A 72,089-nucleotide genomic window follows, 5' to 3' on the forward strand; every position below is an offset into this window, starting at 1 on the left:
TCGAACCTTCTGCCAGCGATGCCATATCCGGCGAGCTTCACCTTCACACACACACATTCATGCACATGAATGGAGTGAGGGAACGAGCGTAAGGCAGCTGATGTTTGGAGTCGTTTGTGAGTTCGAGCCATGTGGAAATTTGTCGTACGTTGGTTCCGGTCTATGGTTATCGTTGTCCATTTTTTCCGTCGAGCTCGATCTACTGAAACTCGATGTTGCTGTAAACTCAGGCATTTCGGTCGTTGGTCGAGGTGATGCTGGTTTCGATGTCCGATCGAGTTCCGTCGAGGTTAGCAGTTGTTGCTTGGAAATTTCAGTTGAAATCTTCTGTTGCGGATCTATTCATTTGGCTCGTTTCACTTGTTGTAATTTCCAAAGCCCTAATAATTGAAAGCTAAACTCTCAGGTCTATTCTATCTCTCTTTCTCACTTTAATCTGTTTTTTATATGACTGAAACATGAAAGAGCCATTAAAACTTATTGCAACAGCTTAAGTTTCGTGGATTGAGGATATGAATTTTTGTTCAATTTTAAATCTAAGGGTACATGGGTTTAAAGAGGAAATCAGTTGTCTACTTTATTTTCGTGGCTTAAGGAAGTTTTCTTGTTCTACTCTATTTGGAATATCATGGCCTAATTTCTCATAAAACCCTTCCATGTTTTACCAGCTTAGTAGTAATATTGAGTAATTTTGTTGTGCATCCAAGCTTTCGAGAATGAAGTATATGTTCCTATTGGTATTTAATTATCATGGGCTCATTTTTATAAAAAATAATAGAGTAGTTAGTTTTTTTTGGATTACATATATTATTTTATTCGAATCAAAATTTCTTACTAGTTTTCTTTACTATTTTTATATATATTTATTTTTGATATTTTTCTTTAAAAAGGGGAGGCTTCGTTTGTCTCACTTTTGGTTAGTGCGCATTCCATTAATAGTTTAGATTTAGCCGTGTGTTCCATTCTGACGTGTATATCATGTAGCCTAAATGTATATAACATGTAACCTAAATAAAGGCTAAAACAAAAATGAAGTAGAAGAATTGAAATTGTAGCACCCATATGTCGTATGCTCCTAAGAGTTCTTTTGGCCACACAACAATCTCACATTAGCTTTAGGAAAATAATTGTACATTCGTAGTTTGCCTTAGGCATGTTTAATATACCATTGCGATTGTGGACACGTCCGCGTGACATGATTGCAAATTCTAAAAGTAACTCGAGGGATGCGTTCGCGCAACTTCAACCAAATTTTCTTAAATAAATAAACAAGCGTTATTAATTATGGATACGTTCGCGTGACATGATTTTTGACGCGCCAAAGGAAAAGAGTATATGTACGCGTAACTCAATTCTTTAGCTACGAATAATCAAGTGATTTAAAAGCGGTAAAGGGTAAATGCACATAGGATCTAAAGTCAGTAATTAAAGAATTTTAATAAGCCAAGTATGATCAAAGCGACCGTGCTGGAACCACAGAATTCGGGAATGCCTAACACCTTCTTCCGGGTTAACAGAATTCCTTACCCAAATTTCTGTGTTCGCGGACCATAAATAAGAGTCAACTTCCTCGATTCGGGATTTTAACCGGTGACTTGGGACACCATAAATTATCCTAAGTGGCGACTCTGATTTTTAATAAATAAACAATCCCGTTTCGATTGTCCTTTAATTGGAAAAACTCCCTTGAATTTATACCCTTTACGGGGTGTAGTAAAAAGGAGGTGTGATAGCTCTGGCGACTCTGCTGGGGAGCGAACCCAGAATCTTTGGTTCAGGGTTCAAGAATTCGAGCTTGTTAACATGATTTTTACTTGGCTTTATTTATTGTTGATATTACTGTATTTTGTGAACCTTTTGTGCTAAATGTTGTCTGTTTACCGCTTTGATATTGTTTGAGTTGTATATAACTGTCTTCTTACGCCACCCCTCTGAGTCTTCTGAAAATGGTGCACACGTTCGCGTGGCCCACTTTTCTGTAGAAATTATACCAAATAGAACGAGATTGGGCAAGCGACAAGGCCGGGTAAACTTCAGTGCTCCCGGTACGTCGCCCCCTCCTCGGCCCCAGTTGTCCGCTCGGGTACCCCAAGTCTAGACCAAAACCCCAAGATTTAAACCTAGAAAAACACAGCCTCATGTCGGATCCCTAGTAGGAACGTTTGTTTGCATCATGTGCATTTGAATTAGGGGACTCAACACAGGGGTTGAGTCCGTCTAGGACAGGTGTACCCAAAATAAAAGATCATCCTGATGCATCTTATGTGCTACATGTTGCATTTATTCAAGGGTAAAAGGGTCATTTGGCGAACCAATGATAGTTGAGGGTAAATGAAGAAATGAAAAAAAAAATGAAAAAGAAAAAAGAAAGAAAAAGAGTGGGAGAAGTATGAAGATAAAGCGAGTGGGGCTTAATTATGTTTTCTGTTACGTTTTATTAAGAAAAAAAGAGCTCGAAAAATTCAAAAGATTTTTGTACTTTTTCATCATTTTTCAAAAATCAAAAAAAAGGGAAAAAAAGAAAAGAGTTTACATGTTTCATCATTTTTCAAAAAAAAAAGAGAAAGAAAAAAAGAAAAAAAAATATTTTCTCTAAATTAGTTGTTATTTTTATTTCTCGCCCGTATCCAATCTGCCCGAACTACGCGAACCTGATTCTCGTCTCTCGGGGAGGGATACGTAGGCAACCCACATAGGGTCCGGTATTCCTAGTAAATCTTAAGTTCTTGGCTTTGTGGGGTCTTAGCCAAATTTTGTACTTCTAGCCACCTTTTGGCCAAATAAGTCATTTTGCAAAAATAGTCCCAATTATGTCATGCATGTGGTTAATAGGGAGTGTTATTATCTCACATAGTGATGGTTAAAGTTTTCTCATACAGGTGTGGATTTATTTACCGAAGTTTGAGCATGGCAGACACCCCGTGACCATCCGGTCAGGATCGCTCCGTCAGGAGTTGCTTAAGGAGATTTGTTTTATTTTTATGTTTTGAGCTTGTTCCTCATTTTATGTCGTCTTTTACTTTATACTTTGTACAGTAATGTCAAGTCTTTTTATTATTGTTATTTTCTGTTTGAAAAATGTGTTGTAACTCAAAATCCAAAAAAAGAGATGTTGCATTTTATATTTCGTTATAAATTTTCTTTAGAATGCTAATTCTAGAAATGAGAAAATTTTGAGGTTGTTTTTCCTTTAGGCAATTAATATCTAGGACATAAAATGAAGTGTTTTTAAGTTTCCTTTAGTATATTAGGACCAAAATTCGAAAAAAAAAAGAGAATTTTCTTTTAATACTTCTTTAAAAGCTTTCTTTAGGGTGTTAATTCCAAAATCCAAAAGATTTTCTTTTGAGGTGTCTCTTTGGAAAATTAGTAAAAAATGAAAAAAAATCTTTCATTTTCATTAGAACTTTAGGACATTGTACATAGAAAAAATACTTTATCTTTTGTTTATTATTAGAATTTTTTTTTAGGTAATCAAAATTGAAATCCAAAAGCATTTTTGTTTTATCTTGCTCGTTTCGAAATATCGCGTCAGGATATCAAATGAAAAATTCAAAATATGTTTCTGTGGTTTATTGTTTAGACTTCCTCCTTAAAAAAACTAATCAAAAAAATATTTGTTTTCTCTTGTAGGGTTTTTCTTAATGATTTCCCATGGAATGTTTGTTTCAAAAAAAAAAGCAAAAAAAAAGCAAAAAAAAAAACAAAATATATGCTCATTAAGCTTGAGTTTAGAATAGATTATAGAATATTAAGTCTAGAATTTTTAAAAAACAAAAAAAAAGAGATTTGTTTCTTTTATTTCCCTTGTCTCGTCAGAGTCATTAAGGTAGAAACAGAGAATGTCAGTTTGTTTCCTTTATTTTCGATCTTCCCGAAGTACGCAAAGATCTGATTCATGCGGCGTCATGATACATAGGCAACCTACATAGGGTTTGATCGAATCATTTTTATTATTATTAAAAGGAAAAAAAGGGAAAAAAAGAAAAGAAAAAAAGAGGTGAAATTATGGGATGTGAGATATGAGAGAAAGAAAGGGTGATGATTAAGAAAAAAGAGAAATGAAGGAAAATAGGCAAGCCAGCAAGTGCTAGAAAAGCAAAGAAAAAAGAGGTTAAAATGAACAAATTGGGATGATGCCAACTGACCTTTGTACCCTCAAAGTCATTTTAGAACCGATAACTGTGGCTAGGTGCATTGCACATAAAGTGAGATTATCTTATGTTAAATGCTCTAATGCTAACGTGATGGCTTCATTTTGTTATATTCATAGAAGAAGGATGATTGGTTTGTGGTTTTTAAAGTGGTAACTCTTCTCTACAACACAAAGTCAAAAGGTAATGGCAGACAATAACAGAACTGAGTTGGTTGATACCGGTGCCCGAAAGCAGTCGGTTGAACAGGACAATGGGTTGGTTGAAGAGGTAAAGATATTAAGACAACACATGGTGGAAATGTATCAGGCCTGGATGACTGGGAAGGCACCACCCCCGCCACCACCTAGCTTCCTAAATGCTACCCTTACCCGAACACCGGTCACAGTGCCAGATGATCCCCCATACTCTCCAGATCCACCCGCTTATCATGGCTTTCCCAACCACCATAGTAGCTCCGTCACTCATCTTCCAATTACCTTTCCCAAAAATTGCCCTCCTATCTTATCCACCATCCCCAACAATGAACACCCACTCAAAGCTCACGATACCCAATATTACCCCTCAAAGGTTGCCCACAAAGTTCCTAACTCATACAAGTAGGGTCTGCGGGATGAACCTCATGTTGAAAATGAAAAGTTCACATGAAGAAAAGGGCGAGATGGGATACCCAGGAGGCCGAAAGGCATAGAACAGTCCTTAAAGAACAAGCAAGGAATGGGAGACCAGGGTAGCATGTCTTACAAAGAATTGTCTATGTCCCCCGACGTTCGTCTGCCTGCGGGGTTTAAAGTGCCAAAGTTTAACTTATATGATGGGTGTGGGGATCCGGTAGCCCATTTGAGGGACTATTACAGTAAAATGAGAAGTGTTGGCGAGAAAGATGATTTGTTGATGGCGTACTTCAGTGAGAACTTGACTGGGGCAGCTTTGGAATGGCATAATCGTCAAGATGTTGGTAAGTGGCCTACATTGGGTGACATGGCTCAAGATTTTGTTCGATACTTTCAATACAGATCAGGTGTTGTCCCAGACCGCTCCTCCCTATCTCAAATGGAAATGAAACCCAAGAAAAGTTTTAGGGATTTTTGGCTCAGATGGAACGAACAAATTGCTCGGGATAGTCTTCCCATTGATAGAAAAGATGTTGGCGAGCCCCGCCGACGACAGGGTCCAGTGGTCGTTCTTGCTAAACGCTTTCAGCCTCAATGTCCGTGGATATGTTTGTAATCCTCCCCAATGCTACTTCTCCCCACAGAACTCCCAAAGTCGTACATCACTTTCCCAGTACCCTGTCCACAATTCACCACCATATGCTCCACACCCACAAGGCCCGTGATGGCCCACACCACTTCCCCAAATGTCTTATCCGCCCCCACGAGCCTGCCAAAAACCCCTTGGATCAGGTTTCCGGCCCAATCAAGCATTTAAGAATGAGAGGTTGCTGAAAAAAAAAGGCTTTCACCCCATTGGGAGTGTCATACACCAGTTTGTTCCAAAAGTTGAAGCAATTGGACATGTTGAAGCCGATTCATATAAAAATGTCAAACCCTCTGTCAAAGAAGTTTGATTTTTCTCAAAGGTGCGCATATTGCTCAGATGCCCCAGGGCATGACATAGAGAAGTGTTGGAATCTGAAGAAAGCAATTCAGAAGTTTATTGATGCAGGTGACATTGTCGTGCAAAATCCAGATGCAGCAAACGCTAGCCAAAGTTCATCGCCTATTCGTAATGAGACGTTTATGGTGAGTATGATTTGTTTTGAAAAGGAATATGGAAATTCTTCTGAGATCCTCAAGGGTCCACGCGCTGCAAAGTTTTCAGTGCTATCAGAGGTTGATCTTAAGAATGAGCCAGCAAAGGGAACCCAAAAGCAATTTGTTAAGAACAATGTGATGGAAGTTTGTGAAGGTCCTAGTAATGTTGATGTGGACTTCAGTAGTTAAGATGCCGAGCTTGGCAATTGGAAAGACGCTTATGTCTTGGTTAGCCAGGGAGGAGTTTTGGTGGTTTATTTTGTTGTCGTTTCTGTTGTCTGGGTTATTTCAGGGTTGTAATCCAAATATTGTCTTGTGACTCAAATCCTTTTATCCTCTTATTTTGCCTAGTTTGTTTAGTCTAGTAGCCTGTTTAGCGTTGTCTAGGTTTGTTCTAGGTTTGTAGCCCCAGTTTAGTTTGTTTGTTTTGTTTTCCAAACCCTGTCACCATCTGTCTAATGCAATTTTCTGTTTTCTGTGATTTCTAGTCATTTTCGTTTAGTTCTCTTTTCTTTTATAGTTCTTTTCATGTTGACTCTAGTAACATGACATGTATGCGTAATTCTCGGCCTGGTCTTAAAAATTCAGTTTAGTCATGAAGCAATGAATGAAACAATTTTGAAGATGATAGGGATATTTGAGGGAAATAAGTAAAGGCATGTTGAGATCACTTCAAGCCCGAATTGTGTGAAACTGGGGCAGATAGAATATGAAGAAACCCTATTGAAATGCATCATGCCGCATTGGTTTGAAGCTAAAGGCAAGTTTGCCCAAATTGACAAGGGTCGTTCGTGGTAATGAGAGTGAGAGTGTTGTCCAATGATGCTTTGTATGTAACAGATGTAGAAGGCGAATGTGTGGATACGGTCATCAAGTCTAGCGCAATCAAAAGATGTTACGAATGTTTTCCTTGGTTTGTTTAAATTGTGTGCATGTTTTGGAGATTGGAATGACGAAGGCATTTTGTTCTGCTATCTAAACACTTTATCCTTCGTTACCCCTTTGAGCCTTATTTATTTTTCTTTCATACCCCTCTTTCGGAATTAGTAGCAAAGATCAGAAACGCAAGCGTGAAAGATGAGTAAAGGAAAAAGAGAAAAGAAAAAGAATGAAAAGAGAGAGAAGAAAAAGAAGAAGAAAGAGAAAAGAAAAAGGAAAAAAAAGAAAAAAAGAATAAGAAAGAGAAGAAAAACAACAACAAAAGAAAAAGAAGGAAAGAAGAGAAAAGGAAAAGAAAAGAAAAATCACAACAAACAAAGTAATTCCTATAACATGAACTACGTTCGACTTGATTCCTTTTAAGGATACGTAGGCAGCCTCACGGTTCGGTCCCATCAAAATAAAAATCCAAAAATCCCAAAGCAAGAAAACTGGGGCAGAAGTTGTGGATGTTGTAAGAAATCTGATTCCGAAAGTTGTAACTTTAACCCATTTGAATTGTTTTGATCCTTTTATACCCTTTTCTTTCTAACCCTATCCAAAATCCCACATTACGGTCCAAAGAAAGACCTTCTGATCAGTCTTTGAGAAATGTCAAGTCGAGCAGGTAAAGGTAATTCATGTCAGGGGCAACACTCTGGTTCAAGCAGGAAAAATAAAAATGAGAGAGTCTTATTGGTGAAAACCTTCACAGGCACTGTAAGGCGACGGAGCTGAGAGAAATAAAAAATGAGAGAGTCTTATTGGTGAAAACCCTTGCAGGCATCGTAAGGCTTGATGGTGTAAGTTGAGAGAAAGAACAGAATGAGAGAGGCTTGATGGTGAAAACCCTTCGGTCACTACAAGTCGAATAAGGATTGTGAATCAGATTGGATAATCGGAGCATTGAAGTCCAGTTTCATGGTTCAGGGGTATAACAAGAGTCGAACATCAGACTTGTTTGACAGATTAGGCTACTTAATCAACATTTGCATGTCATGGTCATTAGAGTTGGTATCCACATCTGATAGGTTTCTACTTTGTAGTTTTCTTGTTAGGAATCATCTCTTTCCTTTGTCCTTTACTCTGTTCCTTTTGTCTTGTTTACTTCCTTTTCCTGAGTCTGTTTGGTCAAATAAGTGAGAAATGACTTCAAAATTTATCACCAGCTTTCCAATTGCACAAAACGGGATCTGGCCAGCATATCAAAGTGGCATAAGTTAGGAAAGAACAACAAGCGCACTGAGTTGGTAGAAATCAACATGCTTTGGGGTCCATGAGAAATACAAAGGTTTGGTATATTTCAATTCATGAATAGTGCAACAGATAGAGGATGTTGGGTGAACGGGTCAAAGGTATTCTCTGTGATGATATAAACAAAGAAAGTGTTTAACCAGTGACAAGCGAGGTCTTCCAAGCAGAAATCAAAGTTATCGTGACAAGTGAGGGAACAATAGACTTCAAGGCCAAGGCCAGTGATTTAAGTCAGGAAAGAACAGCATGCGCACTAAGTAGATGGAAATTAACGTGCTTTGGAATTCATGAGAAATACAAAGGTGCAGTACACATCAACGCAAGAGCACGATGCAACCGATTGAGGGTGTTAGGTAGACGGATCAAAGGTATTTTTGGTGAAACACAAAGGTTGGTAAATGTCAGTTCATGAGCAATGCAACAGATAAAGGGAATTGGGTCTGAATGGAGAAGGGGTATTTTCTGTGATAAGGATGACAGAGAAAGTGTTTGGTCCATGAGCAAGCAAGGTCCCCGAGCGGAAACCAGTTAATATGGGAAGTGAAGGAGCAATCGCCCTCAAAGTCAAGGCCACAAACCAACCACCATCATTTTAAACTAACAAAATTTTTCTTTGATTGAAACAGGGGCAGAAATCTCGTTTGTTTCGGAGAAACCCTCCGTGGAGAAAGGCAGTCACCAAACAGGTTTTATTTTTGATTTTCAGGACCCTCCTGGAAAATGGGACCTAGTTTAAAGTTTAGAAATGGCATAATTTAGCATAAATGTATCCCAAAAGAATATAAGTTAGCTTAGAAGTTTGCATGTTCGAGATATGATTCAATTAGGAGTTTCCAGGACCCTCCTGAATAATGGGACTTAGCTTTAAGATTTCGATTAGATAACAACATTTAGCGTAAACTCTGTTGTAAGGTAGTATAATTCAGACATGAAAGTTGTCACCCTTAAGAAAAATTTGACATTTGATTTTCAGGACCCTCCTGGATAATGGGGAGTAGTTTAAAGATTATCTTAGATAGCAAGATTTAGCAGAAGCCGCACCTGCAGAAGATATAACTTAGATTTAAAATTGTCGTTTAGTTAAGAGTTGTCAGGACCCCCCTGCATAATGGGACCTAGCTTTCAAATTCTTAGTAATATTGGGTAATATGATTCAGTTTAACACTTACATATGTGCCCAACCACCAACTGGGGCAGAAAATTTTCTTTGTTTTTGTCTATTTTGTTGAAGTCAGGAGCCCGCCTGGAGAGCAGGGAATACATTTCAAGCATAGCAGTCAGGAGCCCGCCTGGAGAACAAGGGAGTACAATTTAAATTTTAGCTTTCAAATTCTTTGTTTTGTCTATGTTGAAGTCAGGGCCCGCCTGGAAAGCAGGGAATACATTTCAAGTCATCAGTCAGGAGCCCGCCTGGAGAGAAGGGAATACTTTCAAGCGCAGCAGTCAGGAGCCTGCTTGGAGAGCAGGGAATACATTTCAAGTTGGCAGTCAGGAGCCCGCCTGGAGAACAAGGGAGTACAATTTAAATTTTAGCTTTCAAATTCTTTGTTTTGTCTATGTTGAAGTCAGGAGCCCGCCTGGAGAGCAGGGAATACATTTCAAGTTGAAGTCAGGAGCCCGCCTGGAGAGCAGGGAATACTTTCAAGCGTAGCAGTCAGGAGCCCGCCTGGAGAGCAAGGGAGTACAATTTAAGTTTTAGATTTCAAATTCTTTGTTTTGTCTATGTTAAAGTCAGGAGACCGCCTGGAGAGCAGGGAATACATTTTTAGTTGAAGTCAGGAGCCCGCCTGGAGAGCAGGGAATACTTTCAAGCTCAGCAGTCAGGATCCCGCCTGGAGAACAAGGGAGTACAATTTAAGTTTTAGCTTTCAAATTCTGTGTTTTGTCTATTTTGAAGTCAGGAGCCCGCCTGGAGAGCAGGGAATACATTTCAAATTGAAGTCAGGAGCCCGCCTGGAGAACAGGGAATACTTTCAAGCGCAGCAGTCAGGAGCCCGCCTGGAGAACAAGGGAGTACAATTTAAATTTTAGCTTTCAAAATCTTTCTGTTGTCTATCTTGAAGTCAGGAGCCCGCCTGGAGAGCAGGGAGCACTTTCAAGTTGAAGTCAGGAGCCCGCCTGGAAAGCACGGAATACTTTCAAGTCAGCAATCAGGAGCCCGCCTGGAAAGCAGGGAATACTTTCAAGTCAGCAATCAGGAGCTCGCCTGGAGAACAAGGGAGTACAATTCAAATTTCAGCTTTCAAGTTCTTATTGATATTTGGTAATGTGATCCATTTTACACTTACATCTGCGCCCAGCCACCAAACTGGGGCAGGAAATTTTCTTTGTTTTGTCTATTTTGTTGAAGTCAGGAGCCCGCCTGGATAGCATGGGAATATATTCATGTTTTAGAGTCAGGAGCACCGCCTGGAGAGCAGGGAATACATTTCAAGTTAGCAGTCAGGGAGCCCCTCCTGGAGAATAGGGTCAGTTTTTACTTTAGTCAAGCTTAGTTTACAGTTTTCCTAGTCTATTCTTTAGTTTAATTTCATCATTGCATCAATAGTACAAGTGGTTTATAATTTTGCTAACAATTCACAAATCCTCCTAGTGCAAACTGGGGCAGAAAAAATTTCTTTGTTTTGTCTATTTTATTGTAATCAGGTGCCCACCTGGAGAACAAGGGGAGACAACTCAAGTTTCTAGGGAAAGCGGTGTCGAAGGAAGACAACTCGAGTTTCGAGGGAAAGCAGTCTCGAAGGAAGACAGTTCAAGTTTCAGGGAAAATGGTTGGGAAAACAGTGTCAAGTAACAAGAGAAGACGGTTCGAGTTCAACAGTCAGGCGTCCACCTGAAGAAAAGGAAAAGCATCTCAGATTGCAATTCAAGTCAGCAACCAAAGAATCTCGCGGCAAGAATGCGAGTCAACAGTCTGAGGTGATCAACAGAAGTTAGTCACAATAAAGAAAAAAGAGAGAAAGGCAAGAAGTGAATCCAAATGCAGAAGTTGATGAAAGATGTGAACTGCTTAAGACATGGTGGAAGTCACAAGCTCTACATGTCCGGTCTTAATTCAAAAGCTGTAGAAGAACGAGCTAGCACCTGTAACTAGCAAGCGTCGAGGTTCAAATCCAAAGTCTGCATGAAGAACCATTCAAGACTCAAGATCAAGCTTCAAAAGACTTATAGATAGGAATCTTGTAACTCGTAGTTGATAGGTTTAGTTAGTCTTTTTCATTTGATTTTGATGTAATAGCAGGACTGCGGACCGGAACCTCGGCAGAATGGCACCTCGACCGGATCTCCACCTCGGCATACTCCGTCATCTCACTCATTTCTGAACTACACGTGGCCTGATTCCTTTATAGCCAAGGATATGTAGGCAGCCCAGATACCAGGGCTCGGTCACATTCCCTTCTCTCTTAGCTTTAGTCTCTCCAAATAAGGGTCGGGTCAAAAACCTGTCTAGTCAGTCTTTGTCTGAAAACTCTATACGTTTCCAGTCAAAAAGGGGCAGCTGTAGACATGTGATTTTTGACCCTCCTCAAGATTTTTCACATTTTAGAGTGTAAATATTTAATTTAGGCATAATATAGATATTTTAAGTAATTTTTGACTCTTTTACTCTATTTTATTACAAGAAAACAAAATTTACAAAAATAGGTTCATTAATGTTTCGTAGTCATTTTTAATCTTATATATATATACAACAATAGTATCGTATTTTTATTTTAATATGATATTGAAAATACCAAAAATAGATTTGTTTTAATGGTTAGTTTTATTTTAATAATTATTTGAATAGTAGTAATAATTAATAAATGAGCCCGTATTTTTAATCTCGTTCGCAGTGAAAGAATAGAACTTGGGCTCGAACAACCCATTTTTAGGCTTAATTTTGGACCTAGCCCACAATTGCCAAGCCCATAGTTCCTAGGTCCATACCCCTTAACCTAAAAACCCTACCAAAAAAACCTACAATATAAAAAGAAGAAAAAAAGAAAAGAAAAAACGGGAAAAGAAGAACGAAAAAGGCTGAAAGCAAAAAATACGCAGAAGGCTGCGCATTGTCTTCTTCACAACTCCATCAGAGAACGACCACCCCCATCGCGTCTGTCTTCTCCAAACACCCCTCTCCCCACTGCCTTTTATTCAATAGCAAAACCAACAAACACCATAACAAGGAGCTGCTACTGCTTCTCCATCTTGCGACCCCTCACCGGAAACAACTAGTGAAAACGCACACTAGCACCAACGACCACCTCCCTTCCTCAACCATGCTGTCGACGTTGTTCAATCCAAACGACATAGCCCCCCACCTCCGTCGGAGTCTGTTAAACCAGCAGCCATGGCCTGAAACTCGCCGGGAAAAACGAGCTCCACCAGCTCGTCGGAGTAACGAGTTCCGAACGCGACAAGGAGAACCAAGCGAACTCACACCAGTAGCTTCCAATGAGCCCACCCTAGCGAAACGACCCAACACCCATCTCCCCACCACCTATCTCGTCGACCTTGACCCGCCGGACCTTCTGCCAGCGATGCCATATCCGGCGAGCTTCACCTTCGCACACACACAGTCATGCACATGAACGGAGTGAGGGAACGAGTGTAAGGCAACTGAAGTTTGGAGTCGTTTGTGAGTTCGAGTCATGTGGAAAGTTGTCATACGTTGGTTCCGGTCTATGGTTATCGTTGTCCGTTTTTTTTCGTCGAGCTCGAGCTGCTGAAACTCGACATTGCTGTAAACTCAGGCGTTCTGGTCGTTGGTCGAGGTGATGCTGGTTTCGAGGTCCGGTCGAGTTTTGTTGAGGTTAGCAGTTGTTGTTTGGAAATTTCAGTTGAAATCTTCTATTGCGGATCTATTCATTTGGCTCGTTTCACTTGTTGTAATTGCCAAAGCCCTATTAATCGAAAGCTAAACTCTCAGGTCTATTCTATCTCTCATTCTCACTTTAATTTGTTTTTTATATGACTGACACATGAAAGAGCCATTAAAACTTATTGCAACAGCTTAAGTTTCATGGATTGAGGATATGAATTTTTGTTCAATTTTAAATCTAAGGGTACATGGGTTTAAAGAGGAAATCAATTGTCTACTTTATTTTCGTGGCTTAAGAAAGTTTTCTTGTTCTACTCTATTTGGAATATCATGGCCTAATTTCTCATAAGACCCTTCCATGTTTTACTAGCTTAGTAGTAATATTGAGTAATTTTGTTGTGCATCCAAGCTTTCGAGAATGAAGTATATGTTCCTGTTGGTATTTAATTATCATGGGATCATTTTTATAAAAAATAATAGAGTAGTTAATTTTTTTTGGATTACATATCTTATTTTATTCGAATCAAAATTGCTTACTAGTTTTCTTTACTATTTTTATATATATTTATTTTTGATCTTTTTCTTTAAAAAGGAGAGGCTTCGTTTGTCTCACTTTTGGTCAGTGCGCATTCCATTAATAATTTAGATTTAGCCGTGTGTTCCATTCTGACGTGTATAACATGTAGCCTAAATGTGTATAACATGTAACCTAAATAAAGGCTAAAACAAAAATGAAGTAGAATAATTGAAATTGCAACACCCATATGTCGTACGCTCCTAAGAGTCCTTTTGGCCTCAACAATCTCACATTAGCTTTAGGAAAATAATTGTACATTCGTAGTTTGCCTTAGGCATGTTTAATATACCATTGCGATTGTGGACATGTCCGCGTGACATGATTGCAAATTCTAAAAGTAACTCGAGGGATGCGTTTGCGCAACTTCAACCAAATTTTCTTAAATAAATAAACAAGCGTTATTAATTATGGACACGTTCGCGTGACATGATTTTTGACGCGCCAAAGGAAAAGAGTATACGTACGCGTAACTCAATTCTTTAACTTCGAATAATCAAGTGATTTAAAAGTGGTAAAGGGTAAATGCACATAGGATCTAAAGTCAGTAATTAAACAATTTTAATAAGCCAAGTATGATCAAAGCGATCGTGCTGGAACCACGGAACTCGGGAATGCCTAACACCTTCTCTCGGGTTAACAGAATTCCTTACCCGGATTTTTGTGTTCGCGGACCATAAATAAGAGTCAACTTCCTCGATTCAGGATTTTAACCGGTGATTTGGGACACCATAAATTATCCCAATTGGTGACTCTGATTTTTAATAAATAAAGAATCCCGTTTCGATTGTCCTTTAATTGGAAAAGCTCCCTTGAATTTATACCCTTTACGGGGTGTAGTAAAAAGGAGGTGTGACAGCTATAACAAAAATAATAATGGTATTAAGTACTTCAAATTCCTTGACTTCTGGGTGGAACATCCTTCCTTCACGAACCTGGTAGAAGAAGTGTGGACTTCTAATATTAGTGGGAATGCCTTGTGGAAACTTCAACAGAAACTGAAAAAACTTAGCAAAAGGCTTACTCAATGGTCTAAAGAGGAGATTGGAAATGTATATGAGCATGTTCAATATTGGGAAGCCAAAATGAATGTCCTTGAAGAGCTTGATCTGCAAAAAAAACACTGATCTATCCAGAGAAGAACTTAATATAGGGCAAGCTGAATACATCAAATGGGTGACCATGCAAGATTCTATTCTTAAACAGAAAGCAAACATCAAGTGGTTCGAAGAATAATACCAAAAATTTTCATAGTCTAATCAGGGAAAGAAGAAGAAGGCTATAGCTCCACAAGATCAAAGATCATAGAGACAGATGGGTGGAAGGAGATGATAACATTACGAAGGCCGCTATTAGACACTTCCACAAGAGATTCAACATCAAGCATCAATTTAATGATAATTATATGCTTGAATGCATTCCTAGGATTATCACGGAAGAAGATAACATTATCCTGACCACCATTCCTAATACAGAGGAAATCAAAGATGTTGTTTTTGATATGGGTGCTAATAGTGCAGCTGGTCCTGATGGCTTTAACGACACTTTTTTTTCAGAAATGTTGGGATATAATCAAAGAGAATATCACTGACTTCGTGCAAGAAATTTTCAATGGCAAGAGACTAACCAAGTTCTTTTCAAACACATGTCTTGTTCTACTTCCTAAAGTAGAATCTCCCGGCAGTTTTTCAGAACTTAGACCCATCAGTCTAAGAAATTTCACTGCCAAGATCATATCCAAAATCCTTTGAGAAGACTAAATCCTATGCTTCATAAACTCATTTCAGAGAATCAAAGTGGGTTCGTCAAAGGAAGATCCATTACTGAAAACATATTGCTAGCACAATAGATCACACAGAACATCAAGAAGAAAAACTGTGGGGGTAATGTTATTATCAAATTAGACATGGAGAAAGCATACGACAGAATGTCCCGGAGCTTTACCATGTCGGTTTTGAGGAAATTAAGTTTCTCAGAGGAATGGATTGACATCATTTGGGGTCTGGTTAATGAAGTCTTGTACTCTATTATTATTAATGGTAAGAGGAAAAGTTTCTTTACCTCCTCTCATGGCTTGAAACAGGGAGATCCACTCTCCCCTTCTTTGTTTATTATTAGTGCAAAAGTGCTAACCAGATCCTTGAATAATCTCTTCATATGTGGAAATTTTACCCCGTTCAGCATGAATAATAGAGGTCCAAAGATCAATCACCTTGCATATGCTGACAACATTGTCATATTCTATGGAGGTAACAAGAAATCCATCAAACTTATCACGAACCAAATTAGGAGGTATGAAAAGGCTTTGGGACAAAAAGTCAACAATGACATGAGTTATTTTATCATATCTCCTAACACTTCTGCTTCTAGGATCAATAGAATTAGGCAGGCATCAGTGTTCATGGATAAAACATTTCCTTTCAATTATCTGGGGTGTCCTATCTATCATGGATGGAAAAACACTGTCTTATTTGAAGAAATGTTAGCGAAGATTTTTAAAAGGCTCAATGGATGGCAAGGTAAAATTCTATCTCCGGAAGGAAAAATCACATTGATCAAGCATGTATTACAATCTCTCCCCACTTACACTTTGTCTCCTATGAGCTCCCCCCCCCCCAAAGAACTATTACTTTCATGGAAAAACATTTTGCAAACTTCTTCTAGGGTTCGACAAATGGGTCAAACAAATACCATTGAAGTTTTTGGCATAATATGTATCTTCCCAAAGACGAAGGTGGCATTGGAATTAGGAAGATGCAAGATGTAATTGATACTTTCAGTATTAAGAGATGGTGAAGGTTTAGAATGCCGAACTCTCTATGGGACACCTTTCTCAGAGACAAACACTGCATTAGATCTCACTCGGTAAGTAAAACCATGACTTCGGCAGATTTGCATAGTCGGAAAAACCCGTTAAAGACCAGGCACAAGGTGGAATTTCACATTAAATGGAGCATTCAAAATGGTTCATCAAGCTTCTGGTAGGATAATTGGACTCGTGAAGACCCGCTTGCTCACCCGGTCCAAGGTATCAGAAAATCGGCCAAGACCCAAGTTAAAGATTTCTTAACAAATGGGCAATGGAACATCAACAGGTTAAATCAGGTTCTTACTTCTCACATCACTGATTTTATTTGTAAAATTGATATAGGTAATGATTTGGAAGATGATTTCCCTATTTGGACCTTGTCGAATGACGGAAATTTCTCAAATAAATCGGCGTGGCACTTAATCTGGTTAAAAAACAGAAAAAATAATTTTTTAAAGAATGTTTGGCATCACGCAATTCCTTTTAAAATGTCCTTTCTAACTTGGAGAATTATGAAAAAAAAATTGTCTTTTGATAACATGATTAGTAAGTTTGGTACTAACATAGCTTTGAGATGTTCTTGTTGTAGTGTCCCACAGGTGGAATCCATGCAACATGTTTTCGTGGAAAGTGAAGATGCGATGCATATATGGAAGAATATTGCCAGCCCATTGGGTATTACTCACCCAAATGCACCTATTGCGGCGGTTTTCAAGAACTGGTGGGAGGCAAAACCAAAGAATAAAATTCATGGCCTGGTTCTACAAGCTACACCAACTCTTATTTGCTGGAAAATTTGGAAACAAAGAAGTTCATGTAGATATGGCACGCAAATAAAATTTCAACTCAATATCATGAAACGCCAAGGTTTTATGGAACATAACCTCAATAGTAACCAAGTTTATGCCAAATGGAGACATTCAACACCACTGGCCTTCTCTTTGCAGCAGAATTGAATGGTTGAAACTTGTCCAGACATGGAAGCAAGTTCAGTGGCATATGCCGCTCCATGACAAGATCAAAGTTAATACAGATGGAAGCTACATCAAGAAAAGTGGGAAAGCAGGTATAGAAGGAATCATCAGAGATGGGGATGGTAATTGTATCATGGCACTTGCAATGTCGGTTGATTGTGACAGTCATAACATGGCCGAAGCTCTAGCTGCTGAGTTCGGAGGAAAATGGTGTAACTAGTTAGGCTACACTAATTTTGTTCTCAAACTTGACTCAAATATCATAGTGAACATTGTCAACCAAGAAGGAAACAAGAGAATGAAATTAAAGATGGTGGTGGATAGAATTACAAGATTGGTTCAACATAAAAATGCAACGGTCCAACACTGTTATAGAGAAGGCAATCATGTAGCTGATGCTTTAGCTAAAATTGCCTCCATTTCTGACACGAATTTGATATGTCTTCGATCAACTACCAAAAGAAGCTAAAGGCCCCTTCATTATGGATAAGTGGCAAATGCCTAGTATTAGAACAAAATATGAGAAGAACAACTTTTTTGTTAGTTGAGTTTGATGTATATAGTTATGACAGTAGAGTGGTAGATTCCATCTTTGGGCGTGATAGAAATCACCATATTGTATTATGTTTACGTGGTAAGGCCTAGCCCCCCCTCACTGATCATTTTTTGCAATACAACGCCCAGATCTCTGTCTAGGGAGCTTTTAAAAAATAAAAAATAAAAAGACAAAACGGGCACATTTTGTGGAAATTGGAAGGATTCATACTTTTTTTTTTAGCTAATTGACTTCAAACAAATATTTTCACTTCATTTACTAGGTGAAATAGTGTTGTGGATCCAAATTCCCTTTAAGCTTCCCAAAACCCTAAAAGCCGACAGAGCACAACGAAACAACAGTTAATCATCATGATTATAGACAAATCAATGGATGCTAGCTATCCTTAAAACGACCAAACTACATTAATTATAATGCTACTAAAAATGTCATAATCCGTTCTGTGACTTACTTCTTTGAGCTAGTAGCTTTTATTTCTCTTCTAAGTATTTTATTTTGTCTCTTTCCCTTTAAATAGTAATGCATCTAGATATGTCCAAAGGGTATCACTAATCCAAAAGTCGAGAGTTCAAAGCCGCAGTTAATCTACTTTAATTTTTTTCCTTTTTTAGCAGAGCAATATTCCTACATATATATAGACAATATGATGCGAATAAAAAAGCATCATTATCTTAAATACACCATATTCACATGGCCTACTTGTACTCTTTACTTGAAAACGTTAAAGAAAATAATTTCATGAAGTTTGTTAATGGGGTTCATTTTTAAAGATTATGAACACGAAAAGATATTGGACAGGACACACTATTGAAAGACGACCACATATTAGAAAATGAGCTGTAATATATCAGAACACAGGAATTATTAATGTCTGTTTTGGGAAGAAAGAAACAGCCCCCACATGTTTATACTGGAATGGAATAAAGCAACATGAGACCGATCTTGTGATAATTTTTCCGACAGTTTCTTGACTAGACCAGTCTTTCTCCAACATAACTTAGAAATTCCCCAGTTCATCCATGTAAATTCAACTCCTATCCACAATATTTATTGATAACATTATGTTAGTGTCTTCTAGTTATTTCATTATATACTTGTTAAACTGTTAAATTAGATGGTCATATACTTTTATATGGTATTAGAAATTCTAGGTTCGAATCTCACTTCCATCCATTATGGGAAAAAAGGAAGAATTTGCGTGAGGGGCCGTATTAAAATGTCATAGAATTAAGTAATTAGAAGTGTGCTCTCTCAAATAGGTTAAGCTTTTAGATGAGATTATCCTCACTTACTTCAACATGCAGCCACTAGCACAATGTACATAGCAACTACTTCCTCTCCTCAGATGGAGATTTGGTTTTGTAGGTTTTTTACGAATATTAGTTTAGTTATATATAATCATTTTTATAAAAGATCTATAAATAAGACAGAATACATCTTTATATAATTATTTTTCTTCTATTTAAGTTGAATCATTATCTATTCAAATTGTAAATGACCACAGGAGGTCATTTAATTTTCTCTGCCGTGGGGTACAATTACACATACACAGTCATATAGGATGTCTTGACACTATTGAAATATACTTGTTTGGAAGTACTAGACGTAGTGTAATGTTATTGCTGATTCATGCATGTTGTATATATACGAGTAATATCGGGGACAATGCATATCCAGACGTCCCGGAGGCAAAGATGGAAGAAGGGCATGGGCACACAAGGTTGAAATCGAGACTGGAAGCCTTTCGTACCGAGATCCATGAAAAGTGAATAATATGCTCATCGTCGGGCGTGATAAACCATCCCCGGACCCAAAACGAGTTCTGAGACTCCGAAAAACACAATGAACGGTTGCACACAACAGATAGAGGGTTGTGATATTTATAACCGACCGGATATCATAGCGCGAATCCCACTCGATGCCGGTTACGGATCAGTAGCTAATGAAAGAGGAAGATTTTTACCCTTTTTAGATTTGTACTAGCGATGAAACTCCCCTACTATATAAAGGGGAAGCTTTTATTTGATAACACACGTTGTAACACACAAATCAAGGCAATACAAATTTATTTTTATGCTCTTTAGCTATTGCAAAATTCTTATTTTACTGCTTGTTTCTTCGTTCATAACTGACTTCGAACCAAGGGTCCGATCGAAGGTAAAACTATTGTTCAATCTGGATTTGAATCGGGCCGTGATATTACAATTGGATATTCTTAATTATTTATATTGAATCAATCCATGTCCTTAAAACCACGTATAAATTTAATGGTTATCTGTTTTAAGGGTAAACACATGTAAACAATATAAGTTAGGAAGATTCAAACCCCATAAACACTCACATATACAATGTAATATAGCTTACGGAATTAAGATGTTCCATAGAAGTGAATAAGTTTTTTAACTACCAAATGCATGAAGAAGCGATACCACTTAAAAGTAAGATATTTAAGACCATCCTACGATCCTATTATAAACTCTACTAATACAGTAGTGACGAAACCATAAAATTCAATAAGGATGTTAAAATTTGAACAACCTTTGCCAATGGACTACGCAAGATTGTTCAAAGTCTATTTTTAATCAATAACAAGTAATATTTTATCTTATACACGGTATAATCTTTCAACATAGCATTTGAATGAGCTAATTTACCTTTCTACTCTAGCTTTAAAAAAAAATATTCTCCTTCCATGAAAGCAGAGAAAGGGGTATTTATTAAGAAGGTAGATGAAGGAGGAAATAAGGTGAGTATTGAAGAACTAGTAATACCCTATGCTATAAATTTGTTTGCACTTTGCAGCCAAGGTCAGCACAGCAGCTTTTAATAACCATGTAGGAGTATAATCTTATCTTTTAAGACTATTGAAAAACAAAATGCAGATGTAAATGAAAGAGCAAGTTGAGAAGGAATTTAATTCTGCAGTATGGAAAACAAAACAAAAGCTTTGAAGAGTGCTAAAAGTAATTAAGCCCGCCCGCAATGGAGCATGTGAAGAAGAGAAATATTGACAGAATATGGGGAAAATAAACCCGACTTACAAACTGTAACCTTTGCATGGTGAACACGTACCAATTTTTCTTCCCACAAATTCATCCCTTAATTCTTCATTCACCAATCTGATCATACGATAATAGTACTAACAATCTAGCTAGCTGATGTATCAAGAAAATGCCAAAAAGAAACACATATATAGCTTCATAATATTTTACAAGATTTAATAAATATCAAGATTAACACGAAGAAATGTGCAATGGTTGACCTACTAGCTAGAAATCATCATTAATTGCACAGAAAATGCCCCAAGAACACGTACAAAAAAAATCAGATGGAATTTAAAGTGGACAAATGGAATTTCATAAAGAGAATAAATAAAGAAAAACCAAGGTGACTAAAAATGTCTAGCTAGGAATTAACCCTAACAAAAAGTTAATTAAGTAACCTCTTACAACAAATCCTTGGCTAGTGATATTATATCTAGCTAGCTGCCGTCTTCCCATTTTGCTCCTCCATCAAATAGATGTTTTCTTTTTAATTAGCCATAAAAAGGTGAAAAGCAAAATAGTGATCAAGAAAATGTTTTTAGGGTTTTTTACCAAGAGTGTGCTTGTTGTTGTGCATCCAAACTTTGAAAACATGGCGCTGAACATTTGTCTCGGCACAAAACTGCTGCACTAATGCCTCATCTTGCTTTTGCATACGCCACCCCAATCTTTCAGCAAATGCCAACATTTTATCCTTTTGGTCTGCTGTGAACTTTGTCCTAAACCTCTTTCTTGATGAACCACCCACCCCACCACTTCCCCCACCCCCACTACTACTCGGGTTCGACATATCTTCATCTTCTCTAGAAGTTGATGGTAGTGCTAAGGGTCTTTGATGGGGTGGTGGGTTGACGTGTAGGTACCCAGATGGGTGGTGAGGGGTTCGGTAGGAAGTGTAGGGAGAAAATTGGGGATGGTGGGAATGATGGGGTTGGGGGTGGTGGTGGGTTAGGTGGGGTGGTGGGGTATGGTGGAATACCTCTCCTTCAACCTCTTTCCGGTGGAAATTCCGGTGGCAATTGCAGGCTGCACATTTCAAAGCATCCATAGTACCTGTTGCGACATAATATAAGTAAGTGACTAAGAAATCACACGTGAAGGATGTGTTAAGACAAATGTAATTAGCAATTAAAACTATACATTTTCTAACAATTTAAGCTTATAAATGAGATAGTCATATGCTTTAACATTAATACCTTCTTCACCGGCGGGCATAAAATCTCTACAGCCATCTACAGCATGTCCACCTATACCCACGGCATGATTTTTCAAGCACTCTCTATACCTAACACTACTTTTTCTAACAGTAGTTGAAACCCCTTCTTCAACTCCTCTAACTGAATTATTTCCTTGTGTTTGGAAATTAACATTTGCCGCAGCTGATGATATTTGGTGAATATTTCCAATTTCCTCTTCTTGCTCCTCATGTTCTTCATCAAATTCCATCAGTCTCTCTTCAACCACCCACCACACCTACACCCTTTTTTTACTTTATAAATATATATCAGGCTATATATATATATTATGTAATTATTGGAATTTGACTACAAGAAAAAAAAATCTACATCACCCCTCAAAGAAAATAGATCTAAAGTGGGGTTGTATATAAAAGAATTAGACAGTGAGAGGGAGGGGACAAAGGGAGAGAAAAAAGAGACTGAAAATGATTAGTGATGAGAAAGATGATGATCAGAAGAGAAGATAAGAGAAAGAGCTAAGGTGTGGACATAAATTACCCAACCTGCAAAAGATAAAGAATAAAAAAGATGGTCTTTTTAACTTGATTCTTGCTTATATAATTTTCTCTCTCTCAAAACCCTAATACTCCATTATTTTCTTTAACTTTTATGTGAGGTAATTAATGGGAGGGGTAAAAAGATGGATTTTTACTGGAGTTGGGATAGTAAAACATGTGCTCCCTAGGGGGAGAGCATCAAACATGAATGCTCCTCACTGGCAATCAGAACATTTTTTTGCCAATGGAGGTAAAAGTGAAGGGTCACTGAAATTACTTTAGAGTAAGCACGAGAATGGAAAATAAGATGGCGTGTCTGCTCAGTATTTCAGTTTAGTGACGTCTTATACACCTGCAAAAAGCCTGTACCTTTGGAAAAACTAAATTCCATTGTATCTTATTAAAATTAATCTTTATTTTTGAAGCTCTAAGGTTTTAATTAGTGTGGTTAATTTAGACAAAGCTCTTTACCATTTATATCTGGGGTCCGGATTTTGTGTTTTTTTTTCTTCTTTTTGGGTAGATCTTTGCCTTGTTTCATTCATTTGTTTCGATTATTTTATCTCCATTGGCCTTTTCCGTTGAACTTTAAGCATTGGGCTTTAAAGACTTTAAGCATTGGAGTGTGAATTGGGAAATGGTGGGAAATAAAATGGAGGGAAATGAAAATTTGAATCAAGTGAGCTTTTGTCATGAACTTTGTACCACATTAGTAAAAGACAACTACACTTGTGTGTATAAATATAGGATCACTTCTTAGAGCTCTTAAAAGGAGTTGAAAAGAATGAACCCTCGCGTCGCCGTCGTTGCTCGCTCGGCTTCGGCTTCGGATTTATCAAATGATTGATAAGATTATTTTTTGGACAAAATTTATTTAATTAATTATTTAATAATTAATTAAATGTCATATCACTGCTGAAGATTCAGAAGTATAGTTAGGCGGCAGAAACTTCTGAAAAGGCACCTTTTCCAAAACAAACATCACACCTCTTCCAATAATTGCCTATAAATTCTGAGGCATGGCTTCGGTTTTGAGATACCAAAAACATTACAGAACTTCCTTCTTTCTGAAAATACTGCATTCTAATTCGCAGTCTCTCTCTCTCAAATTCGTAAGTGTGATTTTGTTCCGTTCTTTGAGTTTGTTGGTATCCTGCAGTTTGTATTGCCACTGTTGAAGGAATGTTTATTCCGTTTCATCCTGGGAGGATTTAATCCATTACCTTGACAACGTGTGAAGGGGTTAAAATTCCTTAAGGACGCACAAGCAAATTGTGGACTCGGAATATTTCTTATAGTTTATATATTCTATTTCTTCTTCCTCTTGTTTTTTCCTTAACAGTGTTGATTTTGGTTAATACACGTTGCCTAACAGTGGCGATCACGGTGGGACTCGAAACCACAATCTCCCGCTCCGGATCCCCCACATGAATGGGAATGACTGTAACAAGAATGATCATCGACGAAAGTTGTGTGATTTGCAAGTAAGGATTAATTGCATCTGGATAAGTAGGTTTCCCTTTGAACTTTCCGTAGTGAACATATGTCGGATATACTCGGTCAATCGGTAGATTTGATATTTTTGAACCGTCGAACTTTAGTGTATACCTAGACAACCATATTTCTCACAATCAACCCTTAACCGTCTTTTGGTTCTCATTGTTGTGTTCGTTTCAGCCATGAACACCTCCTGGTTTCATAAATGCGTAGAGAATTGGCCTTACAGAATTCTCATTGAAGCGGCTTCCACTTCACACTTACATAGGTGATTCCTAAACATGTAATCCTCTAGATTGACACTATTTGATAAATACCACATCAAACTTAGGTAATCATTAAAGAACGTGTAAAGTTCTATCCTTGTAACTGAACATTGTCTTCATCACGAGAAGGGACCAAAGACTTTACTTTGACAAAGTTGAACCGGTCAATCACAACTTTGTTTGAGCTCCTTGAACCTAGATCTCGGAATATCCAAAATTCTAGGTAGAGTTACCGCCATGTTGACTTGTCCTCGGCCATAGTCCCATTCCCTTAGATGATTTCTCAACTCCCTCTCTAGTTAAGCCTTTTGTAAGCGGATCTGCCACATTATCCTTTGATCTTACATAATCAATAGTGATAATTCCACTAGAAAGTAGTTGTCTAACAGTGTTATGTCTTCGTCGTATATGACGTGACTTTCCGTTATACATAACGTTCCCTGCCCGTCCTATTGCAGCCTCACTATCGCAATGTATGCATATAGGAGCCAAAGGTTTTGGCCAGAACGGAATGTCTTCTAAGAAATTTCGAAGCCATTCTGCTTCTTCGTCGGCCTTATCCAAAGCTATAAACTCTGATTCCATTGTAGAGCGAGCGATGCACGTCTGTTTGGAAGACTTCCAAGATACTGCTCCTCCACCAACAATAAAAATATATCCACTTGTAGACTTTGTTTCTGTTGAGCCGGTTATCCAATTCGCATCACTATATCCTTCGATAACCGCAGGATATTTATTGTAATGTAAACCGTAGTCTTAGGCATATTCCAAATATCCCAAATCTCGTTTCATTGCCACCCAATGATGTTTGTTGGGATTACTTGTGAATCGACTAAGTTTACTTATTGCACAAGCTATATCAGGATGTGTACAGTTCATGATATACATTAAGCTTCCCAATACACGAGCATACTCCAATTGAGACGTGCTTTCACCTTTATTCTTTATAAGATGACGGTTTAAGTCAATTGGAGTTCTTGCACTTCTAAATTCCAAGTGTTTAAATTTTTCAAGTACTATTTTCACGTAATGTGATTGAGACAAAGCTAGACCCTGAGGAGTCCTCTGGATTTTAATTCCTAGAATTACATTGGCAACTCCTAAGTCTTTCATATCAAACTTACTAGCAAGCATACGCTTAGTAGCTTGAATGTCGGCAATGTCTTTGCTCATTATTAGCATATCATCAACATATAAGCAAACAATTACTATATGATTTGGAATGTTCTTAATGTAAACACACCTATCACATTCATTAATCTTAAAGCCATTTGACAACATTGTTTGGTCAAATTTCGCATGTCATTGCTTAGGTGCTTGTTTTAGTCCATAAAGGGACTTAACAAGTCGACACACCTTCTTTTCTTTTTCCGGAACCACAAACCCTTCAGGTTGGTTCATGTAAATTTCTTCCTCTAGATCACAATTTAAGAAGGCAGTTTTTACATCCATTTGATGGATTTGAAGACCATACAAGGCGGCTAATGCTATCAGCATCCGAATGGATGTAATTCTTGTTACCGACGAGTATGTGTCAAAATAGTCAAGACCTTCTCGCTGTCTAAATCCTTTTACAACAAGTCTTGCCTTGTATTTGTCAATAGTACCATCGTCTTTTATTTTCTTCTTTGAAATCCATTTAGAACCCAATGTTTTGTTACCTGAAGGAAGATCAACCAATTCCCAGGTATGGTTGCTCAATATGGATTCTATTTCACTATTGACAACTTCTTTCCAATATTGTGCTTTTGAGGAAGACATTGCTTCCTTGAAGGTACGACGCTCATTTTCTAGCAGGAAAGTCAGAAAATCTGGACCGAATGAAGTAGATGTCCATTGACGTTTACTTCTTCTCGGATTTTCCTCATTTGGCATACCATTTATTATTTCCTCCCGAGGTCGTTTTGACTTTTGGTAGGTCAATTCACTTTCCTTTTTATACGGATAAATAGTTTCAATGAATTCAGCATTATCTGATTCTATTATCGTATTAACGTGAATCTCAGGATTTTCTGATTTATGAACCAGAAAACGATATGCCTTGTTATTGGTTACATATCCAATAAATACACAATCAACCGTTTTTGGACCTATCTTAACCCTTTTAGTTTTAGGAACTTGTACCTTAGCTAAACACCCCCACACTTTGAAGTATTTCAAGTTGGGCTTCCTTCCTTTCCATTTTTCATAAGGAATGGACTGTGTTTTACTATGAGGTACACGGTTGATTATTCGGTTAGCTGTAAGTATTGCTTCCCCCACAAGTTCTGTGGTAAACCAGAGCTTATCAACAACGCATTCATCATCTCTTTCAACGTTTGATTCTTTCTCTCCGCAATTCCATTAGATTGTGGAGAGTAAGGGGCAGTTGTTTGGTGAATAATGCCATTTTCCAAACATATTTCTTCAAAAGGAGATTCATATTCGCCACCCCTATCACTTCTTATCATTTTGATCTTTTTGTTTAGTTGTGTTTCAACTTCACTCTTGTATTGCTTGAAAGCATCAATTGCCTCATCTTTACTATTAAGTAAATAAACATAGCAATATCTCGTGCTATCGTCAATAAAAGTAATAAAATACTTTTTCCCACCGCGAGATGGTGTTGACTTCATGTCACAAATATCTGTGTGAATTAAGTCTAAAGGACTTGAATTCCTTTCAACGGACTTATAAGGATGCTTAGCATACTTTGATTCCACACATATTTGACATTTAGAATTAATGCAATCAAATTTTGGCAATACTTCTAAATTTATCATTTTTCGCAATGTTTTGAAGTTGACGTGACCTAAGCGTGCATGCCATAAAGTGTTTGACTCAAGTAAGTAAGAAGAAGCATTAACTTTATTGATAGGAACTGCTATTACATTTAGCTTAAAAAAGCCCTCATTCAGGTAACCTTTTCCTACATACACATCATTCTTACTTAGTACAACACTATTAGAAACAAAAATACATTTGAATCCATTCTTGACAAGAAGTGAGGTAGACACAAAATTCTTGCGAATTTCTGAAACATGGAGAACTTGGTTTAGAGTCACAATTTTTTCCGACGTCATCTTCAACGCAATCTTGCCAACTCCTTCAATTTTGGCTGTAGACGAATTTCCCATGAAAATTGTCTCGTCGGGTCCTGCGGGGGCATAGGAAGAAAATAACTCCTTGTTAGCACAAACATGGCGGGTGCCAGAATCAATCCACCATTCTTTAGGATTTCCTACCAAGTTGCATTCAGACAACATTGCACACAAGTCCTCCATTTCTTCAGCATTTTCAACCATGTTAGCTTGATTCTTCTTCTTCTTATCATTCTTTGGTGCACGACAATCCACGGCCTTATGCCCAGATTTTCCACAGTTGTGGCAATTACCCTTAAACTTTTTCTTTCTTGGGTAATTCTTTGGTCCAGAAGCGTTCTTTCTCTTCTTATTTTGTGGCGCCTCCTCAACAATGTTAGCCCTTATTATTGTCGAGTTTCCACGTGACTTCTTTTCAGCATTTTTGTTGTCTTCTTCTATCCTCAAACGAATAATCAAGTCTTCAAGTGTCATCTCCTTCCGCTTGTGTTTTAGATAGTTCTTAAAGTCCTTCCACAACGGAGGTAACTTCTTAATGAAAGCGGCAACTTGAAATGCCTCATTTATGACCATACCTTCAATAATAAATTCATAATTAATAACACGATAAATCTTATTAATAAAATTATTGATTCGGGTCATACCTTCAGTAAGGAGATCATGCACAATGACTTGTAATTCTTGGACTTGAGTTATGACCGACCTAGTGTCAATCATCTTGAAATCCAAAAAACTTGCAGCTACGAACTTCTTAAGGCTGGCATCCTCAGTCTTGTACTTCTTCTCAAACGCATTCCGTAATGTTTTTGAAGTTTCCATGACACTATAGATATTGTACAAGCTATCTTCCAAACAACTCAAAATGTAGTTTTTGCCCAAGAAATCAGAATGTTTCCATGCTTCAGTTACCACAAATCGTTCGTCATCCGGAGTGCCTTCAGCCAGGACCGGAGGATCCTCCTTGATGAATCGCTGCAAACTCAACGTAGTCAGATAGAAGAGCATCTTCATTTGCCAACGTTTGAAGTCAATACCGGAAAACTTTCCCGGGTTTTTCTGCTGGTGCCATAGCATGAGCAGGAGTTGAACGGCTTGACGAGGCAGCAACACTCGTAATAGTAGCACCCGTTCCCGCAACATTTTCATTAGTTTGGTTTTCATTCGACATGTTTCTGTAGAGTTGGAAACAAACAGAACTTTGTTAAATCAGTGAAGCGTTAATATCTTCAAACTGAATACCAAACCAAACACACAACACGTAACAATGGTGAAGTTTTTATATACTTCAAACCCCTACGTTTCTTATTCCGGTAAAGTTTTGTTATACTTTAAACCAAACAGAATAATTATTGGAGTAGAAAGCACGAAGGCTTTAGTCTCCAAACCAGTATACAAAATATAGATAACAGTTTTAACCAATCAGAAGCAAGAAACGATTGAAACCAAATTGGATAGAAGCAACAGTAAACGATTTTGTTACTTTTTCCTTTATTTTTAAACAAAACAAATTTCAAGGAACAACAAAATATGAAGCGGCAGTAAACGATGTTCCTTTTTCCTTTATTCCAAATCACAATATTTTTTTTCCTTTAAATCGTTTCAAAATTAGACAAACACCTGCAGAATTTAAACAAAACCTGCAGCAAACACAATTAAACACAAAGACCCGCTGTAGTCCAGAAAACGCAGCAATAACAATGCAAGAACCAACGCAGCAATAACAGTGCAAAACCACGCTGCCGGATTTTACTAAAATTCCTTAAGCTGTTAGGCAACGTGTATTAACCAAAATCAACACTGTTAAGGAAAAAACAAGAGGAAGAAGAAATAGAATATATAAACTATAAGAAATATTCCGAGTCCACAATTTGCTTGTGCGTCCTTAAGGAATTTTAACCCCCTCACACGTTGCCAAAGTAATGGATTAAATCCTCTCAGGATGAACGGAATAAACATTCCTGCAACAGTGGCAATACAAACTGCAGGATACCAACGAACTCAAAGAACGAAGCAAAATCACACTTACGAATTTGAGAGAGAGAGAGACTGCGAATTAGGATGCAGTATTTTCAGAAAGAAGGAAGTTCTGTAATGTTTTTGGTATCTCAAAACTGAAGTCATGCCTCAGAATTTATAGGCAATTATTGGAAGAGGTGTGATGTTTGTTCTGGAAAAGGTGCCTTTTCAGAAGTTTCTGCCGCCCGCCGCGGTCCTACCGCGGTTACACCAGGACCGTGGCCAGAGTGGTCCTCTGAATCTGCAGAAGGGTTCTGGCGCGGTCCTACCGCGGTTACGCCAGGACCGCGGCCAGACTATACTTCTGAATCTTCAGCAGTGATCTGGCATTTAATTAATTATTAAATAATTAATTAAATAAATTTTGTCCAAAAAATAATTTTATCGATCATTTGACAAATCCGAAGCCGAAGCCGAAGCCGAGCCGAGCGAGCGACGATGACGGCGCGAGGGTTCATTCTCTTCAACTCCTTTTAAGAGCTCTAAGAAGTGATCCTATATTTATACACACAAGTGTAGTTGTCTTTCACCAATGTGGTACAAAGTTCATGACAAAAGCTCACTTGATTCAAATTTTCATTTCCCTCCATTTTATTTCCCACCATTTCCCAATTCACACTCCAATACTTAAAGTCTTTAAAGCCCAATGCTTAAAGTTCAACATTTCCTTCTCCGCGCCCGCTCAGGCTTCGCTGACCTATCCGTGGTAAAAAGAAGAAAGTGTTAGAAAATAATAAACAAAAATGGCTTTGAGGCGTGAAAATCGACTGTCCTTAAAGAGTTATCGCTTGTATACTAATTTAGGGAAATACAAAACGATTCTCTTTAGGATACAACAAAGCCTGAAATAAGACTTGTGATTTTCTATACTACTTCGTTGGAAATTCTTGTGTATTTATAGGCAGCCAACAGACCCTTTCAGAAAAGATGTCTTGTTTCACAAACAGTCATATTCGGTTGGACTCTTTCATAACATACATAACTATTTATTAGAATTTTGAATTTAAAATTCAAATAAATTTAATTTTTCAGTCACAAAATAAAATAATTAATTTTAGGATCCGACCCGGTCCGCGCCCAAGCCCCAAGCCTAAGTCCAAGTCTTTGATTATAATATATAAATATATAGTGTACTTAATTGCACACACTTAAAAGTATGTGTCCTAAATCAAAGACATAAAAGGGACAAGTGCTTAAAAGGCTTCAAAATTGCCTTCTCTGTTCCGATGTGGGATCAACCCACTTCCCAACTTGAATAACAAACTATCTTACAGAAAGTACGAAAGTGATCACTTTATCACCTATCTCGCTGATGTTTCAATTGTTATTTCTGCTTCTTTTTCATTTTTCTTTGAGCCGGGATCTATGGGAACAGCCACTAACCTTCACTCTACCGTCCCCAAATCCTACTATGTGAGATTACTCTGGTTTATTGTTGTTGGTTGTTGCTTTGCCTTCTTTGAGCCGTGTAAAATTTCCCTATGAGTCAAAGGTCCACTTATCCCACCTAAACACAATTTACTTACTAATTATATGGGGCATAAAACTTAAAAAATTTCTAACTAGCGATTGATTAAGTTCATAAATTGACTATCCATTTAGTTTCAAAGACAAATATAATATCGAGAATGGACATTGTAGTCCCAGCAAACAGTGTGCGGATATAAGGGACAAAGAGCAAAAGAAAAATGGGAAGGAACGGTTGTGCTTCAAAATGAGGAAACAAAGGAAGGAAAGTAAAACGGTGGGAAGAGAGGGAACTTGTCGGCATTTATGGCAGCTGCTCCGCTACGTGCTTCCTTCTCCCACACACTGTGACGCCACCATTTTTCTATTTTAGGCAACTTATAATATTACTAAGAGAAAAAAAATAGACCTAAAAATAATGCAAATTGCACTGCAGTACTGATCCTGACTGCGATGACACAATTATTGATATAAAGCTAATCTAACAAGCTAAATTCCAAGTAATATAGGTAGGAGTAATAAATATCAAACGAATTGCTAAAGAACTTAAAATGTATGGTCCATAGGATTATGTTTGCTAGTCCTTAAATGAGAACTAGGTAGTTTGGTAGGTGAACTAAATTATCCCGGGACTATAATTTTGAAATTATAATTTTTGGACTAATTTATCCTACTTGGAAGGTAAAATAAAATAAACCCAAGTTTGATGAGATAAGGTGAAATGAGGTAGGATATCCAGGATTAATTTTGGCATTAAATTTATATCATGTTTGATTGGCAGTATAAATTTATTTCAGGATAAATTTATATCGTCACCAAAATACGATATAACTTTACTCCCACACCTTATCTTGCATACCAAACGACCCCTAATTGTACAAGATTTACCCCTTCATTTTCTTTGATTGATTTATATATTCAAAAAGGTTCCGATATCTTTTGAGTCAAACAACATGCACTCTCCTAAATACATAGGCCAACATGGATTCAGATTTAGAATTTAAACTGAATAAGTTCAGTATTTAAAGTTTTTAAAGCTGAACTAAATATTCTAGATTCGAAATTATGAGTTCAGAAATTAATATTTATTGAAATTTTAGTAGTTTTCGCCAGTATATTTTACATTATCCACTACTGAAACATGGTGCTATGAAAATTAAACAAGAACAAGAAAAGAAGGAACACATGATATATGGAAATTCTTGAAGGGGTTGACCAAATACAGTAAATAAATTTGTCCTCTTTTTTCGGCGTTGGGAATTAAAGAATTGACAGCCTGCATTTAAGGGATAAGCAAATGGCTTTTAACTACTTTGTTAAATTTCTTGCGTCAATGTACTTTAGATGAGGACGTCCCAACAAAAATGTAATAGCATGTTTACACTTCAAACAAAGTGCTTACCTCTTGATTTTTCAGTTGAGTCATGTCATAAAAATAACTGGGAATCAAGATTGAATGATTACGAGTGGCATCGATATATTTTTGGTCTAGCTAGCTCTAAATGATAATGATCACTAAGAAAATATCGATCATAAGTTGATGTAAACCTTGATCATTTGCGTGAATCGAAGATCTAGTTTTAGAAGAGAGTCAATTTGGTTGTTTTTTTTCTCCTTCCAAAGAGACAAAATAATAGTTATTTTTGTAATGAAGTATGCGTTGTTTGTTTTTACGGGAAAGGACAAAATACCCTTAACCTATTCGAAATAGACCCTTTTTACCGTCCGTTAAATTTTGGTACAAATCAATTAAGTGGGCATTTGGACATAAGAATTGTAAAAAAATTTTAAAAAAAAAAGTAAGAAAAAATCAAGTAAAAATGGTATTTGAATATTAGAGTTGTGTTTGGAGATGAATATAATTTTGGGTTGCCTTTGAATTTTTGTGAATGATCTGAGTGAAAATTTTGAAAATAGCTTTTTGAAGTTTTTTAAATTTTCTAAAAATTTCAAAATTCATTTTCAAGTGAAAATTGAAATTTTATGGACAAACAAAGATTTCGAAAAAAAGTTAAAAATTTTCTAAGAAAAATGAAAAAATTCTTATGTCCAAACGGGATCTAAGTCCTTGCCGTCTAAATTTTGGATCACTTCTACCCGGATTTTCTAACGGCTGAAGTTTAAATCCTAATCCTTGTCTAATTAGATTAAATAATTTTGACCATTTTCAGAAATTTTTATTCCATCTTTTTACTTTAGTTCCCTGTGTCGTAGTAAATCGTCAAATTAAATTTTCGTTTAAGTGGAATTGTGGAAGTGGTGCAGGAATAAAAAATGTGCACCCAATCAATATAAATCACCCGTTGCATCATTTTCCTTTTGGTCATTTGCCATGTATTTTAGCGTGAGAAATCTTTTCTTTTTTCATTTTACATTGACATCATCAGTATACTCTCTCTTTCAATTTCTATCATTATTAACATCGTTAGGGCTTATATATCTGTATGTATGTAATAATCTTCTTATGAATTCTGTGTTCGATTAAACATCCCAAACAAATGAGAGGAAGAAATTATTTGAGAAGACAAATATAATACATAATCTCTTTCGCTACGATTTTTCAAATACTTTTGATATTTTAACTATAAATAATTCTGATACACCTTTCTTAAGAGAAAGGATTCTTTTTATTTTTTATTTTCACCCTTTCGTTTTCAATGGCGTGGAGTGTGGGGTTGGAGTAAAGGGGAACAACGATGGTGACTACACATAAAAAGCAGACCTGGGAACATCTGACTCTTTTATCTCTATTTCCATCCCACTCTTTTCTTGCCAGCCTCCTTCTTTTTTTTTTTTTTGTTAATTTTTTTGCACTCCACCACCTTCTCTATTAAAGTCATATTTCATTTTTATAATTCGAATTCGAAATTTTCAATTAATGATAGAGATACACTTAGCTCACGTTTGGTCATAAAAAAAGTATATTTTTTCAGAAAAAATATTTGTTTACGGAAATTGATCAATTTTTGAAAAAATAAATAGAAGAAAAATTTTCAAGTTCGAAAACTTGATTTGGGCCATTTTTTTGGGTGAACTTTTTTCTTCTACTCACAAAACTTCAATTTTTTTTCCAAGTAAAATGCATATCTAAACACAATTTCAATATACAAAAACTATTTTTCAACATAATTTAAAAAAAAAATCAAGTTTCAATCAAATCAATTTTGAAACACTAGCTTACTCTCTCACTATAACCTTTTGTGATCGGTTAGCTACCACGGACGATCGATTTAGAGCTGGGGATGAAGAGAGAAGCCTAAGGCAGTAAGGAAACAAGGAACAATTTCATTGAAGTAGCTGAAGAAGCAAAAATGAAATTGGCTAACTAATTTGTGTCCTAGATGTACAGATATTTATACACTTCTAACCACTAACCAACTAACTAACTAACTTCATTAACTAATTTACTACTATTTTTAATCATTAAAATAATAGTTAACCATAGTTAAGCATCATCTTATTGATCCAATCCTTCAACACTCCCCTCAAGTTGATGGTTGATACATATTTTTCAATCCTAGTTGACTTGACAAATATTCTTGTTGTGCTCTTCCCAAACTTTTTGTAAGCAAGTCTGCTAGATGATCCTCGTGATGCACGTGTTCAGTTTTCAGTACCCCTTCACATAGTTTCTCCCTCACAAAGTGATAGTCAATGCTAATATGTTTTATTCTCTCATGAAAGATTGGATTGACGGCAATTTGAATTACCGCCTTGCTAACACACACTAGCTTCACAAACAAATTGATTTTGACTCCTAATTCAGCATATAGGCCTATCAACCAAATGATCTTTGCTGCACAAGAAGCCATGCTTCTGACCTCTGCTTCGGCTAAGTTTATGAGACAGTACTTTGTTTCTTGGACTTTCAGGCCACCAAAACATTTCCAAACTTCACCAAATATCTAGTTACTGATCTTCTTGTTTGTACACAGGCTCCATAGTCCGAGTCACAAAAGGCAATCATATCTTTTGAGTCTTCTGTAGGCATATGAAATCCTAAGCCAGGTGCCTGCTTTATGTATCTTACTACTCTTAATACTGCTTCCATATGAGAAGTTTAGGATAGTGCATAAACTGACTCAAGACCAATACTACAAATGAGATATCAGGTATGGTCATAGTTAGGTATAGCAGTTTCCCAACTAGTCTCTGATAAACACTAAGATCTCTTAGCACTTCATCAGTAGTAGCATTTCCTTCTCTGAAAGAAAAATCATATTCTACTGTAGTCAGTTATTGATTGAACTCCATAGGTGTGCTAGCTGATTTTGCTCCTCTAAGGCCAGCTTCAGAGATCAACTCTAAGGCATACTTTCTTTGGCTCATTAGAATTCCCTTATTGGATCTTGCAAATTCAAATCCTAGAAAGAACTTTAATTCTCCTAGATCCTTCATTTTGAACCTGCTTTGGAAATATGATATTGTATCACAAAGTAGCTTATGCTTGTTGTCAGTGATCAAAAGATCATCTACATACACCAAAATAATCACAATATCATCTCCAACTCTTTTAATGAACAGGGAGTAGACATAGTGACTCAGTTGAAACCCCATGTGTACTAGTGCTTCTGTAAGTTTCAGGTTCCATTTCCTGGGTGCTTGCTTAAGACCATATAAAAACTTGTGGAGTTTGCAGACCTTCTGAGCCTCCCCCCCCCGGTCATGCAAACCCCTCAGGCAAGAGCATGTAGACCTCATCATCCAGATCTCAATTAAGAAAAGCATTTTGAACATCCATTTGATAGATGTACCAATGCTTTAAAGCAGCAACATCAACAACAGATCTCATTGTGACCATCTTGGCCATAAGGGAGAATGTCTCTCCAGAGTCTAGCCCTTCTCTCTGACTATATCCTTTAGCCACTAGTCGAGCTTTGAATATCTCAACCTCACCTGAAGCCTTGTACTTAATCATGAATACTCACTTACAGCTAATAGGGGTCTTCCCAGGAGGTAGGTCTACAATAGTCCATGTCTTGTTTTCTTCCAAAACATGTAATTCAAGTTGCATGGCCTCCATCCATCTAGGATAAAATGCAGCCTCCTTGAAATGGTTGGTTCTGAAGCTGCTGAATAAGCTGAGAGTGCTTGTCTATATGCAGGAAAGATGTGAGAATAGTCCACATGCGCAGAGATGATAAAACTGCACTTGGATCTTTGTATCTTTGTGACATAGTCCTGCAGCCAAATATGTGGTTTGCCTGGTCTTGAAGATCTTCTACATCTTGCAAAGGGTTCACTATTAATTGCATCAGGATAAGGAACCTCAACAATAGACACATGATTGTTAAGTGTTGGAATAAGCTCTTCTTCTGAATTAATTTCAGCAGCATCAGATGTCTGCGGCAAATGAAGGTCTAAGAGATTATCAGCTTCTGAGTACAAGGATGATGAACTTGGAGTGACTGGCATTGTAGGATTTTCATGAGTTACCTATGGTGATAGCAAATTCAAAACAGAAAATACATGATTGACAGAGGATTTTATATGTTTGAAGGAAAAATATCTTCCTTGAATATTACATTTCTGCTTACTAGGAAGGTTTTGGAGGGTAGTTCATGTTGCAGATAGCTTTTCTGTGTTGAAGAGTACCCCATGAGTACAACAGGGACAGACTTAGGTGAGAACTTATCTAGCACCTTAGAAGTGGTAGCATAGCAAAGACACCTAAAGACTCTCAAATGTGAAAGAGAAGGAGACTGCAAATAAAGCATCTCAAAGGGTGATTTGTACCCAACAACTTTAGATGGAAGTCTGCTCAATAGATACATAGCAGTAGCAACACACTCACCCCAAAATTTCAATGGAGCAACAGCTTGAAACCTTAATACTCTGGCTATATTCAAAATACTTATGTATTTTCTTTCTACAAACCTATTCTATTGGGGTGTGTACACACATTTACTTTGATACATAATACCAAGGTAGGATAACAGACTCTTGAATTCAGTACTAAAAACTCACTTCCATTATCAGTTCTCAGAGTTTTTACAGTAGTAGAGAATACATTCTGAACTTGAGCAAGAAAGCTTTTCAACATAACAAAAGCTTCAGACTCAGAGATCAATAAGAAAATCCAAGTAAACCTATTGTAGTCATCGACTATAGAAACAACAAATCTTTTTCCATCATGTGTGGGAACCTAGTATGGCCCCTGATAAGTAAGGATTTTAACATATTATTTGCTCTCTTTTACTTGTGTTTTGGGCCAAAAATGCGTGAAGGTATTCTCGAAAACTAATGTAATATGCTTCCTTGCAGGAATTTATCAAAATGAACCAAAGGATTCATAATCAACTCATAAAGGAGTCAAAACTTGAACAAAAATCAAGACTGGTCCAAGAGATCTGAAACTCGGACTGTACAAATATTGTGCGGCCGCGAAAGCCACAATGCGGCTGCAATCAGAAATACATGATCCGCGAAAGGGAGGTTCATAGAGTTGCATTTTCAGGCTAAATGGTAAGCGCGGACCGCACCAGAAATGTGTGGCCGTGAAAGTCTCTCTGCGGCCTCGATAGAAATTATGCGGACCATGGTGCACGAAGTTCAGAGAGCTCGTAACTTGAGCAAAAGAAAGAAGTGTGGTCCGCATAAAAATTGTGCAGCCGCGGAAGTCCCTTACGTGGCCGCGATTGAAATTATGTGGTCCGCGAAACTCAGCTCAACCCAGATCCAGATTTGAAGAACGCGGACAACGATCAGAATTATGCGGCTGCAAAAGCAAGAATGCGGCCGCACTCAGAATTACGCGGCTGCACAACCCTCGCAGGGGTATTTTTGTTCGGAAATTTTAGCTTAGTATAAATAGATCTTTTTGACATTTTTAGGTCATGTTATGTATTATCTGAGCACGTGAGATGGTTGTACATTCCGTTTTGGGCAAATTTGTATTAGAATTATCTTTCAACATTAGATTTTCAGCTTTTAATCTAGTATTATGAATTTTATCTTCTTTTCATCTTTAGTTTCTATTATTTCCATGAGTAGCTAAACCCATATCTAGGGTTGTGACCCAACCCTAGTGTGGGTATTTGATGGGTATTTGATTTTAGGACTTGATGTGAATGGGTTAGTGATATTTAGCCTAGTTCTTGCTAGAACTATAGAATCAATGGTTGCAAACATTGATTCATGCCTTTATGACTTAGTCTCTACTTGAGAAAGACGGACTAAGTCTAGGAAAACTAGGCTAACAAGGAATTGGGGTGAACTCAAGAAATTGATAGCCCCAATTAAAGGGTTAAACCTAGAGATAGTATACCCGACTTGAGCTAATATCCCTTGAATAACATGAATAACCATTTGGACTTGAGGAAGCCAAATTGGGCAAAATCACTCAAACTACCGAGAGGTATAGAGTGAGTACCCGGGTGTGATAGCTATATAACAACCCCAACTAATCAAGCTTGCCCTAGATTCTTGCTAACCGTTAGATATCCATCTAGGTGGAAGTCACGACCCTAGTCCCTTTAAACACTTGAAAATCAATAACAAAAATATTGTCCTTAGTTTCAATCATTGCATACAATAGAATAAAGTTAGAAGTAGAAATCAAACCCAAAACTTGTGAAAGTGTAATTCGACTCAAAACCCGCATCTAGCTTAGGTATAAACCTAATTCCAATTATTAACTCCCTGTAGATTCGATCCCGACCTAATTGGGTTAAAACTGCATCAACCACCCTCTCTACTCAATAGTAGTGTAGGCTTGGACCCGATCAGCCCCCAAATATCATAGTGAACTAGTTTAAAGACAGGCTTTATGACAGTATTACTAAGCTGGAAAGGAAGTTTTGTTTGCTTGGCTAGTGGACAGACAGTAAAGTGATAATTATCACTAGTAGTCAACTTATTTAAATTGTCTACTTTTCTTATTATGTTTAAGGGAGCATGTCCAAATCTCTTGTGCCACAGACAGCTGGAGCCTGCAAATGTAATAGCTTTGTTTGCATATTTATTTGATATTTGTGATAAAGCATGTTCTGAAATACCTCATTTGAGCACATAGAGCTCATGTTCCTTTCTACCAATCTCATTCACCTGATCATGGTAGAGATCCTAGAAAATACAAAACTCAGGAAAGAAACCTACCATACACTTTAGTTCCTTGGTGAGTTGTGAGACTGAGAGTAAATTGAACTTAAAGTCTGGGATGTAGAGTACATTAGAAATCTTCGGATTATTCAACACAAATGTGCTTCATGTGTGTGAAATTGACACTGCCTTACCATTTGGCAGATGTACTATATTTTTCTCTGTTGTAGGAAGTGATTTATATGTTTGCAGTAACTCAAGTCTAGAGGCAATATGGTTGGAGGCTCAAATGTTAATTATCCAGTCACTATCGACACACTGAGACACAAGCATTCGCATGATTTAGAATACCTGCAACAGCTATTTTGCTAGATGAGATGGAGCCTTCTGTAGTTCCTTTGGAGAGCATTTGCACAATCTGCTGATATTGCTCTTGAGTGAAGAAGTGTTAAATAAGCGGATTGAGCTATATATTAAGCTAGGATAAGCAAGATAGATAATGAAATGTCTTGACCCTATCCATCTATTTTTAACTTTAGTATAAGTCAAGATGATTTGAGTCAATTCGCCATATATATATATTCACACATATAACGGGATCCCTGAGCTACTGTCATAGTACTACAATGTGACCAAAACAACCAGCTAGCCTTAACTGGGTCCATTCCTATTTGTAAGCCTTGCAATAAAAGTGAAAGCCATTGCATCAACCAACCCCTCATTGGACAATATTCGGTTCACAGAACATCATCTTCCTAAGATTGCATAGGTCCACCTCATGGATTGAGCCATTATTTAATGCAAATTTTGCCCCCATCTGTTTGATCCTCTTTTTGCTGTGCATTTTTCGAACAAAAAAGACGATTATAGGATTGAATTTGCTCTTTAAGAAACTGCTCGTCTCATGCCTTTAGCATGTCTCATATGTGTGGAATCTGGTTTGAATTCAATATCTAAATGGCTTATTTAGAAGCCCTATTATACTTTTCTATACAATAACAAGCACATATACAATGAAATCCTATAAGCTGCTTAGATATAGGGTGATAGCCCGGTTTAGCAAAAATCCAACTGACAAGGAAAAAACTGTGCATTTTTGCAAATGCAATTGCATCAGCCAGCTCTTTTCAATTCCGCCACCACTCTAACAGTCTGAAATTAAACTCACTGCTTGTAATAGTTAAATTTCTTTTCATTCACTTTCTTGTAAGTTGTAAGAATTGTGTTAGACTCGATTTTGCTGTAATTGTAAATTAATGAGCCAGCTTTGAATACTTTGAACTCAAACTTTGCTTGAACAAAAGGTGGATTTCCATGACCCCTCCAGTTGTTAGGCCTTAGCCACGACTTACTTTAGGAGCAAATTTACTAGTATGATAGTTAGGAAACACGTTTATCTCGTTAATTTAAAGTAGTTTGTATAATTCAACTTATCCTTTTGTAGTAATGGTTTCAATACAGTTTTAGTTATGCAAATGCTGCCATATACGTATTAACTAGTGTCTACAGCTACATACAAGATTTTTAAGTATTTATTTACAAATACTACCCTAAATTACTTCTCCCACATGTTATAAGTAGAGAGAGGCTTTCGAGAATTAGATGGCCAATAAAAATTGCAAATGCAGGTGCAATGCACAAGCTATAAAGATAATAAAACTGTTAATTTACTCAGCCAACTCTATATATGCAGTTCAAATAAAGGTTTAGTACTCCATACAGAGCATAAAATTGATCAACAAAGAGATCATTACATACAATATTGCTCTAAAAACAACATTAAGAGACATAATAGGCCAACAACATATTGAGATGTTACCTAGACTACGATGCTCCATTGTACCATGCCACGCGACATACACGCCACTTGAAAAAATATTTACTCACATTCCATCAAATAATTAAATCTTAAAAGCAGCTCCTACTATGTAAATTTAAATAGAAGGATACATTAATTAATCATGGTTAATGATAATCAGTTATTTGAAAAATATTATTCATGAAATTATTAGTTTGAGGTAAACACCATAACCATATATATTGCAATTTACCACTCCCGTGCTTTAAAATTACGAAATCTGCGTCACTTTTTGATGGAGCTCTGAAGGGCCACCTGAGACCAAACTTCTGGGCTTAACCCATAGTTTGTAAGTTTCTTCACAATGTTGTTCGGCCCATGCAAATTTGGGCAGAATGGAATTCTCAACAGAAATTGGGAAAATGACATTGTATAGCCTCTATCAAAATAATAACTGAAAATATATATATTGTTGTATGTAAAAAATTTATAAATTTTATACACTTTATGACTACCGAATATAAATAGTTTCTGTCGCGGGCTAAAAGTGATCTTTGCGGTTTAAATGGCAAGTCGCTTTCTAGTCTATCGCCACACGTACAAACACAGATTTGGGCAAAGAATTTTAATCTTTATTCACACACTTGCGTTACCACTAAACCATATCTTCTTATGTGGTAAACTTCTTGTTAATGTAGCAAAAAGTGATATTTACTTAATACAAATATAATCCTCTTCCTTTAGCTTAGATATTTGCAGTGGAATTCTAGTCATAAAAATTATTGGATTTAGAGACTAAGCTTGCCAGAAATTTTCTTCTCGCTGTATTCATCTGTACTATACATCTTATTTTATACAAGTTTATAGTGTAAATAAATAAAGGAAAAAGAAAATTGTATTTACACTTGTCCTAGTCTTATTTAATAAAATCTAATTACACTAACAAATTATATTCTCTCCCGCATGCCAAGAATTGATCACGTGTAGACACCTTCTAGAATTATTTTTTTCTGATTGTTGGCCAAAAAAGTATTTAGAGGGTCATGATTTAATCCATCAAAATTATGTTTGAAGGTCAGGATTTGTTCATGTGTCTCTTTGCTTGTATGAGGATATCAAGTTTGACGAGACCATATTTTAGGCTACACTTTACTCTTTGTATTTGATACACATAAAGCCTCACACGAACCCTCTTCCTTCTTCATCTTCAATCCTATGTTATGTGACTCCATAGATTCCATAACTTGATTCCCTTTATTGCAGTCCAATTCGACATGCTTTGGCTCTTGGTTCACATGATTTGTCATTTTACAGTAAGTATAAAATTGCTTTGGTTTCTTTCCTTTATAGTTAGAATTCCCTATACTCTGAGGGTTGTTCCTCAAATTTCCTGTAAACTTCTGTGCTAATTGCACTTGACTTCCATTTTTCACATAGTATCTTTGATTCCCTGCCATAAAAGATTAACCTCCTGAAGAAAAATAATTGTAAATAGGAGTTTCCCTTTGATTCTCATCCTGCAATAACAATGAATAAGCATGATTAACTGTGGGGAGTGGCTTAATCTTCAAGATGTTACTCCTAGCCTGAGTAGGTCTCATTCAATCTCATAAGAAATTGAATGAGCCTCTCATCCTCCAAAGACTTAGCTAACTTCTTCTTTCCTCCACACATACATGTACAACTGCAGTTTGTACGAGTATTAAGAGAATCAAGTTCCTCCCATAACTTCTTAATTTTTGTGTAATATCCTGCAATATCATTCGTTCCTTGCATTAAATCATTTAATTTCTTTTGCATATGGAATAACTTAGCACCATTTGACTGTCCAAATCTCTCCTCAAGATCAGTCCATAGATCCAAGGTTGTTTAGGAATAGATGATAGACTCAGCTATCTCTTTTCCTAGAGAGTTCAATAGCCAAGAGGTCACCATGTCATTGCGTCGATTCCACTGCTGGAAATCCTTGGAGGTGACTGCTGGTGCTAAGCAAGTCCCATTGATAAATCCCAATTTATTTTTGGCTGATAAAGCTATAAGAACAAATCTACACCAAGCATGATATCATTTGCCATCAAAACGGGAATTCACCAGGTCCATGCCTGGTGCATCAGATGAATGCAGAAAATAAGCATGGTTGGAGTTCATACTGAGCTCTAGTTCCAGCTGCTGCTACTGCAACTTCAGTGTTATTTGGCATGATTTTGTTATAGATATCGAAGGAAAGAAGAAAAGAGATTCAAAATTTAAAGATGAACAAAAAGCTTTCAAAGCTCTGATACCATATTAGATTTAGAGACTAAGCTTTCCAGAAATTTTTTTCTCGTTGTATTCATCTATATTGTACATCTTTTTTTTATACAAGTTTATAGTGTAAAATGAATTAAAAAAAATTATATTTACACTTGTCCTAGTCTTATTCAATAAAATCTAACTATACTAACAAATTATATTCTCTCCCACGTGCCAAGAATTGAGTATGTGTAGGCACCTTCTAGAATTATTCTTTTCTGATTGTTGGCCAAGGAAGTATCTGGAGGGTCATGTTTAATCCATCAAAATTATGTTTGAAGGTCAAGACAATCCACCTGTCTCTTTGTTTTTCTAAGGAGATCAAGTCTGATCAGACCATATTTTAGACTTCACTTTACTCTTTGTATTCGATACACACGAAGCCTCTCACGAACCCTCTTTATTCGTCATCTTCAATCCTCTGTTATGTGACTCCATAGATTCCATAACTTGATTCCCTTTATGTAATCTATTATGAGAATCAATATCAGCGTGATTCTCAACAAAAATTGATAAAAAAGAAAATCTACATGTAACTGGTAGAGATATTCTAGTTTTAATTGCGTGATACCTTTTGGTGTAAACGTGACAATACCACCCTATATTAAGAGTGTCTACTTGTTAACCCTATAATCTTGTATCAGAGTCAATTGTTGGATAAAATGAGTATGGAGATGATAGAGAGTAGCATCAATAGAGTGATGGCATGGAAAAAGACGATTTACTTTATTTTTCTAATAGTTTGGAGACAGAGAAGAAGAAGCACTAATCGATGATGTAGGGTAGCTTGGTGCACAAAGTATCTCGCGTTCACGTAGAGTTCGGGGAAGGGCCGCACTCCAAGGGGTGTGATGTAGGCAACTTACCCTGATGAAAGCACTAGTGGCTGATTCCACGGTTTGAACCTGTGACCTATAGATCAAACGGAGACAACCTGACTATCCTTCTAATCGATGATGTCGGTGACGTACAAAAAAATTCAAGATAACATCCATAATCACAATTTAGGCCACGAGGGATAATTAGTTGAATATGCGGACATATATAGTTTTGCAGTATGTTGACAAGAAAAAAAACTACATATAAGATATTGGAATATCGGTAATTGTATAAGGATTTTTGAGAAAAATCGTATGAATTTAGTCTAAACGAACGATATTCTATCTATGTTAAGAATGTCTTGGCATCAACAAAAAAAAGGTTCCAAATTTTTTGAAAAGTAACTTAAATTTTGTTCTGCATTACCATAACCAGCATAGTGGTTGTGTGAATTGACACCACTTTACATTTATCTTCAAAACTTTCTAAACGCATTTGCTTTGACAGCATCTCTAACACTAAAGAGGAAATATGAATTCTTACTCGTTTGGTACGAGGTATTAGAAAAAATAATGCAAGCATTAGCTCTATGCATTACTAATATCTTGTTTGGTACCTTTTTTTAACTTGTGTATAACTAATACTTGTATTAGTTATACATACTTGGCATTATCATATGCATACGTAATGCATAGAAAACTATGGCATTAGTAATACCAAGGCTTTAATGCATGCATTAGCATGGTTAAAGACAAAATTGTCCTTAAAGTCCCTTAAAGCAAGAGAATATGGAGGACATTTTTGTAAGCAACTATTTTAAAAATATTATGCAATGCATTATAATTTTAATACACCACACCAAACAATAGATAAGAAATAATATTTGCATAACTAATGTTTGTATTACTAATACATGCATTACTAATACACATTATTCCGCACTATTCTTATACACCGTAACCAAACCACCCCTAAGTTTCTTGGGAATTGCCAAATTCCCAATTAAAGCAACTTCCAAGTATTGTGATTTGCAAGCTGGCTAATTGCTGGATAGCCCAGACCAATTTTTTGCGTTTTTCTTGCCCCAAAAAATAGCATCAGCTATTTGTCCATAAAAATACCATCAGCTTAGCCAGTTTTCGGATTGGTCATTTAAAAATAGTCAGTATTTGTAAAGTTATTGAAAAATAGCCACTATTTTGTTGTAACACGGAAAGTCCAGCATAATATACTGGAGATTGGTGCACCTGTGTATGAACTTCCAGCATATTATACTGGAACTCCAACACGCGGAAAGTTCCAGTATAATATACTTGGAGATTGGAGCAAGCCGGTGCTTCAATCTCTAGTATATTATGCTGGACCGGTATATTATACTTGAACTTCAGTATATTATACTGGAGTTCTTGTATAATGTACTGGAATTCCAGTATATTATACTGGAGTACTTTTTCGGATTTTGAACATTGTTTTCGTTCAGACTTATCTTTATATTAAAAATGGCTAAATTTCGATTACTTTTGAAACTGTGGCTATTTTTGAATGACCACTTGTATATCTGGTTATTTTTGAATTTCCCCCCGGTTTGTCCATGTATATAATAATGGAGATTTTCTGTTGCACTACTATAAATTCATTTTCTCTTTCACTTCCTCCTAATTCTTTTTAAGGTTTATTAATACGCTAATGATATATTAATGGAGCATAATTTTTACTAGGTTTTTAAATTATTGTTCATCATTGATTAGTGACGTATAATTATCCAATAAGTGATCTAATTGTATAAATATTTTTATATTATTAGTGCATACAACTTAAACTCTTTTTTTTAATTATTGGGGAATTTTAGACTGTGTAAGTAAATTTTTATCTAAAAATTCTCAACTATTTAGAACTTCAACTGATTGGCCTTTGGTAGCAATATATAGCCCCCTCTTTTTAGTAGCCAGACAGCCTAAAAAAGCTTACTCTAAAACACCTAAAGCACCAGTTAAATCAATGGCTTCTTTTGTCTTTCTACTTTTCCCACTTTTCTGCTTTAATTTCTAATCACCTTATTCTCTTTCTCTCTCTCATTTTCTCCAACTTTTCTTGTTTGGTGTAAGTGAAAAAAATAATTATAAAAAAAGAATTTTCATTCATGATATGCCATTGAGGGTATTTAAAGATGTAAAGGATACATATAAAAAGAACCTAAAAGAGTGCTTAATTAATTTTGATTTGAAGTCAATAATCGTAATTTGCGCATGACAAAGACAGAATATTAGGGTACTGTATTTTCTTATAAGCTTATAATTAGTATGCTCATAATGCTAAGTGGCTAATTATATTAGGAAATGATGACAAGAGAATCAGGACCATTTCTTTATCTGGTTTTACAGTACCACTTTTTTCTTTCTGTCTTGAATTAAAAGTAGAGTTGACAAAGCTTTCATCTCATCCATAAAGTTTATCATTTTGATAGATACTCTTCCTAACAGGTTAATTTTGTTACTCTTGTCATTTCTTTTCCTTAATTTAGTATAGAACTTTACACAATTGACATTTAACAGTTGGTTAAATTCTTCAACGTAACATGATATCATAATTTAATTATTTTAATCATTCATGACTTTTCTGAAACCCCACATTAAATCAAAAAAGAAAAACTCCATAACTTATTAATTACCTTATATGTGTTGCTTTTATTGTAAATAATTTTTACACTACCATTGTATTTTAGCTTACTAATCTTACTTATATGAACGATTACTTGGAGATGTCGTTTAGATGGCCTGATAGTTAAAACTTTTTCACCATCAGTATACAAAAATTTTAAGAAAAATTCACCCAAATAGTCACTTGCGCAACCGCTTAAATTAAAAATAGCCAGTGAAGATATAATATATACATAATTTATGTATTATATGTATATAATTCATAAATAATCTATGTATATGGCTAGAAAAAGTAAAAAATAAATATAGCCGGTTATTCATATAGAGATCCCATTTTAGCTCGATAATTAAATCCTAGTATGTTTAGGGGACGTTAATTTCTCGTCTGTGTCTCGCTATATACTAGTTCAACCCCTTGCATGTTGTTTAAGAAGCAGAAAAATAGAAAACACAATCATGTCAAGGGATTACATGCTTGTAAAACTGATGAAGTGAGATCAATGATTAACCTTGCCATTGTTTTTTTAAATATATAATTAGTAGAAGAAGAAGCCGCAGCTGCTGCAGCACATATATCTTCTTCTAAAAATTTAAAACAAACTATTTGTTTATGTGCTGATAAGATACCATGATTAATGAGATAATCATGTTATTAGAAGTTTCATTTCTTACCAAACCTTCAGGAATTGTTCTCATATATCAAATTTTAGCAGCCAGTTTTGATTCTTAAACGGTCCCACGTAATATTGCTCGAAGATTTATCATTTTATCTAGGCTTGTTATCCTTTTGTCAATTTTTATTTAAAGAATTAACCCAAATAGTCGTCCCCCTAATCTCTTAAACTAAAAATAGCCGGCAAATATATAATTTATGTAATATATATATATATATATATATATTATACCGTGTATAGTCAATGTATAATCTATATATACCGGCTGCGAAAAGTAAACACTTAATCTGGCTGGCTATTTTAATATTTGAGGATAACAAATTTTAATTTTTATTCCCTTCACGTTTAGTCTAAAGAAAAAAAAAATTATGACATGATCACATATTCACGTTACAAGCCAAATTTCCAAAAGGGCTCGTAGGTATTTTTGTTGACTACACTGGATGTATAAGATCCATTTATTAGTATATTATTTGATTGTTTGTTATATTATTCTTTGAGAATTGTACAGACGATATATAAAATAATCTAAATTTTCCTGAACTTTCCCTTTAAGAGGAAATGACTGGTATATTATCACATTCCTACTGAAGAAATAGCATGTACAATATGTTCATGAAAATGACTAGGAATTGGATTTACTATTTTTTTTTTTTTTGTTTATTAAATGACTTGGTAACTTTTTGCATAGTACTGATGATATGTAGCCGTAGAAGAAAAGTTAAAAAGAAAGAAAATCATTGAACATATGTGCAGTCATCGATTCTATTACAAGAGTCAATACGTCACATTTTCTGATTCCTTAATCCAAAGGAGATATTCGTGTCTAAATAATTTTCTATAGCTGCACTTTAATTGTGGAAATATAATTTTTGCCTACTGATTGTATCTCTACATTCACTACTTAAATTTAATAGCCGAGTCTCACCATTCATAGTATTAGAGGTAGAATTTCCACCAAAGGAGTTTAGCATCTACTATACATATAGACATAAAATAAAAAAATTCTAACCTTAAATACATTATAATTTTCTGATGAAGGGACGACCCTAGGTGCGACCTTGGTCACTAGAGGCTCTCATCTTTATCTTCCCCTCGCTCAAACTAAGATGACTCGATTTCAATGTGCATGTTTCAAATCTCTAATTAAAGAGTTTAAATACATGTTTGACTAATGATATATGTATGACTTGAAAACGATACTTTTGTATTAAGTGAAAGTAGTAAAGGACTTGCATGTCTTTTAGAAAGGTTTTGAAAGAAATCCATATATTGATTAAGAGACGGTATGTGAGGTTTTGTATTTCTTACAAATCATGAGATTTTCATAATTTGGAGTGGACAGTGTCTCCAAATTTGATATCGTGTAATTACTATTTAAGATATAGACAGTATAATTGAGATAGCCTTACCAGATTAGGATAATATACTGAGTTGGCATGACATGGTTTTAGTTAGAGAGTTAAAAGATAAGAGCATAGTCTTAGTTTCATGTCTGAATTATGATTGTACAGAGTATATGTATACTTATACTTGGTAGCATACATGTTTTATAGTCTACTAGAACATTTATATTTCTGTTAAAGATTAGAGTCAGCTCTATGTTATGCTATGGTTACAATTCTTCGGATTCGATTGAGATTATAGACGTTAATAAGTTTTTTATTCCTTTAGTTAGCATTTGAGCATGTTTCATGAAAATAGAAAGAGTTGAGTGATGATTAGTTATTGCGAACAAATTAAGCATATTATAACGCTCACTAAATGTCAATCACGGCCTCTAACTTGGATAGTGACATGTACGTTTGTTAATCTAAAGAAAAAGGGAAGAATTATTTAGCCATATCTAAGTTAAAGAACACTGTGAAAATAAATAAATTCAAACAGTTGAATCCAAAACAGGCTATAAAAAATAATGCTCATATTAGCATGCTCGTGGGAAACTCATTATCCTGTCCAAGTCTTTGTTCGCCTGCGTATGTTGACCTTGTTTTTATAGCTTATATAAAATATTTTATCTCTTTAATACTATTATAGCATAGCGTAGTTTTTAGAGCTTTTAATGAGAAACTTACTAACATTTTGTTGATATCGCCTAATCTCTAATGAGATGAATCAATTCTTGACAAAATATAATAACTCAAAATCTCGAGTTTTGACATAATCGAACTTATCAAATATGAAAAATATAGAATGGAATTCGTGTTTCACAAATTATTTTCCGAGGTCATTCTAAGTATATACCTAATCAATAGGTTGTTAGCTTGTAAATGTTAGTTATCATGGTTTCATTGTAAATGTTACTTATCACGTACTGCTATAGGGTCATGTCATTCGAATTAAAGAACGTCGGGGCAACGTACCGAAGGTTGGTCACGATGATGTTCAAAAGTAAGCTCGGAAAAATAATGGAAGTATATATCAACTACATGTTAGTCAAATCTTTTAGGGCCGAGGACCATATCGACCACCTGACGGAAGCATTTGAAATTTTGAGGAGTTGCGGGATGAAACTAAACCCTGAGAAATGCGTCTTTGGCGTGACCTTGGGTAAATTTCTAAGTTTCCTGGTATCACAACATGGGATCAAGGTCAACCCTAACCAAATTAAAGCTATCAACAGGATATCAGAACACCTAACCACTAAGAAACAAGTCCAAAGACTGATGGGTCGAATCGTTGCCCTGTCCAGATTCATCTCGAGGTCGTTCGACAGGTGCCACATATTTTTCAATGTACTCAAAAAGGATAACTGCCTCGAATGAATGATCGAGTGCAAACAAGCGCTGAAGGAGCTCAAGAAATACCTGTCATCACCACCCCTACTCTCAAAGTCTGAGCCCGGAGAACGTCTCCTCATTTACCTTGCCATCTCGGAAGTAGCGGTAAGTGCAGTCCTGGTTCGAGAAGACAAAGGTACGCAATCACCAATCTACTATATCAGTAAAACACTTATCAACGCCGAGCGGAGGTATCCTCACCTTGAGAAATTGGCTCTGGCCCTTGTCATAACTTCAAGAAAGCTAAGGCCATACTTTCAGTGCCATCCAATCTCGATCGTCACCACGTTTCCCTTGAGAAGCATACTGTACAAACCCGAATTATCCGGGAGGGTGGTTAAATAGGCAATAGAATTAAGTGAGCATGACATCATTTACCAGCCTCGCACAGCTATAAAGTCGCAGGTGCTCGCTGACTTTAGCGCCAAGGTGATGCCCGGGGCTGAAAAGGAAGCCACACAAACTTCTAACCTGACGCAAGACCTCTAGGTCTTGCACACCGATGGCATATCCAACTCATGCGGATCCAGAATGGGACTCGTGCTCGAGGTCCCCCTCGGCGAAATAATTTTCCAATCTATAAGTGTCCAAATATGACTAACAATAAGGCCAAGTATGAGGTCGTCATTGCAGGATTGAGACTAGCACTCGAATATGGAGCGAAGCGCCAAAGGCTATAGTGCAGCTCCCAGCTCGTCGTCAACCAAGTTACTGGGACTTTCCAGATCAAAGAGCAGAGGTTACAGAAGTACCAGACCGAGATTTGTAAATTGTTGCCCAAATTCGATGAATGCCAGCTCGAGTAGATTCCACGAACTCAAAACATCGAAGTGGACAGCCTCGCAAAAATGGACACCACAACAAAGGCATAACCCTTGGGGATAAAATGTCGTGTATCTCCTCAGCTCAACCTTAGATCACGACTAGCTAAAATTCATTAATTTAACCTGGGACTGGCACATTTTCATTATAAACTATTTGCAAGACGGTGATCTCCCAAATGATAAAAAGGAAGCCAGGAAGTTGAGAATGCAAGCGGCGAGATACAACCTCCTCAACAACGAATTGTACAAAAGGACATGTGGGGGGCCCTTGGAAAAATGCTTGGGCCCAAACCAAACTCAGTGTGTCCTCGAAGAAATCCATGAAAGCTACTGTGGCAGTCATTCTGGTGATCGAGCACTTGTTAGATGCCTCATACGGGCAACATACTATTGGCCAACCATGAATAAGGACACTATAGAATTCATAAAAAAGTGCGAACAATTCCATAAGCATGCCCCAATAATCCACCAAGGATGCGAACACCTTCATTCCGTTACCTCGCCATGACCGTTCATCAAATGGGGGATAGACATCGTGAGACCACTCCCGCCGAAACAAGGTAACGTTAAATTCCTCGTAGTTTTGACTGACTACTTTTCTAAATGGGTGGAAGCAAGTGGCATTCGCCCCAATCTGTGAATAAGAAGTAATTGGCTTTATATGGAAGAACAACATTTGCCGGTTTGGCATGCCCAAAAAAATAAGCTGCCACAATGTACCCAATTCACACAAAGAAAAATAAAAAAATGGAATATCAAAAAAATACTATCAGCCCCCTACCACCTAGCCGATAACGGGAAAGAAGAATCCTCTACAACAACAGAAAGGCCAATGTATGATTACTCAAGGTCGAGGACTATGTGCTTAAAGCCAAGACCCAAACAGGAAGAGACCCTCGAGACGGCAAATTAGGAGCCAATTGGGACAGACTGTATAAAATTATAGGCAATGCAGACAAGGGTTCATTCCAACTAGAGACACTGGAAGGAAAGCTCTTACCGAACAATTGGAACATTAGCCACCTCAAGTACTTCAATTTCTGAAAACAAGGAGTGCCACGTTTGTCCCAACAAGGTTTTCTCAATGAGTTTTTTAACGAGGCATCGGACGTGACATTTCAAGGTGGAGTATGTGAGAACATCCATATTTCACTGCCCGACTCCTCAAGAATCTCTGAGTCGAACAATAAAGGGACTAGATATACTAGGACTAGAACGCCAGTCAGCACCCAAAACTTGTAATTTTCTCCAAAATACCCCAGGGCAAAATGATGTAATCGATACAATGCTGCTGAAATAAATGAGATACCTGTTTATCGAAACTGTTATCCTAAGCCTCTCAACTAAGAGGCATGTTCGACTAGCTCGAGCAAAATCCTCGGCCACTAGCCACATCTCAACTTAGAGATACGTTCGATCAGCTCAAACGAAGTTTCTCGGCCTTGGCCATATCTTAATCAAGAGGTACGCTCAACCAAGCTCGAACAAAACCTCTCGTCCCTTGGCCATATATCAATTAAGAGGTACGTGATCTCATCCAAGTCACACCTGTATTTGAGGGTATGAAACAGTCGATACAATAGTAATACCCAACAAGGAGTCGGGGTCGAATTCTACAGGGAGCTATGAATAGGATTTATGGGTATATACTTTAGTGTATGAGCTTGAACTATCTCAAATTGTACTTCCACAAACTTTTGTTGTTTCTAAGTCTAACTTAAACTAGGATTGCAAGATGAATAAATGAAACTAAGAAATTATTTTTGTTGTTGTTTTTCAAATGATGTAAAAGGCCCAGGGCTATGACCTTCACCTAGGAGTTTGCCTAACGGGTTATAAACTTTAAAGCTTGTTTTATTGGTCGGGGTGTATTATAGCTATCAACACTCGAGTACCCACTCAATACCTCTCGGTCAGAGAGTGATTTTTTTCTAATTTAGCTTTCTCAAATCTAAATGGGTATTGAACAAAACGGTTGATAAAAAGCTCAAGTCGGGTTTTACTATCTCTAGATTCAACCTTTTAATTGGGATTATAAATCTCTTGATTTACCCCAATTTCTTGTTAGCCAAGTTTTCCTAGACTAAGTCTCTCTTTCTCAAGTAGAGACCAAGTCAAATAGGTATGAACTAATGTTTGCAACCATTAATTCCACAATTAAAATCAAGAACAAGGCTAAATAATAAGCACCCAACCATAAACAAGCTATAAATCAAACACCCATTAAGTTTTCACTCTAGGGTTGGGCCACAACCCTAGTGAGAATCTAGCTACTCATGCTTAAAATAGAAGAAAAAATGATAATCAAACTCATATTGATAACTAAAATAATGAAATTTATGTTCACAAAGCTCAAAATGGCAAAACCTACTAAAGAGGGTAAAGAAAAATGTCTACTATGGTTGCTGATATCACAACTTGACCTAAAAAAGTGAAACTCTTCTATTTATATAAACCTGGAATTTTCGGACAAAAATGCCCTTTCGGAGGTTTTGCGGCTGCACAATTCTATGTGCGGTCCGCATTTTGCTTCAACTTAACAGGATTTGAATATTGCGGCCACATAATTCTGAACAGCGGCCGCATCTCTCTTTTTCTGCGGTCCGCACATTTTTGAGTGCGGCCACACATGGCTCTTCTGCGGACCGCACAAATGCAACTGCAGCTGCGTAGCTGATTTTCTGTGGCCGCACAATAATTGTACAGTCCGCACTTCCTTTGAACTTGATATGCAAACTCTTTGAACTTTTGCTCTTGCTTAGCTTCTGCGGCCGCACTTCTCATAGTCCTCTGATATGTTTGTCTTCACAATCTGCGGCCGCAGATGATATTCTACAGTCCGCACTTTGAGCTTATGTGCTTGTTTTTGTCTTTGAGTTCAAATCACTCCTTATTGAGTTGGATTTCATCTTAGTGGCTCATTTTCCAATACTCCTGCAATTAAGCATATTTCATCAGTTTTCGAGAACACAATTAAACGCTTTTGTACTAAAACGAAAGCTAAAAGGCGCTAATAAGTAGTCAAAATCCCCACTTATCAACTCCCCCAAACTTAAGCTTTTGCTTGTCTTCAAGCAAATAAGGTAATTCTCACCTCCACAAGTTAAGAGCTATTCCAACTAATCAAAGATGCATCAATCACACATCAATTGGGACCAACAATTACCCACAACACTTATGAATTATCAACAAGGCAATAATTTGAACTTTTAAGCACAAATAGTTCTAATGTGACACTGGAGCATCAAGAGTAGAATTTATTCATCAAGGAAGCTCGCTCTTTCATGTAGGTCATTGTGGATCCCAAACTCATCCTCCTCCTCTACTCTCCATTAGCATATCTCAGTTAAGAATGTAGCACTCAATTCAAATATTTGTGAAAAGTTCGCTCATCTCTGTCAAAAGAATGTCACAAGTACAGCTCTAAGTACCATATGCTTGCCGCTCATGTAGATCACCACTAATGTAAGTTCACTCGGCTTAAAATCACGTAGGGCTTTTTTGGAATGCAATGAAGGCTTTTGGACTAAGGTTGGATATGTTGGAACAGAACGGGTTCATCTTTCCTTAAGCACTCCATTTTCTCTTATCGGCTCATGTTTTTCTAACTCTTTGAGGCATTTCGTTTTTCTTAGGGGAACTAGAGATACTTAACATCACTCTTTCTTGGTCATGATATTCATTTTATCCTTATCTGTTTTCTCTATGCTTTGCATCGTTACTTTTCTTTGAATCCCTTCAACTCTTCAGCTTATTCACTTTCTTTTTGCTTTTTTCTTGTTCTTTCTTTCTTTTTCTTTGCCTTTCTTTTTCTTCATTTCTTTTCTCTTTTTTTGTACCTTGATACCTTTTTCAAACTCCTCGTCTCTCCCCCAAACATATATTTTAGCCAATTGTTTCTCAAGAGTGTTAAGGAAAGCTCGGGTGCCAAGAGAGTGTCACTACAAAGCAGGTAAAGGCTTGTAACATGGTTATCAAATGAGAAAGGTTTTAGGCTCAAATGGGTTGACTAGGGATAACAACATTGGCGGGACATGAAAAATTTCAAGCGGGTCAAGGAGAGCCTACAATCACTTCTCAAGCCAAGCAAAACTTAAAAATTTGTGTAGAAACACATTCGGGGCAAGTTCTAGACCATTCTCATGGGTACTTGGACTTGCAACAAAAACATCTCACCTCTCACACAGCTGGATCTTTAAAGAGGATAGAGTCGAGGGCCACAACAACCATATTCAAGATTGAAAATTACTAAAGGTTTTACTAAACCACTCGATGATTACTTAAGTCAACACAAGAGTTAGAAGGTCACTAACTAGAGCTATTTCTTTCCAAGAACTTATTTTTAATCATAAGCACGTAGTTAAGTGTGTTGGTACCGAGTGAAGCATGTTTGACTCTTCGAGTCTGACTTAATTAGGTCTTTTTATTTATTATTACTACTATTCTTACCTAAACACCAAAAACGGACTCAATCCCTTAAGAAGGTTGTCACACCATCCATCACTGGGAAGAGTCACCCGGTTCACACAAAAACTACCTTTAGAAAGAACCGCGACATTAAGAAAACCAAAGGCTTATTGTCCACTTAAACATAAAAAGAAGCTACTAGATTAAAAAGAAGTTATTAAATTAAACAAGAAGATATTCAATTAAACATTGAGTACTAAAAAACAAAATAAAGAAGCTACAAAGAAAAAATGAATATATAAAATGAGAGAGGAAAAGAGAAAATATATACATCAATAGAGACAGAGAGAGAGAGAAGAATATGTACATAATAAAAAGAAAAAGGAAATTATTATGAGTTATTACAAACCAAATGTCAAATCATCAAATATCAAATAAACTCTACCCTCCCCGAATAAAAATAAATATTGTCTCTAATGATTAACAAAATAAGAATAAGGCAGGGTAAGAGTAAAGATGACTCCCTATGTGTCCTTGGGCATCTTTGTGTCCACAACAAATAAGAGTAAAGAGGACTCCCTATGTGTCCTTATGCATGTCTATGTCTATAACAACGTCACCTCCCTCAAAATCCTCCAACTGGATCTCATCATCCTCGGCTCTGGGAGTAGCTGGATTGGCGAACATCTGTCGCACCGCCTCAGCAATGTCGACAGCCAGGTTTGGCTCCTCAGACTGGCCAGCTGGTGCCACTGGTGCTGATGGTGCTGCTAGATATGTTTCCATCAGCATATCAAGTGGAAGGTCTCCAACGGCTGCTATCTTCGTGACCTCTCTCCTCAATCTGTCTACTGATTTCTTGGATGCCTGGGATTTTGTTACGACCCAACTTTTTGTGATGACCCATCCAGTAGTCTCATGCGTTACCGCTCCGTTACCCCTATTTATGCTTCTATTTTATTTGTTCAGTTGTATTTTGTCTTATCGGGTTGGTTGGCTCGGGTTCGGAGAGGTTTTGGTAAGGTTTGAAACACTTAGTCTCTTTTGAGGAAGCTTAAGTTGAAAAAGTCAACCGGATGTTGACTTATGTATTAGAGGGCTAGGATGTGAGTTCCGATAGTTCGGATAACTTTGGGAGGTGATTTGGGACTTTGGAGCATGATCGGAATGAGTTTTGGAGGTTCGGAGTAGGTTTAGGCTTGAATCGACGAAGTTAGAATTTTGGTATTTTCCGGTTGATAAGTGAGATTTTGGCATAGGGGTCGGAATGAAATTCTGGAAGTTGCAGTAGGTTCGTTGTGTTATTTAGGATGTGTGTGCACAGGTCATTCGGATGTGGTTTGGTAGACTTTTTGATCAAAAGCGTAATTCGAAAGATTTTGGAAACTTATGCTTGAATCCGATGTGTTTTGGTTGATTCGATGTTGTTTGAAGTGTTTTGAAGATTGGTATAAGTTTGGATGGTGGTTTATGATGTGTTTGTAATTTTGGTTGAGGACCTGGGGGCCTCGGGGTGATTTCGGATGGTTGACATAAGATTGGAGTTGGGTTGTGGCAGTTGAAGTTTTCCCATTGCTGTCATAACCGCACCTGCGGCTAGGGGACCGCAGGTGCGGTATTGCAGAAGTGTGTTTGGAGCCGCAGATGCGGCCAAAGGCTATGTAGAGTGAAACCACAGATGCGGTATGTGGACCGCACCTGCGTGACCACAGATGCAGAGATGAGGTCGCAGGTGCGGGAGGTCGCTTAAGTGAAAACCGGAGAAGCGGTTCGTGGACTGTAAAAGCGGAACCGCAGAAGTGGTTAAAGGGCCGCAGGTGCGGAATCCCTGGGCCAGAAGGTATAAAATATTTCCTTCGCAAATTTTTGGCTAAGTTCTCCATTTTTTGAAGACGGGAAGCGAGCTAGGGCAGTGAATTCAAGGGTAAATCGAAGAGAATCAATTGGGTAAGTTCCCTAAGCTTCATTACTTGAGTTTATGATCATTTTTCCATTGGTTAATCATGGTATTAGTGGAGATTAAGGGTTAAAATTAGGAAAACTAGGGCCTAGTAATAGAGACCTAGACTTGAGGATTTGGGGGGGGGGTGGTGGCATTTGTGGTCGGATTTTGGGACTTTTGATATGTATGAACTTGTGGGGAGAAAAGGAATCTATTGATGTAAAATTTATCGAATTCTGAGACATGGTCCCGGGGGTTGGGTTTTGGATAATTTCAGGATTTATGTTGTAATTTGATTATTTTCGCATGAGCTTCGTTCCCTTAGCATATTTTGACGTTGTGATTCTGATTTTTGATAGATTCGAAGCGAGTTGAGGCCGATTCGAGGGGCAAAGGCGTCGCGGGCTAGAGTTCGGACCGGATTGAGGTGAGTAATGATTTTAAATGTTGTCCTGAGGGTATGAAACCCCGGATTGCACATCGTGGTGCTATATTGAGGTGACACACACGCTAGATGACGAGCGTGGGGTCGTGTACTATTGGGGATTGTGACTTAGTCCATCCCGAATGACTGTTTTACCATGTATTTGATTGAAAATTGTTTGCTATCATCATGTTTTGGGGTGAATGCCATATTTGGGCCTCGTGCCAACTATTTGGACCCTTAAGAGATTTTTACTGATATTTTCTCACAATTTTGACTTTATACTTGTACTCAGTCATGCTATATTTCACTATTTTCGTAACTCAGCCATGTTTACTCTGTTTTAAACATTAAATGATATTTTAAATGATAAATTGGGCTAAGCATCATATTTTACTGTTACCGAGTGGCTTATGAGATTCTGACTTAGTAAAGTCGCGGGCCTGTATTGTGAGGATACACTGATTATGATTATGAGGTCGAGGGCCCGAGATTTGTACGCCACGAGGTGGCTTGTTGATATGAGTCCGAGAGCCTATTGAGTATGCCACGAGATGGCTTGATATTGCACTTAGGCCGTAAGGAGCCCCTCCAGGAGTCTGCGCACCCCCAATGAGCGCGGGTACCCATTATGATTTGAGATATAGCCCGAGGGACTGGTGTTGTTCCATGTGTTGCCCGAGGGGCTGTTCCTGTTGGTATTGTGTCCGAGGGGCGGTTCTTTATGTGTTTATCTTTTCTAATTGCCTGTCATTTACTTGCTTAACTATTAAAAAGGCATTCTTAAGAAACTAAACTGAACTAAAGTGACTTTACATATTTTTCACTGTTTTCATTGTTTTACTGGCTTTTACTGCTTCTTTATAGCCTATGATGTGCCTTTACGTGATTTCTTATTGCTTAGTCTGCATTTATTATTATTACTCACTGAGTTGGAGTACTCACTTTACTCCCTGCACCCCGTGTGCAGATTCAGGCGCTTCAGGTCCTGCTTGCAAAGGTTGAGAGCTTTCCAGCAGATTCCGGAGATTCACTAGGTAGTTGCACGACATTCGCAGCCCAGTGCTTCTTCCTCTATCTTATTTCCTTCTGTTTTAGTTATGTAATAGTGGAGTAGACTCTTTCAGACTTGTAGTATTATTATAGATGCTCATGACTGGTGACACCCCGATGTCGGGCTATGTCTTTCTTTTTCCGCAAACTATATTATTTACCTTTTTTGGGATTTATTGCTATGATTAAGACTTAGTTATATTATTTAACTGCTTAAAAATGAATTTAGGAGTGTGTCGGCTGGCCTTGTCTTCACGATAGGCGCCATCACGACAGGGTCCGGGTTTAGGGTTGTGACAAGTTGGTATCAGAGCCTAGGTTACATAGGTCTCACGAGTCATAAGCAGGTTTAATGGAGTCTCGCGGATCAGTACAGAGATGTCTGTATTTATCCTCGAGAGGCTGCAGAACCTTTAGGAAAAACTTCATATTCTTGAAATTCTTGTCGTGCGAATCTGTTGATCCATGTACTAAACTTTTGTTATTCTATACTCTTATAGATGGTGAGGACACGTGCTACCGATCAGGATGGACGACTACCAGTACCACCAGCTGTGGCCACTAGAGGCCCATGACGCGGTCGTGGTCGTGGTAGGGGCAAGGGTATAGCCAGCATAGCAGCTAGGACAACACCTGCAGATCCACCAGCCGCCCCAGTTCAGGATCAGGTCCCAGTTGTGGACGCTTCAACAACACCAACTCAGGCACCACCTGTGCCCATTGTGATTTCGGGTCTTTAGCCCCTTGGCTCAGATTCTATCAGTTTTCACTGGCCTAGCTCAGGCGGTCTCAATTACTACAGTTGCAGCTACTTCTCAAGCCGGGGGAGGCACTCAGACTCCCGCCGCTCGCACACCTGAGCATATCGTGCAGGGACTTCAAACATCGGGGGCACATCCAGCCCAGCCGGTTGCAGCTGCTCAGGACTATGTAGCTCCTGCCATGCCAGAGGACGAGTAGCGTAGGTTGGAGAGGTTTGGTAGATTCAGCCTCCGACCTTCAGTGGTGCAGAGGGCGAGGATGCCCATGGTTTCTTGGACAAGTGTCAGAGGATTCTTCGCACAACGGGTATTCTGGAGACAAGCGGGGTCGCTTTCACTACTTTTCAGTTTTCTGGAGCTGCCTTCACTTGGTGGGTGGCTTTTGAGAGGTGTAGGACTATTGGTGCATCACCCCTTACCTAGCAGCAGTTCTCCATTCTCTTTTTGGAGAAGTATGTGCCGTAGTCTCGTAGAGAGGAGCTGCACAGGTAGTTCGAGTGGTTGCGTCAGGGAGAGATGACTGTGTCGCAGTATGAGATGAGGTTCTCAGAGTTAGCTCGTCGTGCTATTTGGTTGGTTCCGACAGATAGAGAGAGGATCAGGAGGTTTGTTGATGGCCATACATATAAGCTTCGTATTCTCATGACCAGGGAGAGGGTGATTGGTGCTACTTTTGCGGAGGTTGTAGACATTGCTCGTGAGATTGAGTCAGTTCGTCGCCAGGAGCGAGATGAGAGGGAGGCCAATAGGCCTCGAGGATTTGGTAGTTATGGTGGTGCTCCGTCGAGAGGTTAGTTTCAGCATGGCAGAGGCCATCCATTCAGGCATGCTCAACCAGCTCGCCCAGGTTATCGTGGGGCGTCATCGGGTCATGGTTTTCACGGTTCTCATCAACGTCAGTCATCACTTAGTGCCCTTTGTAGACATGTGATTTTTGACCTTCCCCAAAAATTTTATATTTTTAGCACGTAAATATTTAGTTTAGGCCTAATATAGCTATTTCAACTCATTTTAACTCTTTTATTTTATTTTCTTACAAGAAAAATAAAAATTACAAACAAGTATTTTAGTTTATGTACTTTTCATAAAAAACAATTTTAAAAAAATAGTACCTTATTTTTATCTTTATATAATTTCGAAAACACAAAAATAGTTTATATTTAGTTTAATTAATTAGGATTAGCTTTGGTATTGTGCAATATTTTTATCTTATTTTAAAATGCATTATGAAGTATTTCAGATTATGAAAAAATACAAAAAAAAAATATATATTGCATATGCATTTTGGATTTTATTTTACATTTTTAAATTAATTAAGTAAGTTGTTGTTGAAAAAATAGAAAAAGATCATAAAAAATAGTCATGTTACATTTTACTCTTTAATTTTCAAATTTTGGCAAGTTTCTTTTAATTTGGTTTTTAATTAGTTGTAATAATTATTAGGGTTAATTAATTTAATTTTCTAAGATAATTTGGGGATAAAAATTAATTTAGGTTTTATTTAAAAAAAATAAAAAAAGAGTCTTACCTAACTAATTAGAAAGCTTCTATATTGGTAGGGTAAAACTAACAGTAATGAACATTAAATAATAACACTAACTAGTGGATAGTTAAAGAAGTTAAAAGTATAATTTATAATGGAAAATGCACTAATTTGATTCCTATTTAGAGATTAGAGAGCTGGAGAAAGAAGAGGGGGGAAGTTCAAAAGATAGAGAGGAAAAAAAGATGGCTTCTTCTTAACGGAGACAGGGGGTATACACCCGATATACAGTCAGTATACATTCTATATACACTAGAGATACTCTCGATATACACTAGATATACACGGACAACCAACGAAAAGAGGGTCTTCTTCCTCCTAAAAATTCTACATCTAGAGCTTAACATCCATCATGAAAGAGCCATGAGAGCTCATCTTCTCCACCTGAAAAACACCCCATAAAACGCCCCAAATAGTCCACTTCCAAAACTATTCCGGCGAGTTTCGAGGTCGTCGAAGAACGTAGTTCTGAGGTTTCCGGTTCGAGGTCTCGATTTTGCTTGCGGTTCCTGTTTGACTTTGCCGCTGTTGTTTTGTTTGAATTTGGAAGATAATGTCAGCTCCTATTTTCTAGCACTTTGATAGTACTACTGTATCAGTGTTGATCTTCTCAGCTAGTTTGGTTATTGTCGATTTTGCATCCCTGTATTTGTTTGACGTAAAATATTTTATTATCTTTGGTTAGTTGGAAACGTGAGTTTAAGTTGAAGGCCTTTTGATTTATTTGAAGGTTGCTGAAGAAGTACATGATTTCCCTTTGAATTTAAAACTCATTATTTAGAAAGTAAACAACAAAAGCTATGGAAATTGTTAGCTAAAGTTGAAAAGTATTGCTATTTATATCATTGTGTCCTTTAGATGTGTTTTAACGATGTGTTGTATGTAGTTGTCAAATTAGTGCCTTTATTTATTATATTAGCGGTTAACTTTAAAGATGCCTGAATGATGTGCTGTATCGTATATCTACTTGTGAAATGGCCATGTTTCATATTATTAAATCCTATGAATATTCTCACGATATTTTGTCAATAAAGAATTTAATACCTTTTGATCTCTTCTATTTTGGTTTCACCTGAACCTATGTCAAACAATTTTGATATGCTTGTTTTCTGCACATATTGGAGCAAATGTTTACTTTAGCAGTAATGTACCGCAGATGTATCCACAATAGTTCTCCTATTGAAGATGGTTTTCCACAATATATTTTGTTCATAATCCATAGCCCGCATATAACTAATTTTAATCCTTTAGAAATCGAGGCGTGCCATTAGTTGAATTTTCCATGACCCTCACAAATTTGAAAGTGTGTAGTTGCTTTAGGCGCGTTATTTTAATAATTTATCTTCCTAAACTCGGGTGCGCATTTATGTGACCCAAATCTAAATCTCAACAATGTTGGATAAAATACGTCACGGACCGCGGGTGCATTTATGTGACGGGGTTCAAGACGTGTTTTAGATGACGTTGAATTTTTCTTAAAAAATTAAATAAAGAAAAGCGGTTTAAGTTAAAATTTGCACATAGGTTTAAACATGTACTAAAATCAGATAATAGGACAATTATAACAGTTGAGCGACCGTGCTAGAATCACGGAACTCGGGAATGCCTAACACCTTCTCCCGGGTTAACAGAATTCCTTACCCGGATTTATGTGTTCGTAGACTGTAATACAGAGTCAATCTTTTCCTCGATTCGAGATTTGAACCGGTGACTTGGGACACCATTAATTATCCCAAGTGGCGACTCTGAATTTTAATTAAAATAATCCCGTTTCGATTGTCACTTAAATTGGAAAAAACTCCCTTTATTATACCCTCCCCGGGGTATAGGTGAAAAAGGAGGTGTGACAGCTCTGGCGACTCTGCTGGGGACATTAACCCAGAACCACTGGTTCAGGGTTAGAAATTTGAGCTTGGAATAATTGTTATATTGGCTTTATTTATTATCTGATTTTATTACATTTTTTTCATCTAATGTGCTAAATGTTGCTTTTACCGCTTTGTTGTTCTGTGAATTGTATATAAATTGTTACGAAACCCATCTTCTCTCTGAGTCTTGTAAATCATGAAGAAGGGTGCACTTTGTGTGACTTCTTTTCTGTTTAGAGTCAATCCCATTTTTTAGAACGAGGTTCGGATAAGTTGCTAAGCCGGTGAAGCTTCTGTATTCCCGGTACGCTGCCTCTTCCTCGGCTCGAGTTGTCCGCTCGGGTAAGCCAGGTTTAGAACAATACACTCAGGTTTTAAACCTAGTATGATAAAACCACATGCCGGATCCCTAGTAGGAACGTTTGTTTGCATCATGTGCATTTGACTTTGGAAACTCAACACAGGGGTTGGGTCTGTCTAGGACAGGTGTACCGACCATCATGATGCATCTTACTTGCTACATGTGCATTTATATGCTTCGGACTCGCATGCTGAACGACTTTTAAATATTGGGAAAAATGAAAAAAAAAATGAAAAAAAGAAGAGAAATAGCAGTGTAGAGGGTTAAGAGAGTTAATCACTAGTTTTGAAAATACCAATGCCCGAATTAGCCCACACAGCCTTAGAATCCTCGTCCCCGAGGCTCTGTAAGGCTGTGTTCTCAATGTCGGGTTACTATTTTGGAAAAATAAGAAAAGAGTCTTAAATAAATCAAGTAATGCTGTTTTTGTCAAAAATAGCCAAATGTTCCCGAAAGGGACGCCGGAAGGCTGACTTTGCATAAACGGCCACTTTTGATCATCCTTTAGAGTTTTGATCGGTTGACCCTCACAGCCTTAAAATCTTCATTCCCGAAGTGCTGAAAGGCCGTGTTCGGAAAATCGGATCTTTCTTTCTGAAAATATAGTCAAATCATTTTTTTGAGTCAAATAATTTTTTGCTTTTGTTTAAATCACCTTAATAAATGTGTAGGATGAGCACAAGTGAAAACAAACCCTTCACTGTCTTTAGCGAGCTCCCTCTCCAGCTCCATATGTGGTGGGACGATTTGGGAAAAAGCAGCAAAGAAATAGTGTTCAGAGTCTTGGGGGTCTCATCAGTCTACTAAATGTCAAGACAAGGACGGATGTCATCGAGGCTTTGATACCATTTTGGGACCCGACCCGAAATGTATTTCGCTTTGCAGATTTTGAGCTTACACCCACACTGGAGGAAGTAGCAGGTTATGCGGGTATGAATGGGAATCTGAGAAGTCAGTATCTGTTGTCACCAAGGCCGGTATCGCCACACCGATTTCTGGACTTGTTAAATATCAGCCGGACTGTGCAAAATAATGATTTATCAAAAGGATGCTGCACTCTTCAGTTCTTATATCAGCGTTATGGTAATCCGTGGGGTTTTGACGAGCCAAATTTGGGACTGGCTCACGCCGGAAAAAGAGGTAAATGGGAAGCCAGACGAACTTTGGCATTCATAACGGCATTCTTGGGAATCATGGTTTGCCCACGAGATGACAAGAAAATAGAGATAGGTCTCGTGGGGATGGTTGATGTCGCAATGAAAAGGGCTGACAACACTATAGTTCCCCTGATCTTATCAGAAATATACCGAGCATTGACCGTGTGTAAGGAGGGGGGAAGTTTTTTCCAAGGTTGCAATCTATTACTTCAGTTGTGGATACAAGAACATCTCTGCCATCGAGTGGGGTATATGAACTTCGGTATGACTGGTTTAAACTGCATTGAAAAGTTTGAGAAGCGGGTAACGGGTATTGCGTTCCCCGAGGGTACTGGAGATTGGTTTATACGACTGAGATCACTAACAACGGACCAAATTGAATGGGCATTTGGGTGGTTTCCCACTACTGAAGCAATATATATGTCGGCCAAAGAATGTTATGTTCTTCTGATGGGTGTCCATAGTATCCAACCATACGCTCCCCATCGGGTGTTGCGTCAATTGGGAAGGTTCCAGATTATCCCTCATGATGAAGATTTGAGCAAGCATACCATCGAGCTAAGACCGAATGCCACAGTCCCGGAAGATAGAATTCGCAAATTGTGGCATGAATGCAGATTCCTTGAGCCCAAAACTATGGTGCGAGATTTAGCCAATGGCGAGGTGGACCCGAAGTATGATGCATGGTTTGGGAAAAGGTTCCGGATTCGTCAAAGGCCTGCTAAAAGAGCCCATGTCCAGCAATTCACGAATGACTCGCAAGAAATAATGGGGCTGGCTGGCAAGAGAAGAAGGCTATCGGGTTGAAATTGGCAAGCTGAAACAGCAAATTGAGGATCTGAAATATGAAAATAGCGTGCAAGTCGATGCTGACACAGGAAAAAAGAACAGATTGACTCAAGCAAATAAGGCCTTGAAAGCCCAAATCCAACGAGTCAGAATGGATGCCGACAACCAACAAAGGAGCCGGTCCGACGAAGGTCTGATAACTGGGTTGAGAAACCAAGTCATTGAAAGCCGAGAGGGTTTGGCAAGATCAGAGGCCTGCATAGCAAGAATTCGGGCTAGATGGGCAAAAGGTACAACAGCGCGAGCAAAGCACATACGACAAGTGAGAAGGGATTATGAAGCGAGCATTGAAATATTAAGAGAAACAAATTCCACTATCAAAGATCGGGTCTTTAAACAAGCCCGAGATGCCAGAACGGACAGGAAGCGCTGCTATAATTTAATGGCCCGAATGGAAGAACAAATGGAGAGGTTCCAAGATCAACTCCCTGACAACGCTCAAGTACTGGGAGCTAAGAATCAACGAATAGAGCAACTGTTCATGGAAAAGGATAGGATCAGGGGTAGAATTGAGGAGACTGGGCATTACGTCACCATGAGGTGCCTAGCATGTGAGGAAATACCCCGTGATACCCTTTTTGCTTCAGTCATGGGTTACGTCCACCGAATCATGGAAGAATTAAAAAGCTTGCAAAGGGGCCTTGCACCAAAGCCCGCGGAAAGGCCGAACGATGCCCCATGGGCACCAAAATTCAAAGCGTTAATGTACTCCTAGTTCAAATCTGTATTTTTCTATTTTCAAAAGTTTGTTGTCTGTCCGTGTGTTTCCTTTTGGCATAAAATTATGTTAGTACTTCGGAGTCTGTATTTTGTTTTCCTTTTCCAAATGGGTAGTTTGTAATAAAAGTTTTAGTAATGAAATAAAATTTCCAAAAATTGGTGTCTTTATTTGTGGTAGAACTACGCACGGTCTGATTCATGCGGGGACATGATACGTAGGCAATCCACATAAGATTCGACCACCGCTAAAAGAAAAAGTGAATAAAAGGAAAAGAAAGAAAGAAAAAGAGAGAAAGAGAAAGCAAATAAAGGAAAGTTTCAGAAACACCTAAAGGACACAAGTAAAATAAGCCGGGATGATGCATACAGAGCAAAGACATGTTAGAAATGGTTAAACTGCCTAGGAACATTGCATTCCCCAATGTGCAATTGCAATATGTGTTAAACTCTAACGCTAACAAGTTTGTTGTTTTCCAGAGATTTCAAACCACTTAGTTTGTTAGAACGTTCTGGTAGATTACCATTACCAAACAAGATCCAAAGGGCCCATACCGAAAAGCATGACTAACTCAGAAAACAGTGTTGAATAGGAAAGGACGGAAAGTCAGATGCTGAAAGAGGCAATTGAAAAAATGGAAAAAATGAGACTAGAGATGAATGAAATGCAGCTAGCCCTGGCTAGGGTACAAAAGGGGCACGAACCACCCGTTACTCCTACTCTCCCACCAGGACACACGCCGGAATACCCTTCACCCGGCCCTTCGACAAGCTTCCCAAGTCATCACTACTATCAGGGAAGAAATCCCTATGATCCCCAAGCTCCACCACCCAATCAGAACCTTCTCCCACCAAATGTTCCTGTTTTCGTGGCACCCCCACCAGCCACTTTACAAAGATCATCCAGTGGGCTGTTTTTTCAGGCTCACGATAACTAATATAATCCTCACTTTGAAATCCCGGTGGAGACTGAAAAGCCGGCTAAGGGCCCGGAGCAGGACGAAGTGCTTCGAAAATTTAAAAGCCTAGAGCAGTCCTTCAGGAATATACATGGGTTAGGCAATCAGGTCAGTGTAGCTTACAAAGATCTATGTCCTTTCACTGATGTTCAATTACCGGCAGGGTTCAAGATGCCAAAGTTTGATCTATACGAGGGGCACAGTGATCCAATGGCACATCTACGAGGGTTTTGCAGCAAGATGAGAGGAGAAGGTGGTAAAGATGAGCTGCTAATAGCTTACTTTGGTCAAAGTCTAAGTGGGTCTGCACTGGAATGGTACACAAGACAGGATCCGAGCAGGTGGTACACCTGGGACGATCTAGCACAAGCATTCGCAGGTCACTTCCAGTACAACCTTGAGATCGTCCCTGACTGTCTCACATCGCTGAAACTTGAGAAGAAGCCGGGAGAGAGCTTTAGAGAATTTGGCTTCCAGTGGAGAGAACAGGTAGCAAGAGTTGATCCTCCGATGAGAGAGGGGAAATGGTGGACTACTTTCTGCAGACTCTAGAGCCAACTTACTTTGGTCACTTGGTGACATCAGTTGGCAAATTTTTCAATAAGGTGGTGAAAATGGGTGGTATGATTGAAGAGGGACTTAAGTCCAACAAAATCCTGAGCTATTTGGCAATCAAAGCAACAACTCAAGCCATTCAGAGCGGCACGGGAGGTGCGCTCGGGAAGAAGAAAAGAGAAGAGGTCGCAACAATAGAGGCAGGTAATTGGTCCAGATCGAGAGGTCTTTTCCCCCGCTACCAAGCCAGACCCCATCACCCAAATTACCCACACACTCCAAATTACCCCCCACAGCCCTACTACCCACCACAAGAACCACATTTCTCCATCCATCAAGCCCAGACATATACCCAGCCTCCGGCTCGCCCACAGTGGCGCGCGCCGGCTCCCCAAAATACCTATCCACCTCCACAGAATACATATCCACCTCCACAAAACATATATCCACCACCAAGGGCCTACAGGAATCCCGCAGGGCTAGGTTTCCGGGGGAATCAAGCTTTCAGAAATGAAAGGGTGTAGAGACAAAGAACATTCACTGAGTTGGGAGAAACCTATACTGCTTTGTTCCACAAATTAAGGCCGTTAGGTTTGTTGAGTCCTGTTGAGCCCAGATTGCGGAATCCCCTTCCCCAAAATATGGACCACTCGGTAAGTTGTGAGTATTGTTCGGGGGCTCTCGGACATGATACCGAGAAGTGCTGGAAGTTGAAATGTGCAGTGCAAGATCTTATTGACACCAACAAGATCGAGGTTCAGACACCAGAGGCACCCAACATCAAATAGAACCCGTTGCCAGTACACCACGAAACCCACATGATCGAGCTTGTGCACGAAGGAGGGGAGCTAAAGAAACCCTCACAGACGGTGATGATGATTCGTGCCAGTCCAAAAGAAAAGTCGACAGGTGGAGAAGAGGTGGTACAGTTGGAAAAGGTAGACGTCAAGCCAGTAGTGGTGATGGGGAAGAGTTCACCTGTTGTTGCAAAGAATCCAGAGCCGGTCAAAGTAACGGTGCGAGGGGTACTAAGCAAGCCAGCATGCATAGGGCCAGTTGTCATTAGGCCAGTAATGTAGATGCCGATAACCAGCGAGAAAGCCGTGCCATGGAGCTACAGTAAAGCGATGGTAATGTACAAAGGGAAGGAGGTTGTGGAAGAAGTATGTGAGACCCAGGGCTTAACTCGTTCGGGAAGGTGTTTTGCTCCCATAGAGTTAAGAAGGTCCAACCCAGCGGTGGTAAAGAAGCCAGTGACGGAGGAAGAGGCTGAGGAGTTTTTGAAGAAAATAAAGGCACAAGACTACTCCATTGTGGAGCAGTTAAGAAAGACCCCAGCACAGATTTCGTTACTATCACTGCTGATCCATTCCAGCGATCATTGCCAGGCACTAATGAAAATCCTGAATGAGGCCCATGTTCCGGATTAAATCTCTGTAAATCACTTGGAGAGGATAGTGCACAAAATCTTCGAGGTAAACCGAGTGACGTTTTCTGATGATGAATTGCCAACAGAGGGTACAGAACACAACAAAGCCCTATACTTGACCGTGAAATGCGAAGACTTGGTGGTCACCCGAGTATTGATTGATAATGGATCACGCGCCAACATCTATACTTTGACTACTCTGAACAAGCTGAAAGTTGATCATGACCGGATTCACAGGAACAACGTCTGCGTCCAAGGTTTTGATGGAAGTGGTACCGATACGGTGGGTGATATCATACTGGGATTGACCATTGGTCCAGTGGAATTCACCATGGAATTCCAAGTTGTAGACGTGGAGGTATCATACAATCTTCTATTGGGGCGACCCTGGATCCATGCCGCCAAAGCAGTGCCTTCTACATTGCACCAGATGGTGAAATTTTAATGGGACAGGCAGGAGATAGTGGTGAACGGGGTTGACGGTACAGGCATTGTGAGTGATGTCGTTGTGCCATTCATAGAAATTGATGATGACAAAGGTCCATGGGTGTACCAGGTTTTCGACGCGGTTTCAGTGGATAAAATTTCTGAAGGCGAGGATCTTTCACTTCCCAGGATCGCAGTTGCGACCTTCATGGTAGCCTCGGAAATGCTAAACAACGGGTTTGTACCAGGAAAAGGTTTGGGGGTTGATCTGCAAGGTATGGTCCAGGCAGTTTCTTTGCCCAAGAACCTGGACACTTTTGGGCTAGGATTCAAGCCTACGGCAGCAGATGTAAGGCGGGCCCGAAAGATGAAGAAGAAAGTTTGGGTTCTTCCCAACACAGTTCCACGTCTTTCCAGATCCTTTGTCAGAGCAGGTATCAGAAGGTTGTCAGTCCCCAAAATTCTCGGACCTCTGATTGGGTCAGATAGAGATTTGAATCAGGGTTTTGAAAGGCTATTCGCCGACATCAACATGATAGAAGCTGGAGAAGGTTCCAGTAGGGTAGATATACAGTTTGTGGGGCCTAGGGCCAATATCAACAATTGGGCAGCTACTCCTCTTCCTACCCGGAGGGAGTCTTGGTAGTAGGCTCTGGATTTTCTTTCTTGTTTTATGGATTATTCCAAAGTTGTAATCCAGTTTTGTTTTATTTTTGTATTCGACAAAAGCGTGACGCTCTGTTATCCCGCATTTTAATAAAGTGAAAGTTTTCTCTCTTTATTTTGTTTTAATTCTGTTTTCTTCTTTTCTCTTTCTGAACAGTTCTCTTTATATTGGTTCTAATGACATGGCATGCACAACGGATCTTCAACCTAGTCTAAAAAATCAATATGATTTCGAACTAATTGTACAAGAGGTCGATTATGATGATGAATCAGAATACGATGAGGATGAAGCCTTTGAAGAGATAAACAGAGAATTAAGCCAGTTCGAAGAGAAGCCCAAGCCCAATTTGAACGACACTGAAGCTGTCAATTTAGGGGATGCAGACAATGTCAGGGAAACCAAAATAAGCATCCACATTGAGCCGAACATCAGGGAGGAACTAATCAAAGCACTCATTGAATTCAAAGATATTTTTGCATGGTCGTACGATGACATGCCGGGCTTAAGCACCGATCTAGTGGTTCACAAATTGCCCACTGACCCGGCGTGCCCTCCCGTCAAGCAGAAATTGAGGAAGTTCAAGACAGATATGAGTGTGAAAATTAAAGAAGAAGTAACCAAGCAGCTACATGCAAAGGTTATTCGGGTCACTCGATATCCTGATTGGTTGGCTAATGTGCTGGCAGTGCCGAAGAAAGATGGGATGATCAGAGTGTGTGTCGATTACCGCAATTTGAACAGGGCAAGCCCCAAGGACAACTTTCCATTACCCAACATCCATATCTTGATCGATAATTGTGCCGGACGAGAGATCGGGTCTTTTGTAGATTGCTACGCTGGGTATCATCAGATTCTGATGGATGAAGAAGATGCGGAAAAGACGACATTCATTACGCCGTAGGGGACTTATTGCTACTAGGTAATGCCTTTTGGCTTGAAGAACACTGGGGCAACGTACATGAGAGCAATGACTACGGTGTTTCATGACATGATACACAAAGAGATTGAGGTGTACGTAGATGATGTGATCATAAAATCTAAGCGTCAGGAAGACCACGTGGCAGACCTAAGGAAGTTTTTCCAAAGACTTCGAAGGTACGACATTAAGCTCAACCCGGCCAAATGTGCATTTGGTATTCCATCTGGAAAGCTGTTGGGATTCATCGTCAGTCGGCGAGGCATTGAGTTGGACCTGTCAAAAATCAAATCCATCCAGGAATTACCACCGTCGAAGAACAAAACAAAAGTAATGAGTCTGTTGGGAATGTTGAATTATATCAGCAGGTTCATCGCTCAACTCACGGCGACTTGTGAACCCATTTTTCGGCTACTGAAGAAAGATGCTGCAGTAGAATGGATGGCAGAATGTCAGGAAGCCTTCGACCAAATCAAGGGGTATCTATCAAACCCACCTGTGTTGGTCCCACCTGAACCAGGAAGACTGTTGATTCTCTATCTAACGGTACTGGAGAATTCATTTGGTTGCGTACTGGGGCAACATGATATCACAGGAAGGAAGGAGCAAGCCATCTATTATCTCAGTAAGAAGTTTACGGTCTATGAGGTTAAGTACACTCAACTTGAGAAGACGTGTTGCGCCCTAACTTGGGTGGCACAGAAGTTTAAACATTATCTGTCATCATATACTACTTATCTCATTTCACGCTTGGATCCACTGAAGTATATTTTCCAGAAGCCTATGCCCACAGGGAGGTTAGCGAAATGGCAAATATCACTCACAGAGTTCGACATCGTCTATGTGACGAGGACGGCCATGAAAGCCCAAGCATTGGCCGATCACTTGGCTGAGAATCCTGTTGATGAAGAATACGAGCCATTGAGGACGTATTTTCCTGATGAAGAAGTGATGCATGTAGATGACTTAGAATTATCTAAGGAACCAGGTTGGAAGCTCTTCTTTGATGGAGCCGCAAATGCAAAAGGAGTTGGAATAGGAGCAGTACTTATTTCTAAAACAGGACATCATTATCCTGTTACGGCACAACTACATTTCTATTGTACCAATAACATGGCTGAATATGAGGCATGCATTTTGGGCTTACGGTTAGCTGCAGACATGGATGTCCAGGACGTCTTGGTCTTGGGAGACTCGGACCTCCTGGTGCATCAAATCCAGAGTGAATGGGAAACACGAGATTTGAAGCTTATACCATATTGACATTGT

At 38.1% G+C, this 72,089-nt stretch overlaps 4 protein-coding genes across 4 annotated transcripts; all 4 read right to left on the reverse strand.

Annotated features, from left to right (window-relative positions):
• Positions 1-20,969: 20,969 nt before the first annotated feature.
• On the reverse strand, positions 20,970-22,746 carry LOC104210884 (zinc-finger homeodomain protein 2-like). Its single transcript, XM_070171625.1, has 2 exons — positions 22,038-22,746; positions 20,970-21,894 (listed from the first exon to the last, which is right to left on the reverse strand). The coding sequence occupies exons 1-2, from the start codon at positions 22,285-22,287 to the stop codon at positions 21,380-21,382; spliced, it is 765 nt and encodes a 254-aa protein (XP_070027726.1). The 5' UTR covers positions 22,288-22,746; the 3' UTR covers positions 20,970-21,379.
• LOC138890224 (uncharacterized) lies at positions 22,574-28,559 on the reverse strand. Its single transcript, XM_070173591.1, has 5 exons — positions 28,064-28,559; positions 27,713-27,994; positions 27,210-27,559; positions 25,696-26,271; positions 22,574-22,582 (listed from the first exon to the last, which is right to left on the reverse strand). The coding sequence occupies exons 1-5, from the start codon at positions 28,557-28,559 to the stop codon at positions 22,574-22,576; spliced, it is 1,713 nt and encodes a 570-aa protein (XP_070029692.1).
• A 6,378-nt stretch (positions 28,560-34,937) lies between these two features.
• LOC138890225 (uncharacterized mitochondrial protein AtMg00810-like) lies at positions 34,938-35,820 on the reverse strand. Its single transcript, XM_070173592.1, has 3 exons — positions 35,657-35,820; positions 35,218-35,307; positions 34,938-35,106 (listed from the first exon to the last, which is right to left on the reverse strand). The coding sequence occupies exons 1-3, from the start codon at positions 35,818-35,820 to the stop codon at positions 34,938-34,940; spliced, it is 423 nt and encodes a 140-aa protein (XP_070029693.1).
• A 44-nt stretch (positions 35,821-35,864) lies between these two features.
• On the reverse strand, positions 35,865-36,676 carry LOC138890226 (uncharacterized). The gene is made up of 2 exons (XM_070173593.1): positions 36,440-36,676; positions 35,865-36,338 (listed from the first exon to the last, which is right to left on the reverse strand). Exons 1-2 carry the CDS (start codon positions 36,674-36,676, stop codon positions 35,865-35,867), a joined length of 711 nt encoding a protein of 236 aa, XP_070029694.1.
• Between the last annotated feature and the right edge of the window lie 35,413 nt (positions 36,677-72,089).

Source organism: Nicotiana sylvestris, chromosome 4 (assembly GCF_000393655.2).
Source record: "Nicotiana sylvestris chromosome 4, ASM39365v2, whole genome shotgun sequence".
In the NCBI taxonomy this organism is placed as follows: Eukaryota; Viridiplantae; Streptophyta; class Magnoliopsida; order Solanales; family Solanaceae; genus Nicotiana; species Nicotiana sylvestris.

Bases quoted from the DNA above. Each gene is read 5' to 3' on its own strand.
- LOC104210884 (XM_070171625.1), bottom strand. From the start codon at position 22,287: ATGGAATTTGATGAAGAACATGAGGAGCAAGAAGAGGAAATTGGAAAT. The intron at 21,895-22,037 runs GTATTAATGTTA...ATGTCGCAACAG, and splicing joins TATGCCCGCCGGTGAAGAAG to GTACTATGGATGCTTTGAAA.
- LOC138890224 (XM_070173591.1), bottom strand. From the start codon at position 28,559: ATGTTGCGGGAACGGGTGCTACTATTACGAGTGTTGCTGCCTCGTCAA. The intron at 27,995-28,063 runs GTATGACCCGAA...TTATTATTGAAG, and splicing joins GCATGATCTCCTTACTGAAG to GTATGGTCATAAATGAGGCA. The intron at 27,560-27,712 runs GTAATTGCCACA...GCAACTTGGTAG, and splicing joins AAGAAAGAAAAAGTTTAAGG to GAAATCCTAAAGAATGGTGG.
- LOC138890225 (XM_070173592.1), bottom strand. From the start codon at position 35,820: ATGATTAAGTACAAGGCTTCAGGTGAGGTTGAGATATTCAAAGCTCGA. The intron at 35,308-35,656 runs GTACATCTATCA...TTTCCAAAGCAG, and splicing joins GTTGCTGCTTTAAAGCATTG to GTTCAAAATGAAGGATCTAG. The intron at 35,107-35,217 runs GTATGCCTTAGA...TTTTTCTTTCAG, and splicing joins ATTCTAATGAGCCAAAGAAA to AGAAGGAAATGCTACTACTG.
- LOC138890226 (XM_070173593.1), bottom strand. From the start codon at position 36,676: ATGTATCTATTGAGCAGACTTCCATCTAAAGTTGTTGGGTACAAATCA. The intron at 36,339-36,439 runs GTAAGCAGAAAT...CTATCACCATAG, and splicing joins TACCCTCCAAAACCTTCCTA to GTAACTCATGAAAATCCTAC.